We start from the raw sequence: 71439 nt of genomic DNA, 5'->3' as shown, positions 1-71439 counted from the left end.
GAGCAGGCCCCCCCAGCGCAGATCGGGCACGAGCAGCTGTATCCGGAGTTGTTTATCGCACCAAGGTCTGCTGCCTTTTCTGGGAAATGCCAGGGGTCCTAGTTTCCATCATGCAAGGAGGGGTCTGACTTGGCAGAGGGGTATGACTTGGCTCCTGGCCGCTTTGATTATGCCCATAGCTGACCTAACAGTTGCCTCATGTAAAAATGAAGGGGGTAGAGAAAATTTAATGTTCTATTATGTGAAACCACACTGACAAACCACCAGGGTGAAATGTGAACCTCACATATGACTAAATTGTTGCACGATTCTGAGATAATTTGAGCACTGGGTGTGTTTCAATGACCCCTACAAGCTCTCTGGGATGAGCCAGTTTTCTATAGCACCTTCCTAGTAAGACACTATTTCTTCTCAGAGCAAAAGGTTGAAGCGATCCTCCCCAGGTCAGAATACTCTGAAATCTACACACTGGGTTCCTGACTGTTTCACTTCTCATCTAAATCAACACTGAAAAACCAGTGATCAGGAATAAATTAGGACAGAAGGAGGCCATCTTTCCTAAATGAAATAGAATTTGGGGGTAAAGCAATGAGAGAAGAGGAGGACGCAGGGATTAATGAGCCAGTAGGCAGATATACATCCATCCAATAAAAAGACCGTCGGCATTGGTTTGCAATTAATTGCAACAGCCTCCTTGCTTAAAAGGAATGTCACCAAAAACTGTACATCACCAAGACAATTTGGACAGCAATTTCAAAGGATGTTTTTTCCCCAACCTGTCATCCCAAGACAGGGGAACAAAGAATACTGAGTGTACGTGGAGGGAAGAGAAGGATGGAGTAACACCCGGCCTGCAGCTGCCGATGTCCTGGCACTGGAGGAGGAGGAGGCAGAGGGTCCGCCCAACACAAAGGTGAGCACATCGAAGAACAGACAGGAGGGCTGGCGGCCAAGAGCATCGTCACAAAATCATGCTGATATTTGGAAAACTGCTTGGTTAACTGCACCGATAAGAGTATAACAAGCTCAGATGTGAAAGAAAATGAAAGGTGACATGGCCAGCTGCCTTTCTCCTTTTCCTATGCTCAACACTCCTGTTCTTAACACAATCATTCATTCATTCTTCCATTACCCCGCACAGATACTTCTGGGGTCTTACCACAGCCGAGGACTTCCGTGGGTCCTCACACCACAGTGACTGAGACACAGGCCTCATCCCCGAGGAGCTGTCCTTCCAGTCCCATCTAGGCTGGACAACCAAAGAAAGTCACAAAATAGTGTAATGGGCTTTTTTTGGAGGTCTGCACTGGGGGCTACTGAAAGCAAATGGAAGAGGCTCATTTCTGCCTGGCCCAGTGGGAAGCCCATGGGAAGGAGATTTGTGGTTTGGGGAGGTAAGATGAGAAAAGGCTTCTTAGAGGGTTATTTAAATCTAGACTTCCCCTTGGGGATCTCACAGCACCGGATTCGTTCTGAGAGTTGGCGTGGGGGTTGGAGGGGGGTCCTCGGGCTCCCACATGTCCTCAAATGGCACAGTGTCCCCTCTTTCTTTTTCACTGTTATTACCTTCTACATATTCAAAATCAATCTCGTTTTCTGTTCTCTTGTGTCTCTTCTGCTTCTTAGCCAGGCAACTTTCTTGGAAACAGCACCAAAGAATTCTAGCACGGGAAAGTATCTGACAGACGTGACTGGAAGTGAGGAAACTGAGGCCCAGGAAAAGATGGCGACACACATGCGGGAATATTCTAACACGGTCGGACAGAGCTTCTAACCCAGTTTTCTTTGCATGCCCCCTCTTTCCCTGTCCTGCCTTTTTTTCTTTTTTTAATACTTATAACCTCCCTAGGGTGCTAGATAATACTAGCATATTCTGGCTCTTTTCTTTTTTGCGTAATTTTCCCATGAAGATTTTGTTGTTTCCTCTTTCAGACATGACCTGAGGACCGCAGGCTGGCCTCATTAGCTGAGTCCTGTGGCGACTTAGACCTCCTCCCCGGGGACACATCAGGCGGGGGATGCTGGTCCCAGGACCACGTGCCCACCAACCTGGCCCTGCAGTCCTGTTGGGGGAAATGAATGCATGAGCCATCTGACTTCTTCCAATCCCATCCTCAACCTCTGTGGTTTGAATCTGTTCATAGCAGAACTAATGGATGGGTTTGAATGTCATTAGAGTAAGAAACCCTACTCGTTTCTCAGGTTATCCTCTGGGAAGTTTTCAGCTGCAGGAAGACTGCTTTTCAAATGGTCTCAAGCAAATAACTTACCAAAATAATACCCTTTACAGAGCTTAGTTGCAGGAGGGTGGGGATGAGTAAATGTAAAGAGAGATGGCTGAGTGGCAGTGACAAAGCCCTCTCCTCTGTGTGTCTGTCTTTCTACAGTGACTTACTCAGAACCCCAGAGCCAAAGCCTTCATGACACAGGGGAGGGACAACGTGGCTGCATTCACGTGGGATTGGCGGAAGCCTAACACCTTCCCCAGACTCAGAGTTTCTCTCTCCACTGACCTCCCTCAGGCTTGACCTGGTAAGTTTCTTTTAGAGACGCACACCTTGAGTTATCTGACCCAAATTCACAGCCCTATCTTCAGAAGGAGAATACTAACATGTACATTTTACCACATGTGACATCACCAGCATGATGCCAGGCAGAGCCAAGGTGTGTCTAGTGATTTCAGTAGAGGGAACTGTGAGTGTGTGGGGACATGGGTACGGCCGCACACAGGGACAGGGCATGTGACATCACGTAGTCCTAAGGGCCAGTAGGAGCGGTTGCAGGTTTCTTGGGAGCTGCAGAAACTCACTCATACACAGAATTAGATAGTTTTTGGGCATCTGTTGGGAACCCACACATACCTGATTAGAAAGAGGGCCGTTTTGGAAAGCAGAGTCCCAGGGGCTGGAAATGGGGAGAGAACATGCCGTCAGCAAGTCCAGAGTAGCAGGTGGGGCAGAGGCCAGTCTGGGGGCGCACTCAGGGGGCAGACTGACTACACCCTCCGCCAGGAGAGAAGTTGGGACGGAGCCCCTGTGTTAGTAACCATCATTTACTCACTGCCTACATTATGTTTGCATCACAACGTGATCTTACTATTTTACAGTTTTCATTCGCTAACTGGATCTTCCCAACAGCTACCCAGTGAGGCTGGAATTACTAACCTCCTTTTATGCATGAAAACACCGACGCTCAGAAAGGCTACGAGTGAAGCAACTTGCCCGCGGTAATAGAACCAAAAGGTTGGAAACAGGAAACCAGGCCGAAAGCCTGTGCTTTTGTTTACAACACCGACACTTCGCAAGCTTTGGAATCAGGCATATTTGGAGTCAAAGAAATGAAAATGAATTTTGTTCTTGTCCTGTGTGAGTTTTCTTTCCAGTTCCCTTTCTCTACTTTATTAGTGAGGCCTTTGGCTGGTGTGTCTTAGTTACAAGTCCCACGTAAGCATCTGCGTCTCTCACGTGCCTGTTCTGGCTTTCTGGAGGAAATGCTCTGGGCTGATGAAGTCACTGCCCGTGCAGCAGAGCATGATTCCCATCAATTCCTCACCATCTCCACTGAGCAAATATCGTGTCTTCCAAGTCAGTGAGCACTCTTGCCGGATCCATAACCTCATGCACCTTCCCCCCCAACACGTCGGGATGACTTCACGGGAGTGTTGTCCAGCTCCTCGTGAGATTGGGCTCCACAAACACGTCTCCCCAGGAACTAAGTGGTCCTGGACACTGGCAGGTGTCTACAGGGGTGTGGTAAATGACTGCGTGACCGTTAGGTACTGAAGGCAGTCAGGGATGCAGGAGATGAGCTTTGGTCTGATGCGTGTCTCTGGTTGGGAACTCAAGACATAAATGCGAGAAGTCACGGAACAGCACAGTGGCAGTTTAGCTAATCTGAAGCCTCACACTCAGGTGTCCTAGACGTGTACCTACAGCTGGGTCGATGTAAATTCCAGGCGTGGTTTCATGGGCTTCTACACAGGTGACACCATGTGGGGCCGGTGGTTTGTTCCTTTAACGCTCAGTTGAATTTTGTTCTTTAAGAGAGGAATTATTTCTTCTTTAGTTTCCTGCCTTACAGTTACGGTGAGTCAAACAGGAGAAATAAATGATCATAATGTCTAAAAATAGGGACTGTGATTATTACTGTCAGAAAGGTTGGTGTTTTTGAAACGTTTCGGTTAACTAATTATCAGTACTCTTATCTCTGAGAGAAAATGAGACTCATTAGAGAAGGGTGAACAGCAGGCCCAAGCCATCCAGCTTCTTATGTCGTTTTTTAAGTTGCGTGTTCTGTCCCGACCCTTCACCGGCATTTTCATCCAGCTGTGAGTGAGTCAAGTTGAATGTCAGGAATGTCTGCAGGGGCAGCTCTTCTCCTGAGGGCCTCATGACTGCCGCCTGTACACAAGCTTTCCGCATACTAATGGCTCTTCACTTCATTTCAGTTTCCTTTGTTTGCATTAAGGCATTACGTCTGTAGAGTCCCTCTGTGGAACGGGGCTCTAAGGAGTACATGTTATGTCTGCTAAGACAGCACGATAGCCTGAGTCAGAAAACGTGGGCCGGAGTTTCAGCTTTGTCACTTACTGGCTGAGTGTTTTTTTTTTTTTTTTTTGCAAGTCCAACTTGACCTGTAACATAAAACTAGTAGTCATGTCTGTGTCACAGGTTGTGAAGACTAAGTAATATAACATCTGTGAGTAACCTTTGTAAAGGACTCAGAGTTGAAGAAAAACTCACCTGTGCATTGTCTACGCGGCATTATATCCCACACCTCCCATCAGTGCACATTCTGGTAAGGCTCACATCTTCATTTTTACCCCAACTCCTGCCAGGATCACCTACGCGGCATCATGCATACGGACACCCATCCAACAACCTGATCTTAAACTCCTTCACCCCAAAGGACTTCTTCCATCGCAATCACATGGCTGACCCTGGACCTTGGAATACCCTGATCTCTGGAATGGTAAATCCCAATATTCCAAGATCGATCATCTCCTATCCTTGTAGCCATTTTATTCCTCTCTCTTTCTCTCCCCCTAGATGTGAGATCAAAGAGAAAAGGGGGCCACCTGTAAGCCAGGGAGACAGCTCTCACCCGAAAATGAATCAGCCAGCACCTCGATATTTGACTTCCAGCCTCCAGAACAGAGAGAAATAAATGTTTGTTGTTTCAGTCACCCAGTCTATGGTGTTTGTTACAGCAGCCCGAACTGGCTAATACATAGCCCTATAGTTAATTTAGTCTGTGGGAGCTTCAGAAAGTGAATTTACCTGTTTAGAAGAGAGATTATTGGGCAAATAAACAGAACTATGAGCAATCTGTCCTGAAAAGACATTTTAAAAAATATTCTACAATTTTCATCATTAATGAAATTCATGCATCTGTGATTTGGATGTTTCCTGAGGACAACAGGAAAGTCAAAAGTCCTCCAGGGAATTAAGCATTAAATTTCCCATAAACTTTTACTGCTGAAAGCACAGTTGAGCAAGTCAGACGATGAGAAAGTCACTGTGCAACTCAGCCTCTGTCTAAATATACAAATCCAGATTTGACCAGAGACCTTGATCTTTGCCATTCCTCATGTTTTTTTAAGTTTTTATTAAAATAGCTTTATTGAAGTATCATTTAAATACTACAAAAATCACCTGCTCTAAGTATGCAATTCAATGATTTTTAGTAAATTTATAGTTTCACAACATTCAACACTAACAGACTTTTGAACTTTTTTCACTGCTGCGCCCTCTCCCTTCCCCATTTTCCCAGACAACCACTGCTTTCTCTCTACAAGTTTGCCTTTTTTAGCCATGTCATATAAATGGCGCCACAGAATATGTGGTCTTTTGTGTGTGGCTCCTTCCACATATCATAGTATGTTTAAGGTTGACCCACACTGTAGCATGCATCTGACGTTTTCCTTTTCACCGCTGAGTGTACCCCATGTGGACACACTGCCCTCGGCCATTCACCTGTGTTAGATGGACATCTGGATTGTTTCCAGGTTAGGTCATGATGCTTCTATGAACATGTGCACGTGGGGCTGTAGTGGGCGTGTGCTTTCATGCCTCGTAGGTAATAGATTCCTAAGAGAAAAATTGCTAAATCCTATGGTAAATTTATGTTTATTGTTTTAAAGTAACTACCAAACTGCTCTCTAAATTGGCTGCACATTTCATGTTCCCAGCAGCCACGTGTGGGCATTCCGTTTGCTCCGTTTCCTTACCAGTGTCTCGTGGTGTCTGCCTTTTTTATTACAGCCATTCTCATGGGTGTGTGATGGCATCTTGCTGTGGTTTTGTCATTTCCCTAGTAACTAATGATGTTGATCATCTTCTTTCATGTCTTTCTTGGTGATATGTCTATTTCTGCTTTTTTCCCACTTTCTCCATTTTAAAATTGGATTATTTACTTTCTTATTATTGAGTTATAAGAGTGTATGTGCTGGAAACAAGTACTTTATCACATACGTAATTTGCAAATATTTTCTCCCAGTTTGAGGCTTATCTTTTGGTTGTCTTAATGGTGTCTTTTGAAGCATGCAAGTTTTTAATTTTGAATCAAATTTATCATTTTTTTTCTTTTAGAACTTGTGCCTTTATTGTCTTATCTAAGAACTATTTGGGTAACCTGAGGTCATGAAGATGTTCTCCTATATTTTCTTCTAGATTTTATCATTTTAGCCTTTATATTTAAGTTTATGATCTATTTTGACTTAATTTTTGCATAGGGCATGAGGCAGGCATCTAAGCTTATTTATTTTTATTTATTTTTTGTATATGGACATTCAATTGTTCCATCACCATTTACTGAAAAAACTATCCTTTCCCCTTTGAACTGTCTTGGCACTGTTGTTGAAAATCAACTGACCCTATTTTATTTCTGGGTAGTTAGTTCCATTCCACTGATCTATGTACCTATCCTATGCCGGCACCGTATTGTTTGGATCACTGCAGCTTTATGGTAAGTGTTGGAATGGGGTAGTGTAATTCCCCAACTTTTTCCTTTTTACACATTGTTTTGACTGTTCTAGGTCCTCTGCATTTCCACATACATTTTAGGATTCACTGGAAACTTATCAGAAAAATGCGTGTTGGTATTTTGTGAGGGACTGTGTTAAATCTATAGATCAATTTAGGGAGAACTGCTGTGTTAACAATACTGAGTTTTCAGTCCTTGAAGACAGAATGTTTCTCTCCTTTATAGGTCAGTAATGTTTTGTAGTTTCAGTGTACAAATATTGCTCTTCTTTTTGTTAAATTTATTCTTAAGAAGTTTATTGTTTCTAATGAAATTGTAAATAGACTTGTTTTTAAAATTCAGTTTCTGATTATTTGCTCATATATAGAAATATAACTGATTTTTTAAATATTAAATATTAGTTCTAGTAGTGTGTGTGCGTGTTTCTTAGGATTTTGCACATGGTAGTAACATGTTAACTGTGAGGAAGCCAGTTTCGACCTCTCCCTTTTCATCCTGGCATCTGGATGTCCTCACCCCCTTTTCTGCCTTATTGCCTGGACAGAACCTCTGCTGCAATTGTGAAAAGTGGTGACAACTGACATCCTTGCCTTGCTCCCTGTCTTGGTGGAAAGCATTAAGTTCAAACTAACAGAAAAGTACAGTTAAGGTCGGGAAAAAAAATCCCATATCCCACAACCCACAAATAATCGAAGTTAACATTAGTGGAACATCATCCCATGTGTAGCTTCAGTGAAGACAAACCGATAGTTGTAGCGGTAGACAGATCCTTCCGTCCACCAATTATAATAAAGAAAATAAACTGATATCAAGAGGCCCGAGTATTCATGTTACTTTAAAATAATAAATAACTAACGTGACTTTTGTTTGAATAAAAAGTAGAAAAGAAACTGGAACAACCCAAAACTTGTTAAACCACGGATAAATATTTATCAAACAAGTTCTTGATCTTTAAATATCCCTATGAGTTTAAGACCAAACATCGTGACGAACATCACGGTGAATTTAGTTTTGTGAGCAATCGCCGCGTCCCCTGTGAGAGGACACGTGCCGACGGCCGCCAGGCACGACAGTCCCGCCCGCCCGAGACCAAACTCAAGGGAACACGTCTGTGGGGAGCACGTGCTCCTGCGACACAACCGGGCACAGGACGAACAGCTTCTGACAAACGGGAGCCGGAGACCAAACAGGCTGGGACGCCGGGGTGCCCTCCCCTCCCTCGGACCCGGTGGCCGGAAGGCCTCCTGGCGCTTGGGCCTACCTGCAAGGCTCGTCCACGACTACGTGGCCTGCGCTCGGCGGCCTCGGAAGGAAGGGGCAGCGGGAACAACAGGGCGCCCGTCGGCACACGTCCGGCCGCCATGACTAGCAGGCGCCTCCCGGCAGGCTGTGCGCGCGGCGCCCTGAGCCCTGCGCATGCTCGGGCCACACGGTGCGCGTGGCGCATGCTCCGTGCACGCGGCCTCCCAACTACCAGACACGCAGGGCTCGTCCACATGGTGCCGTGTCCTGACAACCAAGGAGAGAGACTGTAGGGGACACTGGGGAGCCCAGGGAACTCTCCAGGGTCAGAGGGGCCGGTGAGCCCCCCATCATCTAAAGCATGATTTAGAACCATCAACAAAATGGAAAGACAATCCACCCAATGGGAGAAGATATTCACAAATGATACATCTCATAGAAGGTTAATATTCAAATATATAAAGAACTCCTAGAACTTAACACCAAACAAACAATCCAATTAAAAAATGAGCACTGGACCTGAATAGACATTTCTCCAAAGAGGACATACAGATGGGGCAACACATGTATGAAAAGATGCTGAACGTCACTAAAGAGGGAAATGCAAATTCACCACAGTGAGACACCAGCTTACATCTGTCAGGACGGCGTCATCAATACATCAACAAACAAGTGATGAGCGTGTGGAGAAAAGGGAACCCTTGTACACTGTTGGTGGGGTTGAAAATTGGTTGCAACCACGATGGAAAACAATATGGAGGTTCCTCAGAAACTTAAAAATAGCACTACCTTATGACCCAGCAATTCAGACTCTGGGTATTTACCCGAAACAAAAACCCTAATAGAAAAATACATGCATCCACATGTTCACTGCAGCATTAGTCACTATTGCCAAGATATGGAAGCAGCCTTGGTGTCCATCAATAGGCAAATGGGTAAAGAAGATGTATCTATATGTACAATGAAATATTATTCTGCAATAAAAAGAATGAAATCTTGACATTTGCAACAACATGGACGGACCTAGAGGGCACTATGTAAGTGAAATAAGTCTGAGAAGGACAAACATCGTATTTAATGAAGGTGGATGATGCACACATACCGCCCTAATCTGACTCTGTTCTGCACGGTAGACTTGTGATCCTGGTACTGGCCACATCTCCCCCTCCCGGGCTTTCCCAGGCCAGGAGCCCCAGGCTCTGTCATTCCTTCTATCAGAGCCTCCTCCTGGGACACTCCCAGGCTCTCCAGCTAAGCTGGAACTTTCACCTCGTTCAGTGGGGCCGTAGGTAGCTTACAAATGCCTACTTCCTCTTAATAGTCACCCAAAATACTCAAGCTCTTCCCAGGACTCCTGTTCCAACTGTGTGACAGTTCCGTCAGGAAGGAAATCTAGCTTTATTGGCTATTGAGGGAAGCAGTTGAAAACAGATATTTGGCACAAATATCCCAGATATTGGCTTCTTGCTTCTTCCTGTTTGTTTGTTTCAGTTCAGATTGGTTGCTGCTCTTTCCTTTGAAAGATTTATTTCTTTATAAAGAGAAAAACGAATATTTTGAAAGGAAGCGTCTACCTACTGAAAGCATCTTCACCTGTGACAATGAAATAAGACACTCTGGAGGTTGAAGGGGAACAAGTAGTAAGAAAAAAAATAATTCACTTAAGAATTGGTGTGTAGTGAGTACTACTTGTTCCAGGACCCTCGGTGCTTACTCAGAGCCTCCCAACAGAACAAGGGCAGTGTTTGCTCCTTTAATAGGTGAGGAATTGGTGCCCAGAGCCAGGAAATGACTTCAGATCACAGAGCGGGATGCAGATTGCAACTGAGAATGTTTTCATACCAAAACCTGTACCGCATTTCCTCCCCACTTAGTACATGTGTTAAAAACCTGTGTTTGCTCTCATGAACAAACCAGTATGAGAGGCCATGTTTTCTTGGAGGTGATGGTTTGGAGAGACCCTTCCCACTCTCCCTGTCTCTGGTATGCAGTGTCACCTGGACCCAAACGCTTCAAGTATCCAGTCAAATGATGTCACCCATTCAGCCTCCCAGCCTCCATGCCCCAGCTCTGCAGCCAGGTTCTTGTAGTGTGGGACCTCACGTTTCCAGTCTCTTCTGCCATCATTTCCCCTCATGCACCCAGGGTCTAGCCAGACTGGGCGACTAGCTAGCTTCTTACTCTGCTCTCCCACCCCCAAGTCTCCGCTGAAGCCATTTCCTCGCCCGGAATTCCGTGTCCTCCTCCCACACTCACAGGCCCTAGTCCTGCCATCTTGTCAGCCCAGCTCAGACGGCTTCTTTGCTTCTCAAGGCTGGAAGCAATCTCTTCCTCTTATGGACTTTTATTGCATTCTCTCTGCATATTTCCTATAAACCCTTCACTTTCTACTCTGCAATATGGTGATTTATTTTTGAGTCTCACTTGACCAGACTGCAGGATCTATGCCTGAGTCACTGTTTTGTCTTTGACAGAGCCTAGCTTTTAATAGTAAGGATGCCAGATTTAGGGAAAGAAATATTTTTAAAGGACACATAGTTAAATTTGATCTTCAAATGAAGAATTATTTTAAGTATAGTATTTGAATATGCAAAATATTCAAATATTACATGGAATACACTTTTTGTAAAAAAAGTCTTTGTCCCTTATCTGAAATCCAAATTTAACGAGGTGTGCTGCATTTTATCTGTGAACCTGACTAACAGATACTCACCAAAAAATGTTTAAAGGAATGCATTTCATCTACTTGAAATCTGACTATGGGGGTCATTAGCACAGACTGAATTCTTCTCAAATAAAGTACAGGTAGGGTCAGAGTGATAATGGAGTCCAACGTTCCAGTCTTAGGAGTATTTTGAAAAGCGGGATCTCTCCGAGACTTGCTCCAAAGCACACAGCCAGCCGACGATCTAGTGTACTGTTTTCCATTTTATCTTCATGTCTTCACTAAGTACACAGCTTTAGAATTCACAGACACTGTCAGTCCTGGTAAATTAGGATAATCCTCTGTGATCTGTTGAATGAAACTTTACTTTTCTCCATGACAGAAACCCAAAGTGTCACCAATTCTGTTTGTTCTCTCTGAAGATATCCAGATGGTGCTTTTTCAGAGTTCTGTTTCTAAGAAAAAGAAAACAAGTCACGCGTACCAAACATCACGTACACGTGTACCAAACATCAGCAATATAAAAACAGTAAGCAATTAGCATTCAGTTTAAACCTGGGCATTGGGTTCTGCCCCGAGGGGAGCTGGCATTTTGGTCCTGGCCTCAGCCCCCCAGGCCACTTCTACATCCTGGTCAGGAGGGATTTCGGTTCCTGGTGTTGTGAACCATGTTGTATGGGTTAAATTGTGTCCTCCAGAAGATATGGAGTCCTGACCCCAAAACCTCAGAAGACAGCCTGCTGTGGAAACAGGGTCTGTAGGGAAGGAATCAAGGTAAAATGACGTCACTGGGGTGGCCCTAACCCAATATGACTGTCCTTATAAGAAGGGGAGATTTAGACACAGAGATGCACACAGGGAAAAGGTCACGTGAAGATGGAAGCAGAGATCAGGGTGGTGCTTCCACCAGCCTAGGAACCCCAAAACTTACATGCAAACCACCAGAAGCTGGGGGAGAGGCCTGGGACCCATTCTCCCCAGCCTCAGAAGGAAGCCACCCTGCCGACACCTTCGTCTTCCAGCCTCTAGACTGGGAGACAGTGAGTTTTACTTGTCAAAGCCACCTCATTTGTGGTCCTCCTTACGGCAGCCTGAGCAAGCTAACACGGATGCCTGAGCTCGAATTTCTGAATTCGTTTGCAAAGAGCACCCATGACACATTCGGGAGCGACTCTTCTGAGGGGTGGGGCTAGAACAGAGGGCAGAGCTGCTGGGACGCCGCTGTGAACAGGCCTGGAAGGAGGCTTTCCCACCCTTACCTGTCTCTTTACCTGCTCCTGTCTGAGCCCGAGATGTCGCCGTCCAGTAAAAATTAATGCTTGTGCATCTTTTACTTATTTTTCCCCCTGAAATGAAATATAGCTGACCCTGAACAACAGGGGTGTGAAGTGTGCGGGTCCACTCACACGTGGACATTTTCCAATAAATACATGCAGTACAGTAAATGTATTTTCTCTTCCTTGTGATTTTCTTAATAACGTTTTCTTTTTTCTGCCTCACTTTATTGTAAGAATGCAAAGTATCATATATAACATACAAAATGTGTGTTAATCAACTATTTATGTTATCAGTAAGGTTTTTGGTCAAAGTAGGCTATTAGTTAAATTTTGAGGAGTCAAGAGTTATATGCCAATTTTTGACTGTAGGGGGTGTGGGGGTGGTGACACCCCTAACCCTCCCAAGCTGTTCAATGGTAACTGGATTTTCTCCAGTATAAATCGAGGGTTTTATATTGGCAAAGTGGTAAATAGTTGGAGAACTTAGTCTTCTGAATTTTTATTTGTGAAATAAAAATGAGAACCTTCTTTTGTCTTCTCGTTTTAGTTTTGTTTGCTTGTTTGTCTTGAAGCAGGAAGGAGCTCTCAAATCATCTAGAAAAAGTCCCTCCTTTACTAAGTAGGAGACTGAAATACTAGAAGTTGTTTCTACCCTTGGTACTGGCCCGGAGCTCCCCAAGCCCTGTGGTGTAAGAGTTTCCTAAGTGATAAGAGCACGAGGGGCATCTTCTGTTTTACTCTTTGGTCTTTGCGCTGGTTCCTGGCACAGAGCTGTTAAATCCCTTGGAGTTTCTGGGCAACAGGCATGTCCTTCCTTCTAGTGAGGTGACTCTGAGTGGCCTCCTGGATAGCCTCACAGTCAGGGCTGGACAAGAGAAAGACCCAGCCATGGTTAGAAGCTCAGAACTTTCGGCCCCAACCCCGTCCTCCGGGGAGGGGAGAGGAGCTGGAGATTGCGTTAGGATGAATTGTGCCTATGTGATGAAATCTCCATAAAAATCCCCAAAGTATGGGGTTTGGGGAGCTTGTGGGTTGGTGAACATATCCACGTGCCGCGAGGGTGACACACCATAGCTCCAAGGGGACAGAGGTTCCTGCACTAGGGACCCTCCCAGACCTTACCTCCTGCATCTCCCACCTGGGTGTTCCTCTATATCTTTATTATATAACAAACCAGAAAACATGAGTGTTTATATCATATAATAAACCAGAAAACAGAAATGTTTATATTGTATAACAAACCAGGAAACATGAGTGTTTATATCATATAATAAACCAGAAAACAGAAATGTTTACATAACAAACCAGGAAACATGAGTGTTTATATTATATAATAAACCAGAAAACATGGGTGTTTCTCTGAGTTCTGTGAGCCATTCTAGCATATTATTGAACCCAAGGAGGAGGCTGTGGGGCCTCTGATGGACAGCCAGTACAGGGGACAACCTGAGACTTGGGATTGGCCTTTGAAGTGAGCGAGTCTTGTGGGACTCCCCCCTTAACTTGTAGGGTCTGACACTAACTCCAAGTAGAGTTCAGTTCAGTTCGGAATTGTAGGACACCTAGCTGGAGAATTGGTCAGCATGGGAAAACCGCACATGTGACCATAAGGGAAAGCGGTATGGAGGGGACAGACGGAACCTTTCCTTCTCTGTCATCTAGACAATAAAAAGGTAAACCATTAGTTCACACTGGTAGGCAATCTCTCCCATTTTTTGCTTCTGAAAATATAGCGTCTGACACACACAAGTATTCAGTGCAATGTGTTGACAGCATGACAGCCATTACATTTATAATGCATATGAAACCTTTGCAATCTTGCCAAGTCTGATTTATCCTGGGGTTAGAATCTTAGTTCAAATGTCTGTTGCCTACTTGGCCACCCAGCTGTGTTAGCCACTATGCTTTCTGTCGTCAAGCCTAAAACGAAAACATAACTGGCATGAAATAAAATGTCCTCATCCCCCCACACAACTACCTCCCTGCTGTGGTTAGGTGAGAAATAAAGTGACTTTGAGATAAATGAATTGTAGTCACTCAGGGTAGGGAATGGCCAAAAACATTCTATTAATACTATCATTGTGAATTTCTCCTGTCGGGCATATAGTGATTTTTCTTAAGGAAATCAATCTGCTGAATGGAGGAGATGTGTTTTGTTTTAGTTAATATTAATTTCAGGAGAAAACCTTCAGAGGAGCCCCAGATAATGAGCAGAACCAGAAGCAGCTGACAATCAGCAAGGAACTAAAGCTGTGAGAGGCCTGGAACTTCATTCTTTCTCTTTGGAGGGATCTTAGGTCCTGGGGAAATCTGGGCTGGGAGAGACCCTGGGAGCTGCCAGTGGTGAGGAAAGAGGGTGAGATGAGAATACCTACATAGGACATCTCTGAAAGCCAATGTCCCTGTGACACTGCCAGCCCACCCAAATGCCTAGAGGGACCTGATGAACAAACGTGGGAGCTAAGTGGTTAGATCAAAGATCAGACAGCTAAATCATTCCCAGAGAACTGCTTACGGCTCCAGGGTCTCTTTTCATAGTGTGTGTGTGTGTATGTGTGTGTGTGTGTGTGTGTGTACTGCAGAGGCTAGAAGGACCCAGGGATACAGCCGTGGAACTTGAAAAGATCTAATCTACCATTAAATTACTTGGGTTCAAATTTTGGCTTGTTGGTTTCCTAGACACATGACTATGAGCAAATTGTTTTCTTAAGGAATTTGGTTTTAGTCTGTCATCTAAAAAATGGGAATAGAAACAACTTGATGCAATTGCTGTGAGAATTAAATGGACTAATCCATGGAGAGGGCCCAGTACATCGATGAATGCGAGCCATTCATTACAATTATTAAGTACCATATGCAAATGATATAGAAAAATTATCCTAATACGTTATCCTAGGAGCAATGTTCAGGTACCAATTTTGAATTTATATGGTCAACCTGTTTACCAGGTGGAGTTTGCTTAAAAAACGGGGGGTGAAAATTGACAGTTTTTCCTTTTCAAATACTAAGGAGGAAATTAAACAATGTTACTTGGTGCTTATATAGAAATGTTTTGATAAAATGCTGGTCTCTGTTTGGAGAGAAAACAGGAATAGGAGTTACGAGAAGATGAGAACTTAGAAGTGATTTCCTTCCAAGGGTTCATTAAGCAGAGTCCCCACCACATTTACTTAGATAACAGAAGCCCTGTCCTAAAGGAATCCATAGGAATAATAAGAGGAGACCGGAACTGTGACAAAACAGCTAGTTATCCCCAGGGTTTTCTGATTTGTGACACTGTTATTATTGGTTTCACTTTTTAAAAATTCCCTTTTCAAAATTTACATTACAAACGATTAATTTTGACATTAGTGTGTATTAAGAGATAGATATTTTTTCCTGAGAATTCCTTAAATCCCTCGGAATAACTGGAAACACCACAGGATATTATGATACCACTGTTGGAAATACCCAGAGCATAAAAATTTTATTTAAAAAAGTCACGTTAAACAAATATTTTTATCAATATCCGATTTGTTTGGGCGAGTAACTCTTACGGTTCTGTCTACTAATTGTTAACATAACTTGATGGGAAAGTTGGGGAGAGGATACTGGAGGGGTTCGAGTCTGACCCACCAAATTTTTGCTTTGTTGGCTCTAGTTTAGAGCTCATTACAAATCAGCAAAGGACATGCAGTTTATGGTTTCAAACAAAAAATTCCGTTTAGGTCCTCAGCAAAGATACTGTTTAAAGCCTTGCAAACTACAGCCCAGTTCCCAGATCCGCTAACGACGGCGGACGACGCCGAGGGATGCGGCAGGTTAACGGGTCTGCACCGATTCCGAGGCAGCACGACGCCGACGCTGCTGTGAATCCAGTGCTGTTTTTCTTCTTCAGCCCAAACTCCGAACAGGGATTTTATAGCCAATACATTTGAAATCCACTTTTTCCACCTAGAACACCGTGTTCCCTGGGTATCACTCTGTTGACTCGTGTACAAGAAAACGAAGTGACGCTTCCGACGGTGAACGTCAGCACCACAGCGCCACCCAGCGGAGAAGCACGAGAAAGCGCTACCGGGATTGGCCACGTTCAATCGGTGTTTCCAGTGTCTACAGCCCCAACTGTTTTTTTTAAAATAAAACACACGATATTACGTGTCTGTATTTCACACAGTGTAAATACCTCTTGTACTGAAAACGAATCTAAGTACTTAGAAGTATCACGCACGTTGACCTCTCCGACCCTAACGACGCACAGAGAAGATGGCAAAGGAGGTGCCGACACCTGTCGATGAAGGGTTCAGCCCCTGGGACGTCCCGATGACGTCCGACGTCCCGAACCACGGGCGTCGGGGGCCCGGCGAGCGTCCCGTCGTGGGAAGCGCTGGCGGGCGCGGCGCGGCAGGGTTGGCCTCAGTTCACACGACCACGTGTGTGTTAACAACACGTCGTCGTTGGTTTGTAGGCGTGAGGCCGAGCACGGAACCCGTGACCCGGGCAGCGACGAGACGCGGACACGGTGAGGGCGTCGGCCTCCGGCGCTGTGCCCCTCAGCCCACGGCTGGAGCGCTGCGCCCGGTGCACGCAGATCGAATGCAACCCTTTCTTGTCCCCTGGTAATTTTTCATAGGAAACACAAGCAGATGGGGGAGAAAGCGTAGGCGCCAAAGGACACGCAGTCGAAAGGAAACGTCCTTGCACCCGGACCCGTTCCCCTCCTTAGGGAAGCGCCTTAGGGCGCTCCAGGAGCCGGGCCGGCCCCGCTGACCCCCAACCCCGGAAGCGGTCCCGGAGCCCGCGCCCCACTTCCTGCGGACTCCGGGTCCGACTGGACGCCGACGCCGCGAGAAAGGTTCCTCTTGGAGACGGCGCCTTCCGCCCAACTCGAGCCTTTTGAGCCCCACGGTCCGCGGCGCGGCCGTTACCGGAAGTGGGCGGAAAGGGCGGGGCTCCTCGGGGAGGCGGCGCGTTTAAATTGTGACAACGGCCGGCGCTGATCGTGTCCTCGCCCGTGGCTGCGTGGAGGTCCCGGCGTCGCCTGGAGCGGCCGGCGCGGGCGGTGAGCGCGGGCGGACGTGGGGGACCCGGCGGGACGAGGAGGCGGGAGCGGCCGCGCGGGGGCCCCGCGGAGCGTGGCGCTGTGGGCGGTGTGGGCGCTGCGCGCGGGTGTGCGCGCGCCTCGCCTTCCGGGGAAGCGCGGTGGCGGGTGCTCGGCGCCTCCGCACACTCCGCGTGGCCGAGCCCACGCGAGGCCCGCAGGGCGGACGCGCCGCGGGGACCCCGTCGCAGCCGGAAGTGCAGGGACCCCTGGCGGGTGGGCGCCGGGCCGCGGCCCCACGCGCGCTGCGGGGCCAGTGCCGGCCGTTTGCTGTGCAGGGTCCTGCCCGTCGCTCGCGGGCAAACGCCGCCCTGGCCGCGCTGAGGAGGCGCCGTGGGGGGCGTCCCCGCGGGAGGAAGGCGGCCCCGCACACACACGCGCGACGTGGGCTGAAATCCGCGCAAGGATGGAAACTGGCTGTGGGAGGCGATTGCAAACGGAAACATTGAAAATTCGGAGCAGCCGCGCGGAGGGGACACTCGGAGCCGAGAATCCTCGGGCGTCCCGCCTGGGCGGGGTGGGGACCCGCGGAAACGGCGATGCGGGGGGTGCGGGGGGTGAAGTGTTGCCGTGAAGCCGGGGCTGGACGCTTCCCTGCGTCGAAGGGCCCGCCTGCCAGCAGAGTGTGCACGCGCGGCGGCGAAGAGGGCGCGACCACGAGGCCCTGCTACCCGCCCTCTCCTGGCGTCAGCCGTCCACACAGACCTGGTTGCAGAAACGTGACTTTTTCTGCAGTGGTTCTTTGGCCAAGTCTTCTTGTCAGCGGTTTTCAGACGAAGATATAGAATGCATATTTGTACGGAAAAGGTCATCTAAATATGTGACGTGTCCGAATTTGGATTCAAAAAGATGCTGGTTATAGAACGAAAGCTTGAAATGATGAAAATCGACAGTAGGAAATGCAAATCGTTGCTTCAGGTTCAAGGAGAGACGAAGAACGTGGAGCAGTTGTGGCCTGATATGAGCGGGTCCCATTGAAGTTGGGGCGGCGGTGGCTTCAGCTGATTGCCCGTCGGGCACTACACACCGGCCCTGTGGTGGTCACCGCCTGCTGTGTTATACCCTGTCCCAGGCAGCACACATCTGGACGATCCATCGTGTTCACACATCTGGACGATCCATCGTGTTCAGCTGGAGCGTTCCATTTTAAGAAGACGTTGACAAAATAGTTTGTTTACAGGGAAGTGGATAGAATGGCAACATTTCTAAAACGATGTCATACAAGGAGTGCCAGTTTGCATCCCACTTACATGGGAGGGGCTGAGCAGAGATGTGCCAGCTTTCTGCAGTGTACAGTGGAGACTTGTAAACAGGGATGAATGTATCCTATGTAGGTGTGGTGGCCAGAAGGGGACCGGCAGGTCAAAGTTACAACCAGCAGATCTCTGCACAGTGTGAGGAGTTTCTGGATGATCTGAGCCATACGAAAGTGGAGCAGAGTTGTCTGGGAGTTAGTGAATTCTGTGATGTTTGCAGGTGTTCACGCAGAAGTGGGAAGTCACTTGTCAATCACCTTGTAGAATGGCTTCCTACGTTTGTCAGAGGTTCTTTTGAATCCCAATATCCTAAGGAACATTAGGACATTAGGAGCCTAAAGAAATAGCTTTCCAGCATTATGGGTGATTTCAGTTTGTTTGCAGAGCTGCATGTGTCCACGTTGCTCTCTGGGGTCATGCTGCTTTCCTAGAGAGCGGGGGCTCATAGGTGCCAGGACGGGTATTGTTTGTCACCTGAGTGGCCGCGGCAGTGGCTTCTGCTGGTGCTTCTCCTATTTCTGGTGCCATTCAGCTAGGACAGCCTGAGAGAGACATGGAAAGGTCTTCGCTTGCTGGAAGTGCCCGAGTTCTGTGGGCATAAAAGCCGAGTACACTGGCGGATGGGGTGATGGAATTCATTGCCGGGCTCCAGGCAGGATGTGTTAACCTCCATGTTCCTGACATTTTGGACTGAATCATTCTTTGCTGTGGGGGCGTCCTGTGCTTTGCATTGTAGGGTGTTAACCAGAATGCTGGGCGTCCACCCATTACATCCTGTAGCACCCCACTCCTGTCCTGACAACTAAAAACGTCTCCAACCATTGCCAGATCCCTGGGGGGCCAAACTACGAGGACTAAGCTCCAGGGGGACACAGGTGGGCCTAGCTCCGTATCTGAGGACATTAGGGGAAAGTGGTTTTTGTTGTTTTGTTTTTCTCTCTGGTGATCGGAATTCTGGGGGTGGCCGGAAAAAGTACAGTATTTCGTTTTTACTCTAGGTTTCATTTCTCGTCCTACTTGCACCATAAGCCTTACTAGCCATCTCACTATGTGTCCATTGAGTACAATGTTGTATAATAATAGCGGGGGAGTTTTGTCATCTACCCCATGTTGCTAGTTTCTGTATTGATTCTGCTGACAGTGTTGCCAACATATCTTGCTTTGAGGATTAACTCTCAGGATGGATGTTGTTAAATCTGTGCCCCCCAAATTTAAAGAAGCAAAACATGGTTCTCCTCTGTTGAACCAAAGTCCCGTTTCCCGCATGAAAAAGAACAGCATTTTGACACTTAGCAAATGACTGCGTTAACTCGGCATAAACATTATTTCAGGCGCTGTATATTAGTTATGTAACTTTGTGCTGCTTCCTGGGATGTTTGACGGGAGCTGACACTCCTGAGCCTGCCTCGGCTTTGGCTTATGAATTCTCTCCCCGTGTTGAGCAGCTTCCAGGCACTGATGCCGGCGGTGTGTCCTGACCTTTGTCTTTCTTCCTTCAGACTAGCCGGAGACTCCCAAGATGGAAACTCTGTCTTTTCCCAGATATAACGTCGCTGAGATTGTGACTCATATTCGAAACAAAATCTTAACAGGGGCCGATGGTAAAAACCTCTCCAAGAATGATCTTTATCCTAATCCAAAGGTAAGATGTCTTGTGTTTGTGTGTAGATGATTATGTTTGAAAACAAATGAAACTGCTAGGTCTCCGGTGAGTGGAGAAGGCCAGACACCCAACTAACTATCCGCTGCAGCTGCTCGTTTTAGCCTGAGACAGTCTCATCTGGTATAATTTCAGACTAAAAGGTGGAGAGATGTCTGGCTTCCCATTAGGAGTCCAGTTCTTTAATGTGGCCATTTTCTTCAAAAAAAAGCTTCTAAGCCATGGTGATAGCCAAATGTATTAAGTTACTGGTTAGTATCGGAGTGGCGGTGAAAGGGTACCACTCACGGGCAGGGCTGACGGAATGACCCCACGTGGTTCACACCTGTGGAGAGCAAGCTCCCAGAAACCGTCCCCTGGAAGCTCGCAGGGTAGTTTTCTCGCACTTTGCCCACAGCGGGAATTGGCTTGTTTTGACAGATGTTCTTCTTTGTATCTGGAGTTGTTAAATGTGAAGATGAACTACTTATGAGTCACACAGAATGCCAAGGTCTCCTTCCAGTTTCCTGGGTTGGTGTTAAGTTATGATATGATGAAGTCTGGTTCAGTGACACAGAGTTCGACTTCTCGGTTTCGATGTCCTTTCTTTAAAATGGAAGGAATAATCTTGAATAAATGAACTTGTACATGGATCAGAACAACTTCTACAGGTCGGCATTTGGGAAATGCTGATCTAAAGACAAAATGTTTAAAGGTCCCACACTACCTATTAAATTTATCTCCGCTCACAGTTTTCCCTTAACTTGAACACCTAAGGAGACCTTAAGCTCTAAGGCATCAAACACGGTCTCCACAGTCCTGTTTTTAAAGAAAAACACCATTATTTTGTCACACACGACAACCTGTTTGCAAAGACTCCCTGTCCCGGCCTGGAGTGGGCGGGCGCCTGGACTGGCAGTGGGTTTCTCGCTGTCACCCTGTGTCAACTTCAACAGCCCATCGTAATGACCACTAATGATCTGTGAGCAAACTGGTGAGCATGTAAGGTGCATAAAGTTCAGAAAATTAGGAAACATTTCAAGGGAATAGCATGACTTTGTCACTCCTCTTTGCGCGTCAACTATAAGATTGGACGGTGACCGCTCTGGAGTCGCGCCGCGTGTCCCCCACCTTCTTCTCTTGCAGCCTGAAGTCCTGCACGTGATCTACTTGAGGGCCTTGCAGATGGTGTACGGGACCCGCCTGGAGCATTTCTACATGGTGCGTGCTGCATCCTCCCGCCCGCTCCGTACTCAGCTTTCCGCCATAGGAAGTCCTTTATTTTCACCAAAGTCAAAGGCTTGTAGAACACTAAGGGATCTCAGGCATGATAATGGCTTATATTGAGAGCTTCGTTTAGACAAACGCTACCGTGAGACCTGAATGACACAAGTATTGATGTTATGCAGTTACTCACAGACGTGCAGGCTTGGTACAGACTGAGAGCGCAGTCTTCACAGGCTGTGCCCAGGGCACGCCCAGGCAGAGGGCACGATGTGCACTGAGGCGGCTCACAGCTGCACAGGGCACTAAGCTGAGAGCAGCTCAGATGCTTCCAGTAGGAAGACCTTTCTCTCATCTTGTAGCTGCGCTCGTCAGGAGCGTTGTGTGGACACCCTGGCTGAACGGCTGTCGGTCTCAGCAGTGTCACAGCAGGTTGTGGAGTCACAGCTGCGCCACTGTCCCCACGAAAGCTCGCCAAGGCTCCGTTTCTTCGTCTATAAACAAGGAGAGACTCTGCCCTGGGTCGTTCCAGGCTTCAGAGCAGCCGTGAGAGGCCGAGTGTAGCTCGTACCTGGTGACCACTGTCCCTTCGCGGCTTCCTTCCTTTAAGGAAGCTCTGCTGAGCAGCCACTGTGAGCATAGCGTCATTCCTAGTCACGACAGCTCTAGTCTCGGGCTACGTTCTGGATTGTTGAAGTGTTTTTACTGTAATGATGAGTTAGCATCACTTGATCTCATTCTGTGATTGAGGTTTCTTGAAATTGAAGATTTTTCTAATTTTGACTAGTTAATGTGTAATTTCGATTTTGTCACTCCGTTTAGATGCCAGTGAACTCAGACGTCATGTATCCACATTTAATGGAAGGCTTCTTACCAGTCAGCAATTTGTTTATCCATCTGTGAGTAGAGTCGCTTGTTTTCTTAGTCTAATTCATATCTGCACTATGTTAAGATTTCTTAATGACGTGATCCCGTTGGGAAGGATTTCTGCCATGTTCCTTCCTCTCCATTCCATCCGATATGTATTAGAAACGACAGACTTTCAGCGAACATACCTGCCTCCACCTGGGGCATTTTCCTAGAAGTTTTATGGTGCTGCAGATCTAAACTTGGGGGGTTCTGCATTCTCTAGGAGTCCAGTACCTCCAGGAGTGTGCATTGTTTACTAGAATCTGTAACTGTACGTTGGTATCGCCCAAGCACGTGTGTGATGTCCCGAGAAAGCTGACTTCAGTGCTGCGGGGTCGTGCAGACTTCCAGCCTGGTCCTCTGACACCGAGAGATACATCCACGTCTTTGAAAGAAAGACACTCATATGCCGTGTCTTGGCATGTGATTTCAGTACTTGTTCTCTGTCCTGTCTCCTTCATCTGCAGGAACTCGTTCCTGCCCATCTGCCGGGTGAATGACTTTGAGACTGCTGATATTCTGTACCCAAGTAAGTGGGGTTCTAGCATCGTCTTCAGGGAGCCTTACCAACGTATGCAGTGATATACCACAGCCATGATTGCGTGTAGACCATTTCCATGACCCCCAGAGTTCCCCAGGGCCCTTGCACCCGACTTCCTTGGGCCGCCCCTCATTCCTGAAACCACCAGTGTGCTTTCTATGACTACAGCATTCTGACTCTTACAGAATTTCATTAAATAGAATCCTACAGCCTGGAGTCTTGTGTCTGGCTTCTTTAACTCGGCACAATGCTTTTGCCACTCACCCACGTTCTGTGCTAATAAATGCTGCTGAGTACTCAGTTTTTGAGTACTTAGAATTCCAGAGCGGCATTCTGTTGTACGTACAGACCAGTTTGCTTGTCGCTGACCAGTGGTAGACATTTGGAATTGTTTCCAGGATTTGGCCATTGTGCACACACTGTTGTGAGCATGAGCATACGGATGTCTGTGGACTGTTCATTCCTCTGAGTGAATGCCACGAGGAGGAGTGCCAGGGCATGTGGTGAGCACACTGACGTCTGTAGCAAACGGCCAAGGTCTGTGCCTAGGGGCTGCACCGCCACCAGCAGCGTGTGGCTCGTCCGTTGCCCACACGCGCCCTGGAGTTGGAGCTGTAGGCTGGATTTTAGGCACATCCCAGCTATACTGTAGCTCATGGCTTCATTTGCATTTCCCCGAGGACTTAATAACCATGAGCGTGTTTTCATATGCTTTTCTGCTGTCCACATACCTTCTCTGGTGACGGGTCTGAATCATTTGCCTATGTTTTACTCAAAGTGTGTGTCTTGTCAGTGAGTTGTGAGACTTCTTCAGATATTTTAGAAATCAATGTTTATCATGTCATGTGGGTCTTTTCACTCAGTCTGTTACTTTTTAGTCTCACAGGAGTGTCTTTTGAAAAGCAAAATGTGTTTCAGTATTGGAAGATTATAACTGATCAATTTTTAAATTTCATAATTCATAAAATCATTTTTTTGTGTCCTATGAAGAAATCTTGGCTTCAAAGTGGCTAAGAGTTACTCCTATATTTTAGTTTAACCATATTATAGCTTTAACTTTTATTGTTTAATACTTAAGTTTTTATATATGATATGAGAGGAAAATCAAGGATGTTTTTTTCTTTTTGCATGTGGTTTTCAAATTATTCCTGTCACACGTTTGTTATGCTGCTTCACGTCCCCAGCTTGTGAGGGCTCTGTCCATTTTTGCTCCAGCCTTCATTTTGGACATCTTTGATTGCTGTCTTCAGTTTCTCCACTCCTTTCATCTGTAGGTCTGATCTGCTGTTAATCCCATCTGATGTAGTTTTCATTTCAGATATTTTATTTTTAAATTGTAAAAGTTTATTCGGGTCTTTAAAATTTTTTTCCCCTAACATGCTGATACTTTGCCTTCTTGAACAAATAGAATATGTCTACAGATTATATTTATAAAGGCCAAGTCAGGAAGGTGGAGTTTCGTTTGGAGAGACCAATTTAAATTCTAGTTGTTTTGGTCTCTGCAAAGTCTAAACTCTAGCTTTGCGACTCAGCAACACCCCTGAGTTCTGATTGTGTCCCTCCCCCCCGGGGTACAGCCTGAAAATTCCAAGTAGCGTGGACTGCTGCATTGATGGGGTTCATTCAGCTCGTTTGTTTCTCTCGGGGATTGCTGTCCTAGATTGCCTGTTGTGCAGTGTCTGAAATTTGTTGCCTCATGGATTTTGTCTGGTTTTCTAGTTGTTTACGATGGGAGAGTAAATCTGGTTCCTGTTATTTTTTCATGGCCCCAATTTTTTTTTTTAATGCAAAGATAATCTTGGTCTTTAAGTTATAACAAATTTCCTGCACTTTGGTTTATCATAGCATACACACAGCTTTATTCTGTAGCCTATCAATTGAGTATATGGTGAGGGAGGATGAGTTTTCATTCTTATATTGTTCCAAAGATTTATGTAAGGAGTCTTGTTTTCTATTTTAGAAGCCAAACGGACCAGTCGGTTTTTGAGTGGAATCATCAACTTCATCCACTTCAGAGAAGCGTGCCGAGAGACATACATGGAGTTTGTGTGGCAATATGTAAGGTTCATATGTTCGGGTCACATATGAGTACCAGACCAGTAACGTCACTGATGAACTATTAATCGCTTTTGAAATGGGTGTCACAGATAACTAATTGTCGTAGAATCAGATTTTCATATTTACATGAAGTTGCAGATTTAACTTATTGGAAAGCATTTCAGAATGAGATTTTCTCTGCTATTTGGTCACATTAGGGAGAGGCTGGGTTTCCTGTTTTAGTCTTGTAGCTGAGGCTTTCTATATTAAGAAATGGAAGAGCAGAGTGATAAATCCACATTTTTTTCTTTGACATTTAATAGTGTAGTGTTCTTTAAACAATGGACGCATGACATTTATTTTGCTTTCCCAGTAATGGCCTACCTGGATATTTTGTCTCGTTTATCATGCTTGCCTAGCATTGCATTATAAGAGTCAGTCCAAGTAAATCATTTTAACTGATAAACTCATTTCATCAACAGGTTAGAGAATTTGGAAAGATTCTGGGTCACCTGTGATTTGTTCCCCTCTGTCCTCCGTTTTGGGGTACATACTCTTAGAAAAACACCAGAGTGATGCCAATCAGAACTTCAGCCCCAACCACACTGAACTGTATAGATCGATACTGGCACAGATCATGCTAAGCTTATACTTCCTACTTCCTACACATCACACACTCTCCAAAGCTGACACCCGTATGTGCCCACTCATGCACGCATGCGCAATCTGACTTGACTAGTGCCTCATTTGTAAAACGTAGCTCAGACATCTGTCATTTCTACGAAGCCCTGTGACCTCCTCCCAGCCATTACGCACGTGGGGTTGGGCGCTATGATTTCAGCACAGTAACAAGCTGTGTGGTCGCTGGATATTCATGTATCTGACTCTTCAAAGAGACCGAGCTGCTTTGTCCAGTACCTGGAAGTGTCCTGGTGTCATTCCGGCACCTCGCACGGCGCCTGGCTGGCAGCAACCCAACACCATGTGTGGAATAAGGACAGAACTCTGATTCCATCTTAAGTTTGTTTCTGATGGTGACAGTTGTAGTGAGCAAGCATTTTGCAGTCTACTAGTAGGTCATTTTTCAAACATGTCACTAATTGTGGTGAAAAGCACTAATCTGGAGTTATTAAAATTGCTTTCGTAGAAATCTTCTATGGACAAAATGCAGCAGTTAAATGCCGCACACCAGGAGGCACTGATGAAACTGGAGAGACTCGAGTAAGTAGATTTGCACATAAAATCAATCAGCCTCAGCACAGGGCCGGGGAGCGGAGCTTCCCATCCACACGGCCTCCTTGAGGCTGCTCATCGTTCTCACTGAATTGCACTCTAGTTACCTTTCCCTTCCTAGTTTTCTTTTTTCTAACTCTTAGTCCGTAATACATTCTTTTACTCCCTGCTTGCTGTTAATGTATTAGCTCGACATGCTCAAAGCCACTAACTACTCTTAAGTTGCACATGAAATACTGATGTTATGTATAAGCCCCAGACCAGCTAGTTCTGTTACAGTTTTTACTGCTTCAATGGCTTGTCTTGTTTTGACTTAGATAGGTCAGATAGGAAAAAGAATCATTCAGGAGTTATGATTCCTACCTTACATATACTGGTTTGGAACAAGGTATTGTTCCAACCTGTTGGTGCATTTGAGTGTAGTTGGCGCGAGAGCTTTCTGTCCGGCCGCTGTGTAAACTGCCTACAGAGACAGCAAGCAGTAAGCTGGAAAGACTGGACCTAGACGGCAGGTCCACGTTAAAGTCTAACATGGTCAATTTAGCCATAACCACATCAAACAATGCGCGGTGTACTGCCCAGCGTTAATACCAGCCCGTGTGGTATTCCTAACAGTCAAAGAACCACACACTGGTAGGAAAAAAGGTAACAGAAAATGGGCAGAGGCTACAGATGAGAGTCACAGGAATGAATGCAAAGGGCTAATTAAAAGTGTTCGAATGGTTAAACTCACTGGCAGGCAGGGAATTGAAAATGAGAACGACTTCCATACACCATTTCAAAACCTAGCGCTGAGAACCTTCCTGTGGACAAGTCTGAGCATGTGCAAGTGCTGCTGGGAGAGACAGGGACTCAGACACCTGTGGAGGGTGGGGGCAGACACCTGGCGCTACAGGGCGAGGTGTGAGGGCCCACGCTGATGCTGACCAGGAGGGCTGTGCCAGCTTCTGGCTGGGGGTGGATGCCGGGAGTCCCTATTAGCAAGGGTGACGGGAAGCCCCAGGGCCCGTCCATGTTTTCTCTGGAGCAGAGCCCAGGCGTCGGATTGAAGTGGCCGTCGTGGACGGGTGATAGCCGAGAAACGTGAAAGGATGGGTTTCCGTTCAGGTTATTGGAGGGCTAACTTGAACGACCTTTCAGAGCTGCGTACTTGCCGTGTGGTTGTGACGCCCTGCTCTGTTCAGTTCTGTTCCAGCGGAAGAGCAAGCGGAGTTCAAGCAGCTTTCAGACGAAATCCAGGAGCTGCAGCAACTGCTGAATCAAGACTTTCGCCAAAAAACGGTATTTGTCATTAGGCACTTTGCTACTGAAGAGAGTGCTTTTGTAGATGCGAGGGGGTAGGAGCACACATGTTCAGTAAGTGAGGAAACTGGCTGTACCGCTGGACCCACTGTGCCCCTTTAGAGGCATAAGTGCTTCCGTCACCACGTCAAACTGCTATCACTGATTTGTGTTGTCAGAGTCTCGTAGACTAGAATTTGTTAGGATTTGCCCAATTCCAATCCTGTGGTTCCCACACTGCACTGGGGCCCCAGGCTCTGCAGCAAACCCCAAGTGCTTCCGGGTTTTTTAAGTTTTCAAGGGAAAAAGCTGATATTTGGTGGGTCTGTCTCATGCTGCTTGAGTGAACTCGCCACCTTTTGTGTCTGTGAACCTAGGGTTTGGCATTTGTTGGGATCAAAAGCAAGTACTAAGTGAAATCCTCCTGGAACAGGAATCGAGAATGTCTTGTCGATCTGATTCAAAGGTGTGACTTGGTGCAGTGCCCCGTAGGCGCATGCGTCCAAGTTGGAAATCGTGCAGGAGAAAGAAAAGCATTCTTTCAAAGCACTGCTGAGGGGTCAAGACTCACATACTGAGGCCCTTAAGGGGTTTAGCTCCTTATCAATGGAACTGCTATATCTTTGTCTTGGCTGGGCCGTCGTGAGGGGGTGCAATTCCTTCTCTTCTCTTATTTTATGAGAAGGCATTCAGTGGCTACATTGAAATCTGTTTTGAATCATTATAAAACAGTTGTTTGCTTTTTCCTTTAGATATTGCTGCAAGACAAAAATGCCCAGAAGAAGTCTGATATTTTAGAGAAAACCAAGCATTTGGTAAGCATCTTTTCATTTAACTAGCATTTAAGGTTTCAATGCTTGTGTGGATGGGTATTTTAACTGTTAAATATAGTCAAATGTTTCTCCTGTATCCTTTTTCCCTTAAAAGGGAACTAACATTTTTTAATGTAAATGTACTAGATGACTTGTAAAAAAAAAAATACTGAAACACAGAAATATACTGCTTTCTGTCACCATATACCAAAATTAACTCAAAATGGATCAAAGACCTAAACATAAGACGTGAAACAATAAACTGCATAAAGAAACCGTAGGTACTAAACTTATGGACCTTGGGTTCAAAGAGGATTTTGTGAATTTGACCTTAAAGACAAGGGAAGTATAAACAAAAGTGAATGGGACTCTATCAAACTAAAAAGCTTCTGCACAGCAAAAGAAACTATCAAATAAAGAGGCAACCAACCGAATGGGAGAAGGTATTTGCAAACACCACCTCTAATAAGGGGCTAGTATCCAAAATGTATCAAGAACTCGTGCAACTCAACAACAAAAACAAACAGTCCCATTAAAAAGTGGGCAGAGGACTTGAACAGACACTTCTCCCAAGAAGACATACAAACAGCCAACAGGTGTGTATGTATGAAAAGATGCTCCACTTCACTATCTGCCGTGTTTTCCCCAAAATAAGACCTAACTAAAGTAAGCCCTAGCATGATTTTTTAGGATGACATCTCCTGAACATAAGCGTCTTCTGGAGCAAACCTTAATATAAGACCGGGTCTTATTTTTGAGGAAACAAGGTATTAGGGAAATGCAAATCAAACCCCAATGAGATACTGCCTGTTAGAATCGTCATCATCAACAAGGCCAGTAATAACAAGTGTTGGAGAGGCTGTGGAGAAAAAGGAACCCTCATACACTGCTGGCGGGAATACAGATTGGTGCAGCCGCTATGGGAAATAGTATGGAGGTCACATGTCATGTCATTGTCCAAACACAAGACTAGTGTTACCAGATTGCAGGTTGTAGTAGGACACTGGTGGAAGGTGACACTGGAAAGGAGCGGGAGAGTTACCGCAGGGACAACCTTGAATGTCAGCCTGAGGAGCTCAACCTTGGGCCTGGAGACAAATGAGCAAACGGGGAGAGATGTGGTCATCATTCAATGTTATCCCCAACACAACAAATGTGGACCCGATTTCTTTGTTCTTTTCCATTATTGTAATGGAAAATCACTTTCATTTTTCTATCTAACGTATAAAAATGTTTTTTCAACAGAATGAAATAAAATTGTCAGTGGTTTTTCTGAAAGAATCACAGGAGAGTTTGAAAACGAAAATTGTGGATTCTCCAGAGAAGCTAAAGAATTACAAAGAAAAAATGAAAGATACAGTCCAGAAGCTTAAGAACTCCAGGGTGGGTTTCTTTTTTATCTCAGTGCTGTTCTATCTGTTTAGCAAGTCTTGTTTAGTCATGTGTTGATTTCTGATTTCCACATTACCTACACTTCTCTTCCCCTAGAGCGTTTCGCCCTCGTCTCTTAACATGTAGCTCTTCTCTAAAGTGGGTTCAGGGAAAGAGGCAGAATCTAAAGACACCTGTTCAGATGTGCAGCCTTGTTCTGAGTCTCGGCCTTGGGTGATGAGAACAGAAATGCCCCGTCCTCTGAGACTTAGGACCTTTATTTTAAGGGAGAAAGGTGTTCAACGATTTTAGAATAAATTATGCCGTTACATATTTTAATAGGTATTCTGAAAAAGTACAGGGTCTGCACGTGTGGGGGCAGGAAATGTTTCTGTGCCTTCTGTTCAGATTCGCTGTGAATGTGAAATTGCTCTAAAAAATAAAGTCTGTTTTTTAAAATTGCACCAAAAGGAGAAGCAAACAAAAAATAGTATAGAGTGCTTTGAAATGATGTACTGAGAGTACCTGGTTTAGTACTGTGGGCCTCCGTGGTCATGGGAAGGAAGTGGAAACTGGTGCTGATGTGAGCGGGCTGCACTGTACTGGCTGGTACATGGAGGGCCGCGGACGGCAGAGAGCAACACGTGTCAATTCTCTGAGGTCGTGGGGAGGAAGGAATGCTGTAGGAACAGAGCGTGATGTGGGAGGACAGTGGCCTGAGCTGATGGGAAAATAGGCAGTTGCTGGATTTGACCTTCAGAGCAAGGGCAGGCACAGCAGGCAGCAGTTCAAAGGGGGTGTCGGATCACAGTATGATTTACACTGAAAGCTTGTGGTTACCGTGGAGATGGGGTGGGGCAGGGCTGGACGGAAGTAGAAGTGGGTGGGCAAGTCAGCGTCCTCTATGGTCTTTTAAGCTATTAACTAGCTTAAATAGTTGATCTCTGAAGTTGTTTTCCAGGTAATTTCTGATGATTAAGAATTAACATGTGGTTCTAGACAGGTCTCCAGAACAGAAATCAGGGTCCCGCGAGGATCTGAGTACTTGTGAGAAAAGAGTGGTTTACTAGCAAACAGTTCTGGTTCAATTGGTTGTTTGTCTAGAAGAAAATGAAGCTGGGTCTACACCTTGCACCGTTTACAAAAATAAATTCTAACTGGATCAAAAATTTTGATTTAAAAATTGAAGAATTTCAGAAATTTTAGGAAAACATTTGTGTAACCTTGGACTGGGAGAGATTTTTACAATTAAGACTGGAAACCCGAAAGCTATAGAGAAAAGTGTAGCTGTGGAACATATCTGAGTGCATGACAGGTCGTGGTTCTGTCCACGGTGTGCAAGGAGTGCTGACAAATCCGTACAAGAAAGACAGCAGGAAATAGCAGTGAGATGATCAGGCATTTTACTGCGGACATAACCCAACTGGTTGGAAGGGGGGGGGGATCTAGTAGGAAAAGAAAGCCTTGGTTGTCCCAGCGGTCGTGCTACACTGTTCATTTTCTAATTTTAGAAAAGGAATTCATCTTTAAAAAGGAGCTGTAGGGCTCGTTACTACACAGATGACTAGATGATAATTGGTAACACGGTTGCCGGGGTAATCGGAGTGCTTTGTACTGGCAGAAATGAAGTCTTTTCAAATCCTCATGAATAACCTTCGGAAGGTACTTCAGTGAGTGATTTAGTAAAATTGTGGCGGTTTTCCTCTGTTCAAGCTTTTTTGGCAATGAAGAAGCATAACTATATGTGCTAAACATTTGTCAGTAACAGGCCTTTGTGATTTCTTTGGTTTTTTTTTTTTTTTTCCTCTCAAAGCAAGAAGTGATGGAAAAGTATGAACTCTACCGAGACTCGCTGGACGGCCTGCCTTCCTGCCAGCTGGAAGTGCAGTTGTATCAGAAGAAGATACAGGACCTCGCAGACAACAGGGATAAACTGGCCAGCATCTTAAAGGAGGTGCGTGTGGGGGAGGCTGTGTCTCGTGTGGAACTGTTTACCCCAGTGCCGTGCGTGTGCTTTCCTTTCCTTACTGTTTTCCTAAAGAAAAGCAGGATCGTTCTGCAGTATAACAGATGTGAAACGTATGCTGAGAAATAAACACTTCTTTTCAACACAGTAGTGAGAAGACCTATTTTCACCTTAAGATGAAAGGAATGATAAATTAACATAGCGTATTACCCTGTATATTTTGGAAGAAAGTAGTGGCATTTTAAAGTTGTTCTGGGTCCTAACAGTTGGAAATGTTCCCCTAATCACTAAGCAAGAGCCCCCAGCGACTGCCCAACACTGGACCTGGGATCCAAAGAGATTAAAGGTTGAGACTGTCCTGCTGAAAGGGGGAGCGTGACAGCAGCGGTAATTCTCAGGCTGGAAACCTGAGAGTCCTCACCTCGTAACTTCATCATCCCGACCCAGACGCACTACTGGCGCGTCTGAGAATAGGTTTCCTTTCTGAGGGCACAAGGGGTGACAAGGGGAGATTGCCCAGCTACACGCCCTTACCTGCCGTCAAGTTGGCCAGACAAGGCGGAGCCCCAGCGCTTGTCATCGCGCCCCTGTCTCTGCTCCTGCTACCTCAGCTCAGACCTCGCTCCCCGTAGGCCCCTGGCTGATGTCTTCACGCATCTCCGTTCTAGTCCTTGCTGATAAAAGGACGTGATGAAAACCCCTGTCTGGGTGTCGTCCTTTCTCACTGCCCCAGGGCCTTCCGGTTGCCTTTGTTCAGTCTGCATTCTTCTGCTGGGTTCAGGCTTTAACAACTTGATCTCATGTTAAAATTGTATTTTCTTGTGGCTCATTCTAAAAACCAGCCGCTCATCTGTGTAAGTCCTGGTTGTATTGACTTAACGGGCTTCTCATCCACTCCAGAGCCTGACCTTGGAGGACCAGATTGAGAGTGGCGAGTCAGAGCTGAAGAAGCTGAAGGCTGAAGAACAGTCCCTGCGGAGACTGACGAGTGTGAAGAAGGACAGACTTGCCACGGCACAGTTCAGAATGAACAAGAAGCATGAGGACGCGGAGCAGTACAAGCGCACCGTGCTTGAGTATGGCCTTCTCTTCCGCTTACTGTGCTGGGAAACAGGGGGAATCAAAGCAGTTCCCCCAAGGTTCCAAACTGTCCAGGGCGAGAAAGGTGTGCACGTCCAGGCGCTCGTGGCTCTTAGAGCCGCGTCTAACGTAGGCCGTTCAGGTACCAGTCTGTCCTCCCCAGAGGGCACTGCCGTTCCGCTGTGCGACCCCGCAGAGGCTCTGCCTGCTGCCACTTCAGTGCACGTGGTGATGGGCACTGGGGTGGCGTGCGCGAGCCGCCTGGCAGTACGTGGCAGGTCCATGTCCTGAGAAGTCGTGTGCTCAGCGAAGAACCAGACTGCTGAGCGTCGTCGTTAGCCAGAATGGAGGCGTGTCCTGGGTGGAGTCCTTGCACCGTCACTTCCAAGAATGTGCTTTGAGAATAGTAAATGCCCCAAATATGTCTGAGATGGCATCATTTCAGCCTCTCAGAGGCACATGAGGGGTCGTCTGAAGGTTTCCTTTTCTCTTCCTCCTGTGGATGGAGCAGAAGGGCAGAACCAGAGGAGGTCAGTTTTGTGGCCAAACGGCCCTGCAGGAAAGTTGCTCTGGGCCACAGGCCTCGGGCCACTGGCGGTGCCCGAGCGTGCACTCCAGGGACTGATACTCCCACCCATTGAAATGGTCGCTCAGGGGGAAAGCGCCCACTGGACGCTTGACGCGAGCAGAGCCCTGCCCTGGGGTCTTCATCTGCTGGCTTCTATATCCTGAGAAGTCTTAGGTTTGTCAAACAAATACACGTGATCACTTGGGACTCAAAATTAGAGTTAAGTGTTTGCCTTTTTAGATGCTTAAAAGGAATTATAACTTGGCCGTCTCTATTTTCCTGTAGAGATTGCAATAAAGTTCAAGAAAAAAGAGGTGCTGTCTATGAACGTATAACCACAATTAATCAAGAAATCCAGAAAGTTAAATTTGCAATTCAGCAACTAAAAGACACCACTGAGAGGGAGAAGCTGAAGTCCCAGGTGAGTGTGAAATGAAGGAGAAGAAAATGCATACCGTCAAAAAACGGTTCTGCTTTCATGTTTTTCTTAATTCTTAGCCTATCCATCTAGGTTTCTACGAAAAGTCATTGCTCATAGAACCTCCTGCTCAGTTGACTAAAAGGCATTAGCTCGTCCTCCAGTCCTCTAGACCACTTCTTGCTAATTACAAGTATGTTCTTAAGTCTTGGAACCCAGGCCACTGTTACATGTCCCTGTGTCCTCTAAGGAGCAGGCTTTGATGTGTGTACAGATCACAGGATGACTTTTAAAAAGAGTGGGCACACGTGTACGGGTGTGCACACATAAGACAGTTTAGGCTTCAAAGTACTGAATCTGAATGAGGCTGTAGGAATTCTTGTAAGTCAGTTTAGTGTCGGTGGTTACATGCGATAATTCTTACTCTGTTTCATTTTCCACTTAGGAAATATTTCTGAACTTGAAAGGCGCTTTGGAGAAATACCACGAAGGCATTGAGAAGGCGACTGAGGAGGGCAGTGCTGAGCTGGAAGGGAAGACGGGGGAGTTGAAGAAAAGGATGTTTAGGCTGCCGACCTGAGGAGCTCGATGGCTCGTCTGGAACTAGCTCTCCATGAGTTAATTGTGTTTGAAACAAAGTGGAAGTTAGTGGAAGTATCAGCAGTACTGCATAATGTAGGCTTGATCACTTTGCTGTACTCATAGTTGTGATTTTGTAAGATAGTGCATTTCCTGTAGAGCTTTACTGATAAAGGTGTGTGGCTGTTCCTGACTGCCCCGCCCCTTTTTGTAAGTAGTGGCACAAAGATCTATTGTTTCTATGCACCAGTAACGAGCAGAAGGCGAAATTAAGAAAACAATCCCATTTACAATTGTATCAAAACATCAAATACCTAGGAATAAATTTAACCAAGGAGGTAAAGGACCTGTACTCTGAAAACTAAGACAATGAAGGAACTGAAGAAGACACAGATCAATGGAAGGATATACCTTGCTCGTGGATAGGAAAGATTAATATCATTAAACTGTCCTTACTACCTAACATAATATACAGATTCAATGCAATCCCTTTTCCTTTTTTTTTTTGCAATCCCTTTTCAAATACCAATTCTTTTCAAATACTAACTCTTTTCAGAATTAGAACTAATCCTAACATTTATACAGAACCACAAAAGACCCCAAATAGCTAAAGAAATTTTAAGAACAAAGTATCACATGCCCTAATTAACAAAGCTACAATAATCAAAATATGGTACTGGCATAAAAACACACAGATCAACGGAACAAAATAGCACAGACATAAATCCTCACACGGTTAGTTGATCTATGGCGAAGGAGACAAAAAGATACACAGTGGAATAAAGATAGCCTTTTCGATAAGTGGTGCTGGGAAAACGACCCCCTTTTTACTCCACACACAAGAATAAACCCAAAGTGGATTAAAGACTTACATGTTAGATCTGAAACCATAACACTCCTAGAAGACAACAGAGGCAGTGAACTCGGACAACACTCTTAGCGCTTTCTTTTTGGCTAGGTCTTGGGCAAGGGCCACAAAAAGGAAGGGGACCACATCAAACTAAAGTGTTCCTGCACAGTAAAGGAGACCATCAAAATGAAAAACAGCCTAGTGAATGGGAAAATACTTGCCAATGATATATCCCATAAGGGCTTAATATCCAAAGTATATAAGGAACTCAGAGAAGTCAACACCAAAAACAATCCAATTAAAAAATGTGCAGCGGACCTGAATAGACATTTCTCCAAAGAGGACACAGATGGGGCAACACACATGAAAAGATGCTCAACATCGCTAATCATCAGGGAAATGCGTCTGAAAACCTCAATGAGGTATCACCTCATCTGTCGGAATGGCATCACCAATAAATCAACAAACGTGGTGGCGCAGATGTGGAGAAAGGGAACCTTGGTGCACTGTTGGGGTGGTAAATGCAGCCACCATGAGAAACAGGATGGAGGTGCCTCAAAAAATTAAAACTACCTTATGACCCAGCAATTCTGCTTCTGGGTATTTATTCAAAGAAATCCAAAACACTAGTCTGAAAATATATATGCATCGCTGTGTTCACTGCAGCATTATTTACAGTAGCCGAGATTTGGAAGCCACCTACGTGCCCACTGATAGACAAGTGGATAAAGAAGTGGTACATATACACAGTAGAATATTCCTCTGCCACGAAAAAGAATGAAATCTTAGCATTTGTTACAACATGGATGGACCTAGAGGATATGCTAAGTGTAATAAGTCAGAGAGAGACAAATCCCGTATGATTTCACATGTGGAATCTGAAAACAAAAATGAATAAACAAAACAAACACCCAAAGATGCCGGGAACAGTTGATGGTTGCTAAAGGGGGGGGAGTTGGAGGTGAGAGAAGAAAAGGCAGCTTGGATTCTGATAGATGAATCTACAGATCAATGTGGGGATTTACCGACTTAGTATTAAATCGGCAGGCCCAAGAACGTGATGTGTTCCCACTCATTGAGGTTACAAAGGAAACCTGTTTTGTCAGAAATACTATCATCACTCTTGGCCCCTTTCAAAATAAAATTTTAACACATAGAAAGGCCTGTTTATGAGACTAGATAAACATCTTTAACAATATTTAGCCCCCCCCCCCCCCGCACCTATCTCCGCCTTGAGCTACTGCTCTTTTTCACGTGTGAACCTGTCATTCCCACTGCCACCTCAGTCGTGCTCGTGCACTGAACTTCTTAAGGTCACCGAGATGTCACTAGTTACAAAATCCCTGGGACACTTGGATCTGCATCTCGACGTCCTACCTGCCCAATACTTCTCCCTTTGTCACAGTGACACCAGACTTGTTCCCTTAACTCGCCATCTCCAGTGTTTCCCCATGAGGCCACCTTCTCTGTTCAGCCTGAAGTGTTTGTTCCCCAGGCTTCTGCCCTTGATCCTCAATTTGCGTTCTCCTCGAAAACTACCTATACTCATGGCTTCGATCTGGAATTAAACATCCCCTGTGTATATTCAATTATAGTTATCATATCCTGAATTTTACACTCGCGTATCCAACAGCCAGTGGATGTTTGGAACCCTTGGGCATTCCAATGAATCCTCAGGACAGTTTCATTATCATGTTTCTCATGCATGAAATAAATACAGGATTGCAAGGGAAACTGATTCGATTCAGATATCAAAACAAACGTGCTAGTGAGCATCACTGAGTGCCCTCCGACCACGCTGGAGAAGGACACATCCCCTAGCCCTGTTCTGCCACCACCTCGCTCCCTTACATCCGTTCAGATAGTAAGAACTGGAAGATGTCCCCAGACGCCCTCCCACATCCCTTCCCACGTTGCTATTGTATCGTCACCATTCCTCACCTGGTAAACTTGCAGTAACGCCTACCTGCCTCCCAGTCTCTCACCACCTCTACAGAAGCTTTCATTCATTAGGGCCAACCAAACATGCTGTTAGGTTATGTCTGATTTATGCAAGGTGTTGGCTTTTCAAACCGTGTTGCCATGGTGCCATAATGAACCTGGGCGGGTGCGGATGAATATTTTCCGTTTGCCAAAGAAGCAGTAGCTCCCTGTTGGACACCATTGAAACTACTCTGGTTTCAGTGTCACGTCACACTACCTTCCTTTCAATGGCAGCAAAACTGAGCTGGCGTTTCGGAGTTTGTGATAAGCAGCATCGCCTGAAAATCATGGAATAAGGCAAGGCTGGCAATGTCCCGTGTGCCGCCACCTTAGTTTGCCCAGTGCTCAGGAGGCACATCCAGGAACAACTGCCAAGCAGAATGGAAATGCTCCTTCAGCTTGCATGTTTTTCTCAAGCTCCTCTGCTAGGACGCAGACGCCTAGGAAGTTGTTGGCACCTAGTCGCTTCATAATGAAACCGTGAAGTTTTGTTCGTTTCGGTGTTTGGCCAAGGGCACAGTGACATCATTTCTGATACACGAAAGGCTCTGTGAACTGAGCACGGGTTGGGACTGTCATTTACAGGAGAAAGAAAATTTGCACCGTCTGGGGGCCCTTCCTAACCTGGACTTTGATCTCTCGGCACTTGTCATCCCACTGTCATCGCACGTTGTCCCCAAGCAACACTCAACCATCCGGGTTTCCTCAGCTCCTCCCACTTCTGTGTGTTTACGCTTCTTAGTTTATGTTTTTCCTTTGAATGTTCAACTGGAAAAGATTCATAGGTCTACAGCTGTGAAACCTTTTCAAACTTTGCCAGGTTTTCCTTTTCTCTGTTATTCACTATAACTTGTGTCATTATACTGTAATGCTTTACACATCTGCCACGCTGCGGGACGTAATGTTTCTTGGGGCTCGCAACATGTCTCCTCAGTACTCTCGTGGGCACCTGGTCACTTGTGTTTACTTAAGGAGTAGCCACTTCTCTCCTGTGAGCAGGTTAACAGCCACTGAGGCAGGTTTGGCTCAAGCCAGCAAGCATGGCTCATCCGCTGTGCATTTCCCACACCAAACAAGTATGTTCTCGTCGTTTCCTAGTCCTAGAGGAGACTGACATCCTTTTTTGTTCCGAAACAGATAAAAGCCGAATTCAGAAGCCCTCCGTATCATCCACATTAAAACCTGTATTTGGCTGTTTTGATTGCAGAACTACAAAATTTAGAACTTTTTTTCCAAAGCCTTCTTGAAAATGACTATTTGGACCATATACATGTTCAAGTTTATTAACATCGTGAAAACAATGCTCCCGAAGAAGAAAACGGCACCCGACCTACGTGACATGCTGAGGCCTGACCTTGAAGGAGATTCTATGTGCGAACAGATGATAGTTACCTTTAGGGGTCTGGCTGCTGAGTTGTATGTAGGGCAAATATTTAATTTCAAGTTCAACTGACATATTTCAAGGAGCTAATCCATTTTATGACAAAGCAAGGGAAATTGAAATATGCACCTTGCAGGCTGAAGTTAATGCATCTGGTTTTAGTCTAACGGATCCTTTCCTATTTTTAGAAAGACCTGAAACGTTTTATATGCAATTCCATTTCAAATTCAGGGCCTGCCACCCATTTCAATTAAGTTAGCGCTGTCCCTTTGATTGACAGACACTTCTCGTCGTCCTGTCCCTATTGCCACCAGGGGGCGTAGCACAGCCTGTACGACCAGCTTTAGGCCTGGAAACTGAAAAGATGAAAAGTTGACAGTGACAGCACCTTAAAAGTGTCAGAAAGGACTTACTGTGTTTCCCTGAAAATAAGACCTAGCCGGACAATCAGCTCTAATGCGTCTTTTGGAGCAAAAATTAATATAAGACCGGGTCTTATTTCAACATAAGACCCGGTCTTATTTTAACATAAGACTGGGTAATATAATATAACAATATAACATAATACCTGGTCTTATTTTAATTTTTGCTCCAAAAGACGCATTAGAGCTGATCGTCCAGCTAGGTGTTCTTTTCGGGGAAACACGGTATCCTAAAAGAAGGAATAACAAAATAAACAGGATAATTAATCTGAATTAATATAGGTCCCAGGAGTGCCATCATTCCATCTTTTATCCACCAGTGCAAACGGATCTCATTTCATAAGAATTTCTACTGGAAATTGCCTCTTGTATCATCAGTGACTTAAGGACAGAGAGGATGTCTGAATTCCTGGGGCGCCCACCCTCCCCGTGCCCCCCGCCCCAGCACCTCAGTCTCTGCCCGGAGGTCACCCCACCAACCCGACTGTGGTTGCTGATATTACAGCACATCATTTACCTGGTGGCACTGAGTCGGAAATAATTTGGGCAGACAGAGGGCCCAGGACGGGTGGAGGCAGGGCAAAGGGACAGAGGGAAGCAAGGAAGAAAGATGGGCCGAAAAACATTTGCTCATGTACAACTTCTGGGGCTGCTGAAAGCCATTTCAGATTTTCAGCTTTTGACACCTTTGCAATTTTTCCATGTCTGTGGTGCCGTTCCAGAAGCGCAGATAAGAGCCCCGCAAACCTCGCTCTGTTCTGAAATAATGAGATTGGAAAGAAAAGATCTTTTTCATCTTTTTAACGTTGAAAAAAAAAAAACTAGTCTAAGCCCAGCAGTTCAACAAATATTACTCATGTCGCTGGCAAGAAGAAAGAGAGACTTCTGAATTAAAAAAAAAAAAAAAGAAAAGGTGAACACAAGAGTCATTGTTTGCATATCAGAAAAATTAATCTACACAGAGAAGTGTGAGAGCCTGCAATTCAGGAAGCCAAGAATTAGGACAGCCCAGCTGAGAATAATTTTCTAGCCAGTTAATTTAATTGCATAAATCATTCCTTTGTTAGCAATACAGAGATATAATTAAAATGAGATTGCCTCTAGTTTCTATTCTCTAGAAACTAAAGGAATTGATTTTGGGCATAGCATTCTTCCAAATACCAGATTGGCAAATTCCATTTACCTTTTTAGAAAAGTGGAATGATTGTGCCGTAATATCATGGTAGGTTTAATTAATTATAGATCTGCCATATGATCTTAAAGAAATAATTTATTTACTGTCCTCAGAACAGAAGTTTGCAATCATGTGTGTGCCCCTTTGGTAGATGGTGTACAGGTTTTCACACACAGGTCAGAAGTTTAACAGGCAGCTGTCAGGAGGAATTTGAGGCAGTTTAAAGACTGTTTGGGCTTTTGGATTCCTGTCCTTGGTTAACATAAAAAACACCGTGACTTAGTATTGCATAATTTAACTAAACTCATTTGGGGCGGCTTTATTCTAAAACTGCCACTGGTGATTATTTGCTGTCTCTGAACCTTAGGGATTCAAAGAGCCTATAATTGTCTATTAAATCGGGGGGAATCAGATCAAAGAGGAAAGCAGGACGTCTCCTACGATAAAGCACAGGTCTGCTGATCAGTCAATTGAATGTCAGAATTGCTGGCGGTGACAGGGAAAAGGCTCATTTTTATGGTAATGAATTTGAATTTTTTAAAGTGCACTAAACTACTCTTGCTTGCAAGGTTTTTGTGGTTCCCCTGGCGTTGCCTGTAACAGGGATTTGCATGGTGGTGGGAGGGCATCCCACCCACCTTCACAGGGCCTGGGCTAAGGGAAAACCAGCCCTGTAGGTCCCAGCCGCACAGGGGCCGGATCAGACGTCTATTTCAGGGTGCCAGTTCCCTGGTTCCTTGAGCACAGTGAGGGCTGGTTGTGAGGGGGCGACGGAAGGGCCTCGATTGTATTGTAGAGTCTTCTTTTGTAAGATGGCATGGGGACGTGCATTATGACTCCTGATGGAGCACTCTTGTGTGTTTCTGGAATAGAATACGGTTCTTAAAGGAACATGGAAACGTGGTGAGATGACTACATCCATCTTTACGCTGGGTAGCGTTTGCTGTTGGCCGTTTCCGTTAGTGACCTGTTGGGACAGGAAGCACAGGCCACCACGGACTGGGCTCTGAGGCTGTTGTTTCCCTCTTGGTCACACCCATGCTGAAGAGTTTCCTCCAAATTTCTTAGTGAGGAAGGACTTGAAGAGGACTGTCCACATTTTATTTTGTGGTGGTTCTTGCTGAGATACGGGACTTCCCTTGGGTATGGTCCCGAAAGCGAACATTTTCACATGCAGTTCAGACTGTTGTGTTTTCACAAAGTCTCTGTACTTTTTTCAGCTCCAATATTGTTGTGCATTTTGACTGGGTAGCTGCTCATCTGTTGGCTCTCAGGTGAGCAGATTAGATAATTTGCAGGCTTTCCTAAACAAGTTGATTTCTCTCTGGGTAAGCTACATACGATTGGGTGGAATCACCTGGAAAGTAATGACATCCATCATGTGATGTACCCGACCACAGCAGGCTAGGGTGTTCTCATGAAAGAATCCCATCAAGCTCGGGAGAGCAGGCGTTCGCCATGACTGCGGGTGACCCAGACGTGTCACCTCACACATCAGCCGTCCTGTGGTTTCTCTCAGGAAGGGCCTTCGCCATCCTAGCAAAAACTTGAAGTTACAGTTGGCAGATAAAATACAGGATTTCCCAGGGAAATCTGACTTTCAGATAAATAGGGAGCAATTTTTTAGTCAAATATGTCCCATGTTTATATTTGCTAATTGTCTGAAACCGAAATCTAACTGGGCATCCTGTAATTTTCAGTGGCTAAGTCTAGCAATCCTAATTAAAATTAATTCCTCATTAAAGAAAAAATACCATTTTCCTCAATTCTGTCCACCCACAATCACACAAAGCCACAGAAAGTTAGAGACGGAAGAGGGCGTTTCTTGAGACAATTGCTGTTACATGTAAGATAGACGTTACTTGTTTGGAAGGCACAGCACTGCCTAGTCATCATGTTGGAGCCTGAAACTAATACAATATTGTATGTCAACTGCAATTGAAAAATGAAACGAATTGTTTTAAATAAATAAATGCATAAACAAACAAACATAAAACAAGAGACTCGAGGGGAAAAACCGTTCGTTACGTGGCCTCCTACAGAAGGGAAGAGTGAGAGTGTACTGAGAGGTGGCGTCTGCGAGGCTGGGGCCGGGTCTCACGCCCCCTCCTCATTCACGTCTGTTTTGCCGCCTCCTCTGCTGCCTCAGAGTCGGGTGCTGATGAGGCTGCAAACTCAATTTTCAGGAGTCTGTTACCTGTCTGAGGGGCCTCAGGCTTCATCGCACTGGGAACAAGACCGGCCCTTTGGGGAGTCAGAGGCAACGAGCTGATTGGTTGGCTCTAGGAACTCAAATACTTGGGCACTTATTAAGCATTTCACTGGAAAACTCGGCACACAGACGACTGTCACGAGCACCGCGACGGCTGTACTGCGGTTTGAAAGCCCCACATCTAATCAGCAGGTGCTGACCAATCCTGCCCTACAAACCAACCCTCCACAGCCGGTTGCCCAGTTCTCTCTGCTTCGAAAGGTGGAGGGGGTCGCTGCTGCAGGGGGCCAGGGACTGTCAGTGCCCCCCCCAGCTCTGACCTCAGCTCAGCAAACCCCTCTTAGACACCAGTGTCCACATGACCAAACCGAGTATTTGTCCAGCCTTAAAAGAGAACCCCTTTCAAAGTTCTCCAGCTCCCAGTTTGTGAGGGCTGGCTGTACATTTTCACAGCTCACTTCAGGCCGTGAAATACCGGCCCCTTGGGGCCCCACCTGCCCACCGCTCCCCTCCTTACTCCCGCCCCCAGCGTGACCCCCTCTCCCGCCAGTGACACCCCCGCCTGCCCATGCTTAGCCAAGTCCTCCTCCAGCCTCGAGCTCAAATGTCACCCCCTCCAACGCCTCTGTCCTCCCCCCACACAGTGCCAAGGGCCTTCCTCTGCGGTCCCGTTGTCACCAGATGCTAGAACACTAGACGTCCATTTTTAAATACTCATTTTATCTGCTTCTAAAAGTAAAGTCTGTTTCTAGAAAATGAAAAATGGGAAAAGATAAAAAACTAAAAATGACCAGTAATTCTACCACTCAGAAATACGTTCAACTTTTGTCCATGTACATTGTGACAATTAGGACAATGTCCCCAATTCTCCATGCCCGCCCTGCCTGTATTCTTGTCACTTGCCATGTGACTCGGCGGCCCTCCTGCCGCCTTTTTGTCCGGTTCACCTCATGTCTTCATATGGAAAACAACGTGGAGAAGCGATGACATGTTTTTTGTTTTTTGTTTTTGTCTTATTCTGTCGGTTACAACATTACATTATGTTTTTACAGGTTCGTCTGTCTTTCCCATGTGACTGTCAACTTCCGATGGTTGGAGTCAGACCCTTACACTTGTGCACCAGACACGGTCCCTGCACATAACACACAGTCTGTCAATGTTTCTCAAACTGAATTCTTTCCTGTTACATTCGCACCCATACCTTGATGGCTAAAGTCTTTGTCTGATGGACTGTGACACGTATCAGGACCCCCGTCCCTGACCAGATAGTACAAAATGATCAGGCTAATTACGTCAGATCATTTTACTTGGTCAGTTTAGTTTTCCCAGAACCAGGGACCAACTGCTGCCAGAGGGATGGGCCACAGTCTGATTGAGAACAAATGTCACTGGGTCCTGCCACTCCCCAAAAGGCTGTGGTCCTGGGCCAGTCCCAACTCTCCTCCATATGACTGGAATTTGGCCAAAAGTACAATAAGGGTTCCCCTCTCCCCCATCAGAAATCGTTGGTGGTCAGTTCAACTATTCCTTGAAATACAGTTCTGGATAAAACTAGATTTAGTTCCTGAAGACAAGACATGTGTACAACTTTTACGATCTTTTTTCCGTATCAGCCACTTTGAAAATAAAATCCAGAGGACATTAGCTAACACAGTGACCCACTGACGTAGTGACTCACTTCACAGTAGCAACTTAAAAACTGTGCATGGTTCCCCACTTTTCAATGCACCCTCGCTTGGTCCTATTCTGAGCTCTGGAACGTTTCTGAATGCCAGGTGATACCTGTTAGTTCTATGGAAGTTTTTTGAAATCCTTGGTCAAAATAGGACAAGTTCCAATGAGAGTCACAATAAGAGGCTTTCCTGTCCTCATGCACCTTGTCTGTGGAGCCGTTAAGTCTCCTTGGAAACAGGAAGATGATGCCCATACATTTACACAGCGAGAGAGTTATCAGGTGAACAAATGAATTCTCATAAGTGCTTCCTGAAGTGTGTGTGTGTGTGTGTGTGTGTGTGTGTGTGTGTGTGTGCTTTCTAAAGCAAGTCAAAATTAAGCAAGCCTCTTTGCTCTCCTGGTGGGACCATTGCCACCTTGGGGACACACTGGCAGAACTGCTAGCCTCAGCCTAGGGGAGAGTTTCAGTAGCCTGGAAGTGCTGAGCCCAGCCTTCCTGGGATGGGTAGCACCTGGCACCAGAGTTTAAAGCCCTCTGGAGAGCGTCACCAGTTTTTTAAAAGCTGAGCAACTTGCTGGGCTCCAAACTAGGTCAGTGAACATAGAAGGTGGGAACTTTCTGTTACGACCAACTTCTCATTATATTTAATAACAGTTTCAAAAGCTAGGTGGGGGGCGGAGGCATGCTGACAGTGAAGGAGTCTGCAGGCGTCAGACTCGTGGGCACAGGGTTTCTCAAATGCAGACCACCTGGCTCCAAAATTCTCAAGTCTGTCTAACGGTTCTCCAAGTCATTTTTTTTTAAATGTTTTACACTAGGGGTTATTAACTTGTAGGTTGGAATACTCTGGCAAATATTATTTTTCCTCTTAAAAATGAATATATTCAGTTGGTGCAAAAGTAATTGCAATTTTTGCAATTATTTTTAAACTTTTAAACCGCAATTACTTTTGTACCAACCTATATCAGCTCAGAAATGTGCACATAGATCAGCTCAGTGGCGTGGCATGAATAGCCTAGAAAAAAATATTCCAAAACATGAATGTTTTAGATGATCGATGCAATGTTTCAGCATAACAGGCAATGGGGAGTGTCGATGCCAGTGGCCACCCACCTATTTTGAGGAGACAAAAGCTAAATTTCTGTCTTGCATCGTTCATAAAAGTAAATGCCAACACAACTAAGCATAAATGTTAGAATTACTGAAATGTGCCAAGACCCTGTGTTCTGTTCCTCGTGAACCCTACACATTTCCTCACATATGTGTCTCTGGGTCCTTTATATTCTTGCTGCTGATACGTAAGAGTGGGCTACCCTTTTCAATGGCAGTTTCTACCTGATTTGTTAGGTCAAAGAAAGCTGTTTAATATTAACCTTGTATCCAGTCGCTTCCTAAATTCTTAGTTCTAATAGCTGTTTTTATAGTGGTTGGTTGGATCTCTTGAATTAGCTATCAATCCCAGAATGCTGTGTAACTGGTGATAACAGGCATTTCTGTCATTTCTGGCTTTAAGAAAATACAGCCACCGTGTAATTTTGCCTTTGTTACTGACATGCAGAAAAGTCTGTCACCACGGTGACTTGGCAAATGCAGACCAATATCACAATGGCTTCCCCACTCGATAGACAAACTGTTTAAAGCCTACAAGGTCAAGAGTTAGAGGGGACGTGGGCATGAAGGTCCCTAACCCAGAGTTCTTTACTCTCTACCTTGGAAAAGCGTGCACTGCCATCTTGTCAAGTCACATGGCCGTGGACCGTGGGCCTACGTGGACATACCCAGGGGACACTCCTGCTGCAGCTGCACAGAAGCAGGCCCAGGAGTGCTCCCAGCGGCACTGGCGAACAAACCGAAACCTACGAAATCCCAGACATCCTCAGTGAGAGCAGTGGAAGATGGACTACGGTTCAGTGGGCTGTTCCACAATAGTCAAAGCAGATGCACTTCGAGGATACAACAAAATGGATGAATCTTGGCAATGTCCGTGAAAAAGTAAATCCCCAAAGGTTTCACACATGGAATTTCTCTGCGTACGACAGAGAATGGGTGTGTGAGTGTGGATGCAGACCGTATAGACGGATGGACGTACATGAAAAGGAAAGCAGGCGTGTGTGGTAATTCCAGCCTTGGTGCTACTTCTAGCAGGTGGGGACGTGGGTGCGGGGAGACGGAGGGACCACAGCGGTGGACGCGGCCATTGCTGCTTTCCTACCAGTTGTTTGGGGTAGGGTTTCTCAGATGTTTGCAACATCATTAAAAATAATGAACGGGATGTATAACTAATTAAATAAAAGTGGGCTGTGAAAGAACCAATCACGAGACTGTATCACGAACCAGGAATTACAAGTAATACCGTTTAGTGAGCCCGAGGTCACATAAAAGTAATAAATGGGGATTAAAACCCCGACATTCACCTTCCTCTTTGATCCGTGTATTTCCGTGAAGCGTAACCTCTCCGGTACTGACACCAACCTTTGTTTGTTCGCATTTGTCTGGTACCTCTGCCCATCTACTGTCAATGTTCCCTGGTAGACTTGTTTTCAGCGTGTGTCTTGTAAAATGCTGTTTCTCAGGCTTTCATGTGCACAGGAATCACAAGGATCTCCTTTCACTGGGTTTGTTGAGCGGGGCTGGGGTGGGACCTGGGACTCTGCATTTCCCACAGGCTCACAGAGGTGCCGATGGGTAACGAGGTCTAAATGACACATGGCTGACCTCTGCTTTGTCCTCTTTGAGATTTTTTCTGAAAAAACTAAAAGAAGACTGAGTCTTTGTTACTTCGATGAGAGAATCCAGCATAGTCACATTTATGAAAACAGTATATACTTGATTTTAATCTTTCCACTCTACTTTAGCGTTTCATTTTTTTTTGTGCTCGTTGAGTCAAAATAATTGTTATGATCTATTCACTTTTTCTCTTGTTTGGGAGTTCTAAAAGCATTTTCTCTTCGACCCATGGTGTTTTTCTCAACACTTGCAATTTATTACTTCAACAAATATTTAACACGTGCCTACAGTTACTTGTGGAGTGTGTTCCTTTACTAATTTGAAAACAAAATGGCACCGTCTTCCCTTTTCACAGACACTCTGATTCCCTTTCCCCAACACAATGATATCTATAGACCATTGTTTCTCTCTTTCCCAATAAGATAATATTTTTGTAATTCATTCATCCATCTCCTAGATCTCCAGGCATTGATGCTGAGGTAGTTTCATACCTTTAATTTCAAATGATATCTAGGGTTTTCCTGGCAGCCTGCGCCTTCTGTTCTAGAATTTTCGCTTCACAGTGATGCCACCCCGTCGTCAGCTTTTGGATCCAACTGCATACATTGCGAGTTTCACCCCTCACTTCCATGGGATTTGTTCATTGTTTAAAGTCCTTTATGTGAATCTTCTCAGGTAGGGCGCGTGGATGGCATGTTTTCTATTAAATTCTTGTATAATTCCTCTTATCCTGACAGAGAGATGAGTGCGGTCTTGGCGGGACACAGAATTCTTAGGTTGCATTTACAGAATTTCAAAATTCAAAACGTATACTTCAAGTTCTAGAAAGTTCCTTCAGTGCTCACAGTATTATTACCATCACTTTCCAATTATGTTCAAGTTGCCATCTCACTCCTGCAAGTGTTCTTTCCTAGGAAGGAGTGTGTGCTGGGTGCTTACCGGCGTTTCCTCATGTTGGATAACCTGTTTTCCTCCTTGCTGGTCCTTAGCTCAGCTGCCATGAGCTCTCTGGGGGTCAGTGTTGGTGAGCCATGTAGTGTCAGTAGGCCTGTGGGACAAGGACCAAAAGGCAGGTGCCCTTCAAACTTAGAGGCCAGGTACGTCTGCCAGGACCCGTCGGTCCTCCCAACACCACTTGCCTATCTTTGCTCCTGGGTTTATTACTACAGGAAGACCCGGTTCTGTCTAGGAGGGTTCTTGGGGTCGAGCCAGTCTGAATTTGGGGTACAGAGCAGGTGACAGCATAACCATTCAGTGATGTTGTACCAGGTGTGTTGCTCCTACTGGCTGAGGCCAGACTCTAGCCTGGCACGAACGGCCTCTTCCTACCTTTCCCTTTGTAGCAACCCTACCCCTCTCCTCTTGGGCACCTAGAAAATTTCTCTTCTTTGTCCACGCCGTAAGGAAGGTAGCACTTCTGCCTGGATTACACTTTCTGACCATTTCTACTTATTAAAACTGAAAACATGCTGCAAAGCCACACTGCAATGCCACTTAGCCCATGACATTTTTCCTATTTCTTCATATAAGAATAATCTCTCACTTAATTCACACATGCTTATCACTTCCTAAGAAGGCCTAATACTTGACACTTCTGCATGCCGACTAAATTTTGGTCTCTGCCGCAGTCTCCTAAACCTTTACAGGTATTAATTCACTTGTTTCCTACCCAATCTGTTTTAACCCTTCGAGTAAGAAGGTTCTTGAGTGTAAATAATGTTTTAATCCCTCTTTGTTCTCCTCGATTGCCTAGCACAGCACCTGCCCCTGGTGGACATACTCAGTAAACACCCCCCGAGAGAATGAAGAAGAAAGTTGTCCTGTTGGTAGAGTTTACACTACCCTGTCGTTGGTTGAGAATTTTGAGGTCCTACTGCATATTTCACCAGAGAGTGGCCTGCAAAGTTTGATTCAGTAAAGAGAGAGTAACCTCCCAGCTATAGGCGGCCATCTTCCTCGCTGCGATCGGTCATTCACCACCAGGGTGCCCCCCTCACCAGCCACTCCACAGCCTTGATTTCTGACCTCTAGACTGCGCCCAAGATCCAGGCATCAGGGGCCACTGTCTCAGCTGATGGGGCAAAGTCATCCCTACGTTAAATCATGTCCCACAGCCAGTGTTCAGGGCTCTAACAGGAGGTCAGTGTAGAACACAGCTTTCATAAGATACTTTCCTGGAGGAGTGCTTCTGTCCCTATCACAGAGATTCAAACCAAGAAGTCGTTGCTGGTATTGGACTAGCTCGTCAGACTGTAAAGAAAACAAAAGGGAGCTGTCACACCTGGACAAATGAATCATTCTTTCCCTCTGTTTTGCTTCTAAAGCACAGCTCGTGGAACATAAATGTTTTTCGTTCCATTTCTAACAGAAGGGCCTGTATTGACCACCTCTGTAGGAAGTGATGAGAAAAATGATTTTGGAATGAAAAGCAATCCTGATCGTCCAGGGAAAGTCATTGATTGGTTGATTCATGTATTATGACATCAATTGCCTAACCCCCATGGGGCCCCTGCTGTGGGTCAGTTGCAGTGGGGCAAAACTAGGACCTATCATTTATGTCCACTCTCTGGATCCATTCTGTGAATGTGGACAGTAAGGGATGTTGGTATAATTTTGGCTCTTATCACTCAGACTTCATAATTCTTTCTGTTTTGTCACTCTTAATATTTATATGACACCTAGTGTGTGATTGATTTCCCATAGGACCCTGTGGTCACTCACATTTGCTTATCACCCACACATAGGGGCAATCCACAGATTTATGGCTGCCAATAAAAGTTGTTACCAAAAGTACAGTTTCTTTTTTCTGGGTGCTAATTTCTAATAACTCTTGTGCATGAGAGCAATTACTGACAAAAGCCAGGCTCTGTTAATAGAGTTTATCACACTTCATCATATATGCTTTGTCGCTGGAAGCGTTTTGACAAGCCCAGGGTTAATTAAAACCGAGAAGACAATAAAATACACCTAATCAAACGTTACAGGTACAGAAATCAATTAGCAGATTTATAGCACTGCGGAGGTTTCCACAATATATAAAATTCAAGGAAACTGTCGTTTCCATTTCCTCAAGACGGTGTAATTAAATTTCTAATTGAAACAATTTTTTCAGTAGATAACATACAATCCACCTAAGTTTGATTTGCATTACAGTGGGGTCTACAGAGGTTGGACAAGCCTAAGAAAATAAAAAGATCATTGAGTCATTTCCATGACTGTTATTTTGTCTATTGAGAGTTGGGAAAAGTTATAACATATGAAAAAAGGGAGGAGGGAAAGTAGTGATTTGCCCCATGGAGAGAATACATGAAGTTGTCGTGTATGTCCTGGGTCTCTGTCTTTACACGGGGCAGTCAGTCGCCAAGGGGAGTATGTCACAATTCACTATGAAGTGGTCAGCGTGGCTTGTCTGTCTTCTCTAACTTGAGCGATTCTGTTGACTAGATGGCTTGCAATCATTCATTGCTTTGGTGGCACGAAGATGTGACTTAAAGAAGTCCTATCTTGCAGTTTTACTCTCCACCCACCCAGCTAGGTTGAATAACACACTGTCTGCGTGGGGAGCGGACAGGGGACCAGCTGGGCAATGTGTGTTTGCTGAGTGTCCCAGGCTGCCGTCACTGCGCTTTGGGCTGGCTGACTGATGGGCACACTTTCTCTCTGCCTGGTGGTTTCTCCTTTAGCCACTCATGAAAATGACCAACAAAAGACCTTTCTGCTAGTGAAACCCAGAAATGCTTGTATTTCTCCAGTCAGAATTATCTCTTTTTTGAAATTTCTGTGTCATTGACACTTAATTTAAAAATAGTTGTGTTGCTTTGAATTTCTTCTTTTTCCTTTAAGAACTATCCCCAAACATAATTATGAATACCGCGTTTCCCCGAAAATAAGACCTAGATGGACAATCAGCTCTCATGCGTCTTTTGGAGCAGAAATTAATATAAGACCGGGTATTATTATATTATGTTATATTATGTTATGTTATATTATATTATTATTATATTATTATTACATTACATTACATTACATTATATTAGGCCCGGCCTTATATTATAGTAAAATAAGACTGGGTCTTATATTAATTTTTGCTCCAAAAGACGCATTAAAGCTGATTGTCTGGCTAGGTCTTATTTTTGGTGAAACATGGTATTACTACCAACAACAAAATAACTTGTATTTATTTCCTGAACTCAAAAGCAAACCACACCCATTTTTAGGCGTTTACTTCTAAGCTGTGAACAAGTCCAAATTTACTATTCCTTCCGTAGAACGACAGCTAGAGAACAAACCTCGAGGTCATGGTTAGAGCTATTTCTTTTGGTCTGTGGGTTGCCTCTGAGGTTGTGCCCACATAATGCCATGAAAGCCAGGCAACTTGAACGATTTCACAGGAAAAACATGAGCGGAGACATTGTTTGAGTCACACAGACCAGAGCGAATGCTAGGCCAGCAGAGGCAGGGCCAACGGGCTCCAAGAGCCAGGCCTTGGGCTTGCTCTTCCTTCCCAGACGCCTGTGTGCTGGTGGCTTCCTGGTTTCCAGGAACTGGCCTGAGTGTTAATGGGTGTCCCATGGGTAAGAGGGAATCAGGCGCTGAGCGGTGGTGGCTGGTTTACACTGCGACAGAAGGTGCATCAGGGACAAAGCAAGGTCACAATGAGCTGTTAAAGTTGAGCAGTCCCTGATGCTTTCCTGGATCAGCAGAACGCCCCTCTCCACCCTTCCCTGGTCCCCGGCCTCCGGCCTGGCCTCAGGTAAGGACTCCCATCGAAGACTCGGTTCTCAGGACTGATCTTCTCTCAGACTCTCTTCACCCAAGAATTCTCATACCCTGTGGTATCACCAGGCTTCCCTTGGCAAAGAACAAATCTCTGATTCCCACTGGCTCCCTTCTCTTCAGCGCTGATCTCCTGTGCCCACAGCTGCCCAATAGACGGTCCACACTGTTCTGGCACTTTCTAAACCCCCAGCTGAGCATTCCCTGTGCAAATTAAGACTTTGTCAGTGGTGTCACCATCCCTGAGACCATGGTTAGAGAGTCTGATTTCTAAAACAGACAATAATGTATAATGACTCAAACTCAGCTGAAGTTTTTTCTTTACCTAACAGCACAGGGTGGGAGAACACGCCTCCAGGGTGGCCCTTCTCCATACTGTCATTTGGGGGCACTGAGGGCTGTCCCCAAATCAGCCAGGTAGAAGGAAAAAGAGAATGGAAGGTGCCTGAGGTTGCTATAAGTGGAGCAGACCTTGAAGTGCTGCTTAATCTCTGCCCTCTCAGTGGGCTGACACTCAGGCTCATGGCCACACACGTCTGCTAGGGAAGCTGGGAAATGGAGTCTGGCTTTTAGCCCGGAGAAAAAAACGGAAATGGGTTTTGCTGGGTGGCCATCGGACTCTGCCACAGCCACCTAAATTTAAAACTGTAGATTTCAAACCCATGCCTTTGTGGTCAATTAAACTATGACAAAGGAGGCAAGGATGTACTGGGTTAAAGACAGTCTATTCAACATATGGTGCTGGGAAAACTGAACAGACACGTGCAGAAAATGAAACTAGACCACCTTTTTATGTCATATACAAGAATAAACTCAAAATGGTAAAGACTTGAACGTAAGAACCAAAACCATAAAACTTCTAGAAGAAAACAAAGGCAGTAAGCTCTTTGACATCACTCTTAGCAATATTTTTTTTTGGAGATGTCTCACTGGGCAAGGGAAATAAAAGAAAAAGTAACCAAGTGGGACTACATCAAACTAAAGAGTTTTTGTGCAGGAAAAGAAACCGTCAACTAAATGAAAAGACAATCTACCGAATGGGAGAGCTTCACCAATGATACATCCAATAAAGGGTTAATACCCAAACATATAAAGAACTCATACAACTTAATACCAAACAACCCAATTAAAAAATGGGCAAAGGATCTGAATAGGCATTTCTCCAAACAGGATATACAGCTAGCCAATAGACATATGAAAAGGTGCTCACCATCACCAGTCATCAGAGAAATGCAAATTAACCACAGCGAGACAGCAGCTTACATCAGTCAGAATGGCATCATCAACAAATCAACAAACAACATGCTTGTTGGCGAGGATGTGGAGAAAAGGGAACCCTGGGGCCCTGTTGGTGGGGTTGTAAATAGGTGCAGCCACTAGGGAAAACAGTATGGAGATTCCTTAGGGTAAAGCTGCTTTCTCTCAACAAAGTGGGAGCTCGGACTCGGCCCTCAGACTTCGACACCAACCACACACCTACCTGGAGTCAGAAGGCAAGTGGCAGAGGTCTTGGTGGACAGGTAGGACGCTGCCGTGACCCAGTCCTCTGACTCCCAGTCCCCACGCCTAGGCCCTCCCTGGCTTCCTGCTTTGCAGTTCCCTAGTCTGACCCCCACCCCCGGCCACCCGCACCTCACACCCTCTGTCCTAGGCCTGGCTGGCCCTCCTCTGTCCCTCATAGGAATTGCTCACTCTGGAAACGCAGCCCTCCCTGTGCCCCAGGGTGCGCTGTGCCTCCCAACCCAGGGCGCAGCGGCCCCACGAGCGAGCTCCATCCACATGTCCACGGAGAGCCTTCACTCCGGCCAGACGGCGGCAGGCAGCGTGAGTGAACGGTGACAGCAAACGTGACAGAGCCCTGCAGGGGCTGGGAGCCGTGGGGACGCCGGGGACTGCGGCGTGCTGTGGGCAGGGCGCCATCCTGTGCTCCCACCGACCTGCGAGATGGCCGGTGCACTTCCGCCAGCACGGAGGGAGCAGGCAGGATGGAGGCAGCACCACGCACACCTGGCCTAGCCACCTGGGCCCCGCGGGGGAGGCGCCAAGATGCTTTAGGGCACCCGCTGGGCTGCTACCTGCCCAAGCCACCCCCACACCGAGGCCCTTGACATCAGGACACTTTTCTGAGATTGGAAGAGAAGGCTATTTTGTCTAATTCATATAAACAAAGGAGGTCAAGCAAAATGAAAAGGCAGAAGAATTCTCTCAAATGAAGCGAGAAGAACGCCCCCCTATAAAAATCCTAAGGAAATGCGGATAAGTAATTTACCTGATAAAGAAGTCAAGGAAACAGGACATTAGCATGCTTACCAAACTGGGGTGTGGAGCAGAGGAATTCAGGGAGCTGGTCAACCAGGAGAAAGTGCAGTGCCCACCAGCAGAGCCAAAGGGTCCTCCGTATCACCGACCTTCCTCGGAGCGCAGACCTACTTCCCGTCATGTGTGTGTCCCTCACTCCTCACTCTGCAAACACAGAGCCGCTGTGGGAACTTGAACTCAGTGCTTCCTGAAGGATAACTCACGTTAGCGCATTTGCCTTGGATCTTGTCTTCCCGAGTTTCTTTCCTGCTTCTAGAATGTAGCAAAAGTAAAAATGTAGGTTCCCAGGAGCACACAGAAGTTCTTGGGAGGTCTTCCTGAAGAGTACCCATGGATAGACCCCAGAGAGCGATGCTCTGACAGGAGCTGTGAGCCCTCGTGGGGGTCTGAGCCTGACTGGCCCGTCCCAGAGGCTGAGAAAGGCTGGTGGGTTTGGTGAGAGTCACGCACCAACCAGACCTCTAACTCCTGGCTCCTGGCTCCTGGTTCAGTAGTTTCTTCCCTCCCGTCAAGGCGCTTACGTACAATTGCTCAGGGCGGCTGTGACTCCCGAGGAGAGAGTATCTTCTGAATGAAGGAAACACTGATTGGTTTCTTCCCAGCTTTTCCTCCCAGGTGGTACCTTCAGACTCTGAGAATCTCAATAATGTTTTCTTTCCTCTCTGTCCAGGGCTGATTTGTGGTGCCTTCCCATTTATAATTTCCAGGTGGAATACTGTTAGAACTTTTCTGCTTATCTTTCTTTTTTTCAACTTGGAGCTGGAATACAGAAGAAAAAAAATAGTTGTAAAAAATAGTTGTAAGCTGTTAAGGAGAAATTGAGAAGACTTACAAACAGAGGGTCCAAAAAGAAAAAGCTGAGGCAAGAAAACGGCGGTTCAAAAATGTTAGTTAGTTACTAGGAAAGCCACCTCTCCCATCTAGTGTGGGCGACCATTGAAGTCGGGGACTGGTTTTCGAGTCTGATCCTTATCAAGGGCTTTGTCAGTACGCACCGCCATGCCTTAGCCCGTTCCAGAAAGACAGTGGAAGAGGAGAGAGGAAATAAAGCGAAAAGAAACGCGAGGGCCTAACCCCCTCCCATTGTCCAAATTTTAAGGACGGGGCCATGAGGAGCGTTTGAAGACACAACACGTTGATGATGCCCTGTGAAGTTTGTCTGTTGGCGAGCAGAGCCCATGTTGGTGGCACTCTGCAGCGGGACGTCCCCTGCTTTTCCCCGTGAAGAACGTGTTTCATGCTCTCCAACCCAAACTCCACAGCTCTTTTTGTTTCATGCAAGCCGACCTCCTAGGTGACATTGTGTAACTCCAGTGATGTGAGCACGCTTTTGTTCCCCCGCCTGGCAGTGTCCCCCTGGTCTGTCGCCTGCCTGTCTGAAGGTCTCGGAGCTGCATGCACAGAGCCAGTGGGTTCAAGCCACGCTTCTCTTAGGGGCCAAGTGCAAGGAAAGAAGGCTCCTGTGGCCCCAGCCTGAGAAGGCTCCTCAGGGCCCCCCGGGGGCAGGCCCTGAGCGCTTCCCCTGGAGTTTGCCTTCACTGGTCACAGGGCAGCTCCTGGCCATGGGAGCCCAAGGGGACAGCACATCTCAGCAGCTCCCTCTGCAACCTCTGCAGGTGGGTTCAGTGCTCGGCCCACAGATGTCACTGGAGCGACCCAGTGCTCTGGAAAGCCAGCCTGAGTCCTTTATCAGTGAGCGTGACAAAGGCTTCCATCATAGGCGGGATGGTACCCAGACCAGTGTGGCTTGTCAGCCAACGTCCTCGCCTTCAAGGACATCTAACCTCAGTGTTACTTCCCTTAGCACCGTGCGGCCCCCAGAGGTGCTCTCGCTCAGGTGGCTGAGGAGAGTATTGTTTTCCTCCACACAGAGCCACAGGCATCACTTCGTTCCCCCTTCAGTAATTCATCCAGCAAGCTTTTATTCAGCGCCTGCTGTGTGCACAGACATTTTAGGGTACACCAAAGAGAAAGTCATTCCTGGCCAACAAACGCTTGTTAAGGATGCACTAAATACACACAGGTAATGGGCATATAAGGCCACGGAGCTGAGGGACTTGTCTTTAAGGAACTTTGGCGAACAGTCTAGTGTCACACTGAGTGTGACGTGAGGCAGGTGACCCAGCGCCCTGACTCCCCCACTTTCGTTTTCACTGTTTGAACTATAAGCAGAATCTCACTTGGTACTCGGCACTAGGCGTAAATAACACTCGATTTGTTCTCCCACAAACCCCCAATGATGGCCTCGTACATAGTAGGTGCTCACAGATACTTGCTGAATGAGGCAATGAATCGTTATGTCAGGACTGAGGCCCAGTCGGCATGATGTTTCCGTCTCGGTTTTCCACTCCTCTACGAGCCTGGTATCTGTTGGCGCCTTTCCCCTTCAAAGTTGTCTCGATGTCATCTTTTCCTGGCGTCCCCAGAATGTCTGAGACAAGGCTGGCAAGACGGGAAGGTGGTGGATTGACTTTCCATGCCCTTGCCCTGCTGGGGACCGTCCTGGGGCCCATCCTCCCCTGGGGACATCCCTGGAAAGGGACCAAACAGGACAAGCAGGAGTTCCAGCAGATCCTGCTGTGCTTGTGCCCTGTCCATTAGAAGACTGAAGATCCAGGAGCACCCCAAGTTTCTGGAGCCCACCCACCATTTTATGTGCCACTTACCGTACCCACCCAACCATGCCAGAGCGTCTGAGCCTGAAAGGGACCGCCTCCTGCCAACGTGAGATGTCCACGGGCTCAGATGTGTGCTAGGAACTGTGAGCCCAGCGTGCCTTCTGCATTCAGGGCTGCTGCCGGGCGGCCCCTCCTCCCCTCTGCTTCCACGTACGTTTTAGCCACTAAGTCCCTCAGTTGGGACAAGCTGAGGATTTGTTTCTTTTGCAATTAACAGCTAAATGAAACCTAGAACTGGAGGCTTTGGGGACCAACTTTGCCACCAGGCCTCTGTCCCCTCCATCCTTTCTGCTGAATAACCAGTAAGCCCTGTTGAGAAGAGATCAGACCTCCGGAAGGTCTATTTGCAATCAGTGGCCAAATGGTTTTGAACTTCAACATGACGATGACAGCAACGTGGATTTTTGTTTGCAGACGTGTTTGCAGCACCTGGGAGTGTCGTTCCCTAATTAATACATGTCCCTCTTTGAGCCCCAGCAGAGAATGTGTACATTTGCTCTGGAGAGAATGCATTTAACCCAAATTTGGTAACTTAGTCCAGAATCCCTTCAGACCAGTAGAGATGTGTAAAGCTGTTTAACACTCATGGACGGTTAAGACTTTTTTTTTTCTGAAATATGAGGTGAATGCTTCATTATTGGGGGGCGGGGAACGAAAGCAGACAAGTTCACAGAAGAGCCACCAAATGACGTCATCCGTGGCGGGGGACCAAACTCGGGAAAGTGCTGGGGAGCATGCGAGGAATGGGGGCTGGGGGAGGAATGGGAAGGCGGCCTGAGTGGGCCCAGGGCTCAAGGAGGGCCCACGGGGGAGCCCTCCACGTCTGAAAGCCACGCGTCTGGAAGGAGCTTTCCTGGGAGACGAAGGGTCTGACTCCCCAGGTCTGGGCTCCACGGTGCGTGTTAGGACCCCCGCCCCCCCACCTGGTGCTGCCTGTTCCTCGGAGGCATGCCTGTGAAAACGCCCCTTTCCACGGCCACGGACTGAAGCTGCACGTGTGCTCTACGAACGTGGCCGTTGTCACTGCGGTCGTCAACGTGTCTGCGACACTGCAGTGCCCGAGCCATGGCTGTCTTCTGAGGACAGGACGAGGACGACGGCCAGGGACGCAGACGCCCCCTCGGTAGAGGGGCCGGTCCCCGCGGAGCCCTGGGCTCACGCGCCTTTTGTCCCCTCGCCTGCACCTGGCGCTCGCGCCTCCAGAGGGCGCTGCTCGCCTGGAAATGAACGTCCCAGTCGGGCTCCTTCCCGGGCTGTGGATTTGCTCCGCGTGGGGCGCTTCCGTGTTTGCAGGGCTTCTTCCCCTTTGTGCCCCAGCGCGCGCGGTTTGTCCTTTGCACGTGGCCGTGGCCGCGTGGGCAGGGCAGACCACGCCGGTGCCCCGCAGGCGGAGGAGAGCGCCCGCAGGGCCCACGCGCGCGCGGGGCACCGCAGCCCCAGCTCTTTCCCTCTGCGGGTCCCCGGGTCACCGTCACCGCGCGCGCTGCCTCGGCGGCTCAGTCCCGCCGCTGCCCGCCCGCCCGTGCAGCCAGGGTCCCCACTCAGGACGGATGAGCCCTCACGTGTGAGGTCTCTTGCCGCGGTCCTGGTGTCCTCGGCGACACTGCGGACACGCCGCGTTTTCACAGGCTGGTTCTGCAGCACAGCAGGGCCTGCGAGCCCCGGACCTCAAACCCGTGTCAGCGGTGACCTCCCTCACTCAGGGGCTGACCTCTGTGCTGTGACGTGCGGGGACTTGGGTGACCCTCCAGGAGAACGCGGGTTAAATATCACTGGCCTCTGCCCGGAATATAGACACACGCGCGCCCTCGGCTCAGTCCCTCCCACGCACACTCTGGGGTTCCTGCAGGCCCAGGGGGGGCCCGGCCACCAGCCTGGCCACCAGCCCGTCCCCTCCGGGTTCTGCCCTGGGCCTGGCAGCTCCCACTCTCCTGCAGGCCCAGGGGGGCCCGGCCACCAGCCCGGCCACCAGCCCGTCCCCTCCGGGTTCTGCCCTGGGCCTGGCAGCTCCCACTCTCCTGCAGGCCCAGGGGGGCCCGGCCACCAGCCCGGCCACCAGCCCGTCCCCTCCGGGTTCTGCCCTGGGCCTGGCAGCTCCCACTCTCCTGCTGCACCAGGGGACGGCTTGCCAGTCAGGAGCAGAGCACAGTGTCCGTGAGTCGAGGGGAGACCAGGACCTGGACAGCTGGTGGCTGAGGGCGTCTGTGGAATGGCTTTGGGTGGCTGACCCTTCCTGGGGGTCGCACACCGAGTGGGCATCTTCTGCAGGAGAGCTGTGTGGCCGTGGCAGAATTCGTCTCCGTGGCTGTGCTTTCTTGGCTTTTCCTCCCCAGCTCGATGCTCTGCTCTCCTCTGGGAACGCTGGCCCATTTGGCAGAACATGTCCTGTAATCACAGTGTGCCACCGATAGGAAGAACGAGGGACCACGCTGTCCCACTCTCTCCATCTATACATGAAGAACAGGAGCCCTCCCCCTGCAATGTGCGGAATAATTACACCTATCATTTCTCGATGCTTTTACACGCTGGGCACAATTTTTTTTTTCTGATTAAAATATTATATTTTCAAGATAAGAAACTAATTTTTCAGGGTATCAAGTATAAAAGTAAGAAGGAGAGAAATTTGGGAGGAGGGGAATGAAAATCAGACTGGCCTCAGATTTCTTCACTTCAATATTCAATATAATAAAAATTACAGTGAATACCAAATACAGTAAAAAGTGATTAAAACAATTAAAAAGAATATAGTAGCTAAGGAGAATAACAGAAGCTAATCTCCTCTAGAAACACCCTCAGAGATACACCTAGAAATAATCTGGATACTGTGTGGTGCAGTCAACACATAAAATTAACCATCACAATCTTTCTGTCGAAAGTAGCTAAGATATAATATGTTAAATACTATAAAATTTTATAAAATATTTTTAAAATCATCTTTTTCAAATACGTTCTTTGACTAATCCAATAGTAAGGAGAACTCAGAGATGCTGAAAATGAAATAAGAATAACATGATTGGTATGGGCATACAGTCATTCTTTTAGCTATTGTAAGTGGCTGGGCACAATTTTAAATGCTCTACTGCGTTCACTCCTTAGGATAATCCTGATAATATTATGACGGCATTTTGGAAACGCGGAACTATGTAAGCTACTCTTCTAAGGTCACACAGCGAGTGGCAGAGCACAGTCCAACCTAAGGTCTAGGTTTCGTGCTTGATGATACGTGTTCAAAAACGGTGTTATTTGTTGATGGTGAGCTACATACCAGGCACTCTACACGTTATCTAAAACCTTTACAGTAACTGCATTACATATAAAACTCCATTATATGAGGTCTGACAATTAAGTTCGCAGACCTGTTGCACCGATGTTGCTAACCCCTCGCCCGACTTCTGAGTACCCTCAGTTCATGTGCGTGGGGGACGGCAGAAGACTGAGGAATGCTTTGTGCCCTGCGACCCTATCCACGGTCCCTACACTGCCTGGAGTCGGCACGTGCCCCTCACACAGCGGTGGTGAGTGCTGGCTCAATGCATGTCGTCACAGGAAGTTTCTTCTCTCCTCTCTGTCTCAGATGCAGCACAGGGAGGGGGGCCTCCCTTTTTCCGTAGCCTTCACTGCGACATCAGGAAATAGGTAGCAAGGTGGTTTCAGCCAGCCATTGTGTGTGTGTGTGTGTGCGCGCGCGTAGATAAGGCAGAAGTATTCCCGACCCTAAGCTAACCTCTCTCTTGGATTTGTGCTATGTGTTGGCCACACTTAAATGTGTTTCCATCTTTACAAAGACCAGAGATCACATCTCTCGCATTTATTTTTATTAACTAGACTTGACTTTGAAGGGGGACATTGAGTAATGAGTATTTCATATCGTGAATGCTGAGGTTTAATCTCAGATCTTTCCCTGGAAAGTCTGTCTCTCTTGATCTTAATAACGGTGAAAAACAAAACACCACCACCAGTGATGCAGGTGGTGGGGACGACAGGTCCCACTGAGACGATGACATGTACTGGCTCGGTTTCCCCAGCAGTGCTTCTGCTCACGCTGCTGGCCTTGCCGGGGACGCTGTTCCCTCTCCCTTGTTGGGTGAAATCCTCTTCATCCGTTATCTTTTTCGAGACTCGACTCTACCTCTTTTCTTCTCTCTAAAGCCTTGTTGCATTTGGCTGGGACTCTTTTATGAAGTTTATCATGTGCTGTCTAGACTTAGTGTCGGGGGCCCATATCATGGCCCCCGGTAGACTTAATTTTCTTTGGGGCAATAGGCATATTTCCCCAGATAGGAAATATTTTTCCCATCTTTAAACCCTTATTTTTGTCCGTCCCACACAGGCCCAGCACACATAAACCCCGCTGAGTGAGTGAACGTGCAGTGGGGTGCCACCTGGGGCTGTACATCACGCCCAGTCTTGTCTCTGCTTCTTAGGAGCTCTCCCAGCAATGCCCCCTTCCCTCGGCTGCACCACCAAACTTCCCATTTATCAGGTGATTCCCATCCAGATATAAAGATGGTGTGGTTTTCCCCATGTTTTTAAAAAAGGAAAACAAAAACTTGTCTGGACCCCACACCGTGTGCACTTATTGTCTCATCTCTGCTGCCTGTTAGGATAAAACTTGAGTTCTTGCCCCTACTCTGTTGCCAGGATCCCACATTCCTTTCACACGCGCTTGTCAGCCTCTGTGCTCTCACTAAGACGGCCTGTGACGTCCCTGTGCCGAAGGCCCGTGGTCCATCCTGGTCCTCATCTAGCGTTCCCATCATCTGACACCAGGCTCACTCTCCTAGTCACTTGGCTTCCAGAGGGACAAACTTTCCCGTCCACTTCCTAAGCCACTGGCAATTCCTTCTCCTGCCACCTTTGCCGATTCCTCCTCATGGATCTTTAAACTCGAGAGTAAGCCATGGCACAAAGCTCAGCCCCACTCTGTTGTGTCTCTGTTCCCTTCCAACAGGACACCATCCAGCCTCGCGACGTCAGGCAGGCCCTGTATGCTATGGATTACCAAACCAATGGCCCTAGCCTTCGCCTCTCCCCGGAGTCCAGCCGTCTACTCAGCATTTAACCCAGAATGTCCGCAGGGCATCCCAAACTTTCCATGTCTCCAACCTTATACCTCATCGTCCCTTCACACTTGTTTCTCCACACCCCATTTTTCTCATCTCAGCAAATGGCTATTTCATTCTTACATTTTCTCAGATAAAAACCTTGTGTCGTCCTTGGGTCCTTTTTCCCATATTCATAACCAACCACCAGCTCACCCTACATGCTCTACCGTCAGAGTACGCCCGATCTCAACCACTGCTCGTCACCTTCTCTCCATCTTCGTTTAAGGAGGCCACCACGATGGCCTCTCTGCTTTCACCCTCGTCCCCCTGCACTCGATTTTCAAGCCAGCTACCAGAAGGAGCCTTTCGAAAGCCCAGATCAGATCCTATACCTCCTCTGTCGATGGATTTCCATCTCAGAATCAAAGCTCTTACATCAGCCTACCGCTCGGGCAGCCACACTCGCCTCCTGACGCTTTCTCTGCGAGGCAGCACAGTTCCACCCCAGGCTCTTTGGACTTGCTGTGCCCTCCACCTGGGAGAATCTTCCTCGGGGTTTCCAGGAGCTCACTCTGTCACTGCTGTGAAGTCTCTCTTCAAAAGTCATCATATCAAAGACACGCGTCCTAATCACCCTATTGAAAAGCATTTCCCATCCTCTCTCTCTTTCCTTGTTCTCCATCTGACACCCTATGTAACTTACTCATTCAATGTCTATCGTCTGTTTGCTCATCGCTGGAGTCTAAGTTTCATCAAGAGTGGAATAGTTGTTGGCTTTCTTTTTCACTGCTGAGTCCTTAGTGCCTAGATTCAGTGTCTGCCACAAAAATGGTGCTCAATAAACAGTGGTTGTTGTTCCATAAAGAAAGCAAAATACTAACCGGTGGCTGCCATCTTCAAGACTCATCTTTTTCTTTTGGGATGTGGGTGGCGGTGCTACTGAAGAGACAGTGATTCTTAAAAGTTGACAGTGAGTTGGGAGAAGTTAAGTGCCCCTCCCCCCGAAAACAGGATCATCAGGCACGGTTTTCAAGTAACACAAAGAGTCCTTTCCAGGACCTGGTGTCTCAGTCCTCATGGCTTTGCTCTCAGGATTGTCCCCAGCACTGGGGACCCACCGTTGACCAGCCAGTGCATGGCATTTGGGAGCCTGAAGAGAAGATGTTCAATCCATGTAGACATTAGACAAGTGTCGCCCATTTGTGCTGTATCCTAACAGGTCCTGAGCTCTGCCGTTAACGGTGTGACGAGCAGAGGAAACGCAGGCCTGTCTGCTTCCCTCTTCCTATAGAGGAACCCGTGGGGAGTGGCGGGACGGGGCAGCCCACATGTGGGTGGGGGTGAGGCAGGAAAATGGGAGCGGACACGAAGAACCACGCTGAGCAGATGGAAGCAGTGCCCTTACCCTCCAAGGCCTTGGGCTTTTTGCTAAAACATAGGTTTTGTAGGGAGGTAGGCAGCTTCAAACGTGGAAAGACATGTGGTTGAAAAGACAAAATCAAGGGGAAGCTCCTGGCGTGGCGTGCGAGCCCCACGTGTGCCCACAGCCCCCGGGTCTCACGTCTCAGCGTGATCACTCGCGCGGCCCCAGGGGGGGGCACCTAACAAACTGCCAGAGGCCTCCCACCGGGAAGCCCTTCTTTCCACAGACCTGCGGCGGCACCGTGTCTTCCACATTCACGCCCTTCTGAAGGCACCGTCCACTCTGGATGGACTGAGGCTGCAGGGGGTTTGACTGTGTTTCAGTCACGAAAACCAGAACTAAAAGACGACATTCATAAGAGTTCAGTGTCTATCTTGACTGGAAAATGTGGTGTCAGTGCCGCGGTCGGACAGACATTGGAGAACGGTCCTCAGGCCGCGGTGTGAAGCCCCACTGCTGCCTTCCCGTCCGTGTCAGGCTCCGAAGGTGTGACGTGTGTGTGTGTGTGTGGACGTGACGCAGCCCCCACTGCAGATGACCTGTGGGGGACTCCGACAGGGCCGGTGGAGGGACAATGATTACCAGTGCGGCCCCACGGCCGGGAGCATCTCCAGGACACTCGTCACGGCGAGTAGCCACTGTCATTGCTACGGGTGGCACTGTAAGGACCAGGCGTTTGGTGACAGCTTTCCGCTCGGCACGTTCTATGCACGCAGCACAGGGCACACGCCCGTAACGCACGGTGATCACTCTTCAGGAGACTGGGGACGGCATCAGGAACCCACATAGGCCGCACCACGCGCCCCGTTTCCCTGAGCTCCCTGTCTTCCCACAGCCTGCAGAGTCCCAGGCCCTGGGCAGAAACGACGCATTTGGGAAAGGAAACCTGTGACGGGGTGCGGGCCGGCCACCCAGCTGCCCGCAGCCCGCAGGCGCGTCCTGGGGCCTCCCCTGCCCAGGGGCTGTGCCTGGGCCTCTGCACAACGTGACTCCTGTGAGATCCACATTCGTAAAGAGCTTCCAGTCTGAACGGAAAGCCAGAGATCCTGCGGGGATGAAGTCAGGTCTGACCAGTGCTGAAACAGGTGACATGCGTTACCGTTACCGAGAGCGACTAGACAGAGGCGCTGTTCCTGGGAAAACAACGCGCGGCGGGTAAAGACGGAGGCCTGTTCTCACAGGAACCATCGCTCTGGCAAACCCACAACGGCCAAGAAAGACAGTGAGTGTGGACGTTCAGACGCAAGACTGACGCGATTCCTTCCTCGTCGCTGCCGCCCTGCGTCCAGCCGTGCGCACATGCACACATACCCATGTGCACACACAGGAGCACACGTGAGCACACACATGCACACACGTCCCTCAGTGTATCACACGGATTGACACGATCTGGCAGCCGTCTTCTGAGGGCCCGGAATGTGGCGACGTGATAGGGACAGAGAGGACAAAGGACACACACACACCCTGGGTCCCGGCACTGAGGAGCCACCTGAGAGGCAGGGAGGCAGCCCGGGGGTCTGCGGGGGCGCTGGCACCGCTGGTAGGCACGCCTGTGACATGTGCCCTTGTCACCCTGTGGGTTTTCAGCTGAATGTCCCATCTGAGGTGGGAAGAAAGTGAGGCGAGGCCTGGCTGGCTTTGGGCCACGGCTGGTCCCTGAAGACCCGAGGCAGCTCTGCGCCGACCCAGACAACAGCTTGTTCATCCACCGTGAGGAGCTCGCTCTGGGCAAACACGCCCGGGAAGGACCCTCCCGTGGACAGAAGTCCCACCGCGTCCCCAGCGTGAGGCTAGGAGATGGCGTGATCCAGATGACCTTGTGTTTGCAGCCGAGGAGGAGAAGGCCCAGCTTCCCAGACAGCTGACGGGGCAGGGGCGGGAGGCGGGAGGCGGGCAGGCAGAAAGGACAACCCCTGGGCACAGGGATTCAGACTTGGGGGGGGGCTGGGTGACCAGGACCTTGCTGATAAGAAACGGGGCTATCTGTGGACCTGAGGCTCTGATTACATGGGGCTTGGGTGTCTTTGTGTGGCTGAGATCTGACTGATATTTATTCTTCCAGATTCCACGTTGTGACTCTGAGGAACAAAGGGCTGGTGAGAGCTGCTCTCTGGTGCCTAATAATTTGAAGGAATTTACATTTCAATGCAGCCTGTGCTCTGTTCCTCACACACGCTCCCCTACTCCCTCCTTGCCTCCCCTCCCCCAACTTTCTTCTGATGGAAAGAAGGGACCAAAGGCGATGGCAAGAGGAGAACATCGGAGAGAGGGCATCGGAGGGAGGAGATTTATTGTATTCCTGTTAGAATTTATTCCCTTAGAATCCTATTTATTTTATTTATGTTTATAAATCGTGCATTACCAAGTACAATGAAATCTCCTAAAAACCCAGAAGGTTCCTTGTTGTTCTCTGGGATCTGACAGAGGGAACAGAGGGAGAAAATGGTGAGAAGTGAAGGCTCCGGAGAGCTGGGGGCGGGCTGCGTAGGTCTGGAGGGACCGCTTTGGGGACAGCGGGTCTGAGCCAAGCCTGATGCACGTAATCCCCTCTGTCCCCCCCAGGAGCGGGGCCTCATTGTCAGGTAATTAGCCATCAGCATTACAGAAAGTACCTCACCAGGCAGGAGTGTGAAAACACATTTACAACTCATGTAAATGGGACAGGAGAGTTCACCATTGAAGTGACACCAAGCGGCCATAAAGTGACAAACACAAAGTCATCCTTGGTTAGGACTCCAAGGTCCCAAGAGCTTGCATTCTGCTCCTACACTGAGCCACCCCCTCTGCCTTATGTTGCTGCCACTAGGGGCACAGTGACCAGTGAGCTACAGGGCGGCCGGGGTCCAGCTCAGAGCATGTGGCAGCCAGCTAAGCCCTACGTAGTGAGTTGAGGTTGTCTTCTGCTACCACAAGCTCCAAAACGTGCCGCGTGGCTTCTGCACTCACTATGCTGACTGCACAGCTCTAACAGGGGGTGACTGCAGTAGGAGGCAGCATGTCCAGGGGCACGGAGGGGGCAGTCCCAGGAGGCTTCCTGGAGGAGGTGACACGAGATGAGGCGTAGCGAAGGCAGAGACGCTAGAGGGATGGGCAGACACACAGACGGCTGAGGGTGCTGGTCGTCTGCCAGGTGGGTGGCTTGGTAGGTGGGGCTATTTTAGTCAGAACAGGTTTGTGGAAGCACCACAAAAATAACTTGGATGTTATTCAGTAAACAGTAAGAAGCTTTTATAGGAATAAAGAAAGCGCCAACCTATGGATGGGTGGGGGGAAGGGGGAATGCAGACGAGGGAAGATGATTCTTACATCACCGGAATGGAAGTGTGGGCGCCCGATACCACCCTTTCACCCAGCACCGGGGGCTGGGTTCCTGGCAGTTGAGGCTGGAGGGGAGCAGTGGCTGTAATTTTCAGACCCGTGAAGACATCCCTGTTGGTATTGATATCTCCACACGAGAGGAACGGAGGCCTGTGGTCCGAGCAGGAGCCGTGGGGCCCCCGCTGTGGCACCTGACCTCTGCTGCTTCCAGAGAAGCAAATGTGTGGATGAGACCGGATCCCACATTCAACTCTTGTAAGTCTCACCCTTCACGCACGTCTCAGGGGCACTGTTAGGCTGTCCCATCTCCTGCAGCTTCTAGCTGTGATTCCAACGAGCTGGTCCCGGGGGGCCCACAAACAGATGAGACTCCCAGGGTGCGAGAGGGGTATGTCTGGGGCCAAAAGATGACCATGTGGGTCGTTTACTAAGTGTAACTTGAGGCCCCAGAATTCAGATGTAAGCAAGTGCATCTGGGCTGCATTTTATCAGCTATCGAGAGAGGAATGTGAGAGCTCGAGTACAGCTATAGACACGGCCCCCTCTCCTTGGAGTCAGTTAGATCCGCTGGGGAGATGGGGAGCAGGCTTCTTGTGACATATTCATGGGAAGGGTTTGGATGGGACAGCTGCAAACCACGGGCCCCCAGCACTTTCCTTCACGTCTTTTATCCTTATTTTAGATTCAGGCAAGTCCACCGGAAGCTTTTCATTCCCAGTGGCCCTCCACCTCATATTTTATTTACCTGATTACATATTTTCTTTGTCAAGAGAAAGGCTATGCTGAGTCAGTGAGTTCCTCACGGCCCGACGACACCGACCTATGGTCAGAAGTCAAAGCCAGTCACTCATCCAGCATTTTAGGGATGGGTGAGGTTGGCCTCGGTGGTTGGCAAACAATTGTTAGGGACCAAAGGATGAAAGGGAAGGCTGCTGTCATTCAGGATGCTTTCACCTTTAAGGCAGTTTGTTTGTCTTCTTTTCTGGAGGAAACGTGTAGATACACGGATTCATACGAGAACTACCGTGTTTCCCCGAACATAAGACCTAACCGGAAAATAAGCACCAGCATGATTTTTCAGGATGACATCCCCTGAACATGAGGACTAATGTGTCTTTTGGAACAAAAATTAATATAAGACCCAGTCTTATTTTCGGGGAAACACAGTAGGGAGCAGAGGCACGTGGTGGTGACCAGAGGGCTTCTGGGGCGCCCGCCCCTCCCCCAGCAAGGCTCTGGGACTGTGAGGAAGCCAAGTGCTCAGGCAGTAAGCGCTGTCCTCACGTGTGCACCTAAGTGTACTGATCGCCCTCTGGGTGGCCTGGGACTGCGTTGCCAGAAGAGGAGGAAAGAGTTCTTGCCTTTGAAAAACTCACACACACATGCTTTGAAAGGACAGAGGAAAAAGCGTGGCCCGTGACAAGAGGGCAGCACAATGTGTGCAGAATGGCTGAGCGGTGCTGGGGTCTGAAGTTCTCACTGGAGCTGGACTGGGGGGGCGGGGTTCACCACCCCCCACTGACTAGTCACAGGGCAGTCTCTGCCTCATTTCGTTAGACGGAGGAGATTGTTACCAGAAAGCCGGAGAGGAAGCGCCATCTGGGAGCACGGGTACGTCACACAGACGGCCGGCCGGTTCTGCCAGCCCTACTTTATTTCTGGCTGCGGATCACACGCCCCACGGCCGTCGGGTACAAATGGGATGTGACAGGACGTGGGGCGTTGTCAGGGTGTGCTTTGCTTTCTCTCATTTTCTTTTGTCCTGGAAACTTGTAGTAAAAATAAAACTTTATGACAGTCTTCCTGTTTTTATTGTTGTTTTTGAGTCGAGCCACTGGTTGGCAAGGTAAAGGGCTGATGGGCCTCCCAGAGTGGGCGGTGACATGTGGGGTGCTGGCGGGGAGCCAAGTGCACTTTGAGGCTGCATGAAACCTCTGTGTGCGCATTGTCACCTCGGGATGGGGGAGGGTTGTGATGCTTTAGAAGCACCAAGCGGCCCAGCCACACTGGAGGAGTGGAAGCAGGAGTCTCGGCCACGCCCTCCTGCCTGCTGCCCACCCGTGTCCCCACCCTTCCCGACGCCCTTCCCACCACATGGGGCAGAGCAGCCGGTCTGTCTGCTGGCAGCTACGCAAGGCCCTGGGTTCTGAAGTCTGGGACTTGGAGGGTTGGCCGGAGGCTCTGGTAAATGAGGAGGCCCCACGGCCAAGGCGGAGACGCCTGGAGCATCATTCAACCCGGTTCCATAGTGCGAGGCATCAGCTTGCTCGGCGAGCGCTCGTGAGCGCCCAGAAGTCTCACTTTGCAGGGATATGAAGAAGTGAAAGATCCCTAGAGCCCGCGAAACACACCAGGGAGACCCTCGCCACCGAATTCCCACTTGTTGGCTTGTGACTTGGGACAAGTGACTAAAGTCGTCTGGCCCTCAACTCCTCATCTATCAAAGCATTCGTGTCACTACTGCCCGTCCTGCCTCCTTCCCAGGCCTCGCCTCCCTCTGGGACCCTCAGCGACTCTCGGGCTTTGCGGGTCCTCACCACCCACCTGGGAAGTGCATTCAAATGCTGGGGCTCAGAACACGTACCTAACGCACAGCATCTGGGGGGTGGGGATCCAGAAACCCGCCTTATTGGCCCATCCTGAGGTGACTGAAACGGTCACCAGTGGGCCATCCTTTGGGAAACTCTGTTTATTCTCTTCAGATTCTGCAGCCAGGTTTGGTCAACACGTTGTACTCTTTTTCTGAGCCCTTTAGCATTTTATCTAAACCTCTCAAGAACACTTATTATGGACTCACGTTACAATAGGGATCAGAGAAGTCTTTGGAACCATCTAGCAACTCTTTTATTCAACAACTCTTATTAACACTGAGAAGTGAACAAAACAGGAGCCCTGTGGCATTTTCACCCTGGGGGACTGAGACAGAAAAATTAAGAAACAACCACTAAAATGGAAAGTAAGCGATATGGTATATGAGAAACTAGTAAACGACATGGAAAAAACAAACAAGTGAAAACAAGTGAAAAAAAAAGAGCAAAAGCAGAGTCGGGGAACGGGGTCAGAACCGCCGACGGGCAAGTCTCGGGGCCACTTACAGTGAAGTGGGAACAAGAACCCCAACCCGCAGAACCGGGAGGAACAGGGAGAAGGAGATGCCTGGGGTCCTCATGCAATTAGGAAACGCGTCTTTCCCACCCGTCTCCTCTCTCAGCCTGTCACTTTGTGGCACAGTCGGCTCTGTACCACAAGCCCTTAACCCCTGTGGACGCTCAGTACATGACCAACTATCAGACACTGCAGGGGCTCAGGGGGGGCCTGTGACAGGGCCTCACTCTGCAGGGCTCTGAGACTCAGCCTGGTCGTCACGTGTGGGAGTCATACACCAAAGAAGGTTACGAGCTGGTCAAGTCACCCCACATTGTGAGTTTGAGTTAGGGGCAGAGTCAGACCTAAATGAGGTCACAGGCGCGGGTCCCAGGAATGGCAGCAGAACCCAACTCTCCCCGCCCGTTTCCTAGTGGAACGGAGCGGAAATCCTCGGGCCCCCACGTGGGCCAGCTGCCGCCTGGCCTTTCTAAAGCAGACTGTGCACAGAGGACGGCGGAGCAGGCACACTCCCTGCCAAACATTTCATCTTCTGGACTCTAATGACGCATCGGTGCGAGGATACCCCGGCAATAGTGTGTTTCCCTTCCGAGAAAAACATGCTTCCACGTTAGATCTACACGTTAACTGAGAATACATCTTGATTTCAGAAATGTTAGAATGCAGGAAAAACGTCCACTTAGAATGGAGAGACCTGAGCACCAGAGCCACAGAGCCTGACACCTTGGGACCCTGTGGCGCTGGGAGCAGCGGTGCTCAGGTGCTCAGGCCACGCGGTGACCTCCCACCTCCCAGCCTCTGCCCTTCCCCCATTGAAGTAGGACCTGAAATCCCTTCTCAGGAAAATGGAGCAGCCCAGGGAAGTGCTCTGACACTGGAAACGTCTAAGGAACCATCGTGGTGACGATGGGAAACAACTGAGCTCTTCCGAGCCAAGCCTGCTCCACAGCCTGGTGACCCAGGTGTGAGGGGGGCACAGTCACTGCACCTCCTGTACGGGGGTGGGGGAGCGTGCAGGTACGGAAAGCTGATTAACTGGCATAAGCACAGCGACACAGCCAGCTGGGACGGCCACGCCTGTCCAGCTCCAAAGCCCAGAACAGATGCGCTAAGCCGTGCCGCTTCTCTCCTCTGGGCCCAAGGAGTAGCCTGAGTAGGCTCAGGGGTGATCTGGAATAGGATGGGTTGGGGTAAGGGAGTGTTGGCAGAGAACGGCTGTAAATCACCCCATGACACTGTGGGAAGGAAAAGGAAGCAGGAAAACTCGCCGACTCTCCAAGTCGGCACAGGCGAGGGCGCAGGTGGCGTGGGGCTGTCCTGATTCAAGGCCACTGAGCTGGCATCTGCTCCCCAGGTGTTGCCCTTGTGAAGTGCTCAGTGGCCCTCGCAGGCTAAGGCAGGCCTGGCACCAAGGGCCACATGATTCCTGCCCTTTGATGTGGGTGCAGCGGGAGGGACTCAGAAAACGCAGTCGGGAAGGCCAGTGTCAGGGAGGCAGGAACATCAGTCGCCCTGACGGGAGACAGACTCGCTGTTCCCTTGCCCAGGCACGCACACACGCACGCACTCCCAGCCTGGGAAGACAGGATCCCAAGCATCTCAAGGTGGCAAGTACAGCAGCTGACACAGGATTCAGCCTGGCGGGTCCCACCAGCCCCTCTCCCGCCTGCCCGCCCACCCGCCTGGGTGCTGGTTCTGAGGAGGTGTGTGTGGGGGTGAATGTGTGCACATTTACGTCCAAACTTAAAAGGAAGGGAAAAGAAGAAAGGGCCGGCTTTGGAGCAAAGCCACAGCCATTCATAATGAATGGGGGAGTCATCATGAAAGAGCTGGGGCCCTTCACTCACAAGAAAAACGCGCGGCCCCAGGAAGACAGCTCTCTGGACGCCTGGAGGGTGGCAGCTTAAAAGGCCTTTCATTTCAGAGCCAGCCAAGGCGCAACGAGGATTTGATATACAACACAAGCTCTTTTCTCGTTTCCCCCCTTTCCTCTCTTCCGCCCTCAGTCCCATCTTGGCTGAGCCATGGCAAAGCTAAATTAGAAAAACCTGCAGAGCATTGCGAGTCCAAATGCAGCACACGGCCAATTTATCACACGCAGCCCGGCTTGCTAATAAGCCCCGTATGGAATGGATACACGAAGCGCCCACCTTGAACTTCGGCACACACCGCAGCGGCCGGCTGGTGGT

At 47.8% G+C, this 71439-nt stretch overlaps 1 protein-coding gene across 3 annotated transcripts; it reads left to right on the top strand.

Moving 5' to 3' along the window:
• The first annotated feature begins 16469 nt into the window (after nt 1–16469).
• Nucleotides 16470–36167, top strand: NUF2 (NUF2 component of NDC80 kinetochore complex). Of its 3 annotated transcripts, none has more exons than XM_081025085.1 (14): nt 16470–16669; nt 20004–20146; nt 21290–21364; nt 22190–22266; nt 22744–22805; nt 24778–24875; nt 26002–26075; nt 27272–27368; nt 28121–28183; nt 29426–29563; nt 31365–31505; nt 32418–32593; nt 33451–33586; nt 34029–35598. In XM_081025085.1, exons 2-14 carry the CDS (start codon nt 20024–20026, stop codon nt 34161–34163), a joined length of 1395 nt encoding a protein of 464 aa, XP_080881211.1. In that variant the 5' UTR covers nt 16470–16669; nt 20004–20023; the 3' UTR covers nt 34164–35598. The 3 variants fall into 3 exon arrangements, with proteins under 3 accessions (XP_080881211.1, XP_080881210.1, XP_080881212.1); XM_081025084.1 differs by lacking the exon at nt 16470–16669 and adding an exon at nt 16903–17209 and having other exon boundaries at nt 34029–36167; XM_081025086.1 differs by lacking the exon at nt 16470–16669 and adding an exon at nt 19287–19379.
• The last annotated feature ends 35272 nt before the right edge of the window (nt 36168–71439 follow it).

The sequence above is a fragment of the Rhinolophus hipposideros genome, assembly GCF_964194185.1.
Source record: "Rhinolophus hipposideros genome assembly, chromosome: 19".
Classification (NCBI taxonomy): domain Eukaryota; kingdom Metazoa; phylum Chordata; class Mammalia; order Chiroptera; family Rhinolophidae; genus Rhinolophus; species Rhinolophus hipposideros.
This window is presented reverse-complemented; position numbering and strand designations above follow the sequence as displayed.

Coding starts and splice junctions, on each gene's coding strand:
- NUF2 (XM_081025084.1), top strand. CDS start 20,024: ATGGAAACTCTGTCTTTTCCCAGATATAACGTCGCTGAGATTGTGACT. Junction 27,369..28,120: donor AAGACTTTCGCCAAAAAACG/GTATTTGTCATT, acceptor TTTTTCCTTTAG/ATATTGCTGCAAGACAAAAA. Junction 31,506..32,417: donor TGGCCAGCATCTTAAAGGAG/GTGCGTGTGGGG, acceptor CATCCACTCCAG/AGCCTGACCTTGGAGGACCA.